Below are 61013 nucleotides of genomic sequence, written 5' to 3' on the forward strand. Positions count from 1 at the left end.
TTATGAGCGCAACTGGAAGACCTGCACTTATTGTGAAATAGTTTCTTTGCCTGCACAATAAACTGAGCTGTAGGCAGGATACCTATGTAGTACCCTCCAATGCCTTTGGATGTTCTGAATGCCACATCTCCTTCTATCCCAGTATCTCTTCTTTTACAATCCCAGAGACTTTGCTTGAATTCTAACTACAATTGGAGTATTTGAGAAATTCAGGCCACTTGAACCGATCAGTTCAGTGTGGTTCTTTGCTCAGAAATGCCAGTGTGACCTTACCATTTGCTGAATCTGTAAATAAGTAATTATTTGGCTTACTTATTAAGGTAACACACCCTAGCTAGGATGAAAAACCAGACCTACAAGATAATCCTCATCTCAAGTTTCTGCTGGCTGTAGTGTCTCAAAGTATTTGCCCATATTCTATTAGTGAAATTTCATCTATGCTTCATATTGTAGTTGGACGTGTGAGGCTCGGGTGGTCAAAGCAATAGTCATCTAACAGATGTTTTCTCTCATTAATTTTTGAGCTTAGAATCTTGTTCTGCAGATAAAAAGATATCTATCTACTACAGAAACTGTATTGCAGAGTGTGTAATTAAAATTTTCTGTCAAATCACTTTTCATTAAAATCTGTCAAATCACTTTTCATTAAAACAGGTGGATCAATAATGGTATTACTAGGTGTCTGTGTAGAAGGCAAAGAATTAAAATTTCTTATGAGGGGACTATATTTCACACTATAGCTGATATCAACCAGAACATTAATCTTTCTGTTTATACACTGAATAACATCTTCTTAATAACATCTCTTTATAAAAGTAATTTGGAAGTATCATGAAAACAGCAGTTATGTTTAAAAAGTTAGACATGTTGATATGTAAGAAAAAAAAAATTTTGAAAGGATGTATTCTCCCCAACACTTTTTTGCTTTTAATATGTGGAATATGCAGTAAAGGAAAAAATAATAAAAACTGAAGGTATTGCTGGTAAAAATAGAGAACAGCACTTGTTCTTTGTTTTAAACCACCAGATACCACTCTTGCTGGAGTATATAGTACTACATACAGGTATGGAAGATGGTAGCCACTGGCCATTCCTTTACTTTGTTGTTAATGTCTGCATTATGGTAATTTTAACTTGCAATTTGTTTTCATTCAGGTTCTCTACTTAACAAGTACAACATTTTATAGGTAGCGGCTGCCATGAACAGCCTGATTTTATAGCACATAATGATCCTTATCTTGCCCTAAAAGTGGTACTTAATGCAGAATCACAGAATCACAGCATCAGTCAGGTTGGAAGGGATCTCAGGAGAACATTCAGTCCAATCTCCTGTTTGGGGTAGATTCAGCTCTGAATTCAGACTAGGTTTGTCTAGGCCTTGTCCAGTCAGATTCTGAAAACCTTTTGAGAAGACTTAAGAGCCTCTCTGGGCAAACCTCATGGCAAAGGACTGTTTTTTCTTGGTTTGGCTGGAACACCCCTCCCTGCCATTCCCTCGTTTTTATGACCACTGTCTCCCATTCTCACATTGTGCTCCTCAGCCTCAGCTTCACCTTCTCAGTAACTTCCCTGTAGGCGCTGGGGGTGCTGCTGTTAGGTCCCCCCTGAAGCCATTTCTTCTCCAGGCTGTCACAGCCTTTACTGACATACTTTTTTTATATAGTGATATTTGAAATACAATGATACATGTTTTTAATACACAAAAAAATAGCTAAAAATGGCAGCTAGTCCAAACTGGTCAGATTCTGCAGTTTTTTCAAACAGCAAGGGGAGGAACCAATATCACACCAACTTCAGTACATTTCTTCAGACAAAGGAATTAAATTCTACACTTTGTCTGATAAGTCATTTCAGGACCTCACAATTCAGAGAAGAAATGTACTAACTTTTCAGTAAGTATTTAATGACATTAGAGTAAAAGAGATACAACATTTTTCAGTCCTACATTAACTTTTCAAATCTGCTAGCATACATTTTTCATGCAATACCAGCTTTGCAAGAAAAAAACAAAAAAATCATTGTTTCCCAAAATTGCATGCTTTTGGAGGCTGTTTTTGAATATTGAGCATTATGAGTCATTTGTGACTGTGGAAATTCCAGTAAGCCAATGGAGTTATGTCAGACCTGAATTGGACTCTTTAATTTCTGACAGCACATCCTAAACTACATGAGCAAACAAACTCCCCATATGTGAAAGGGGGAAGAAAAATGCAAAAATGGATGTTAGCATTTTCCATATTTTAAGACACCTTTCAATCGCCCAAATTAGACCCAAAGTTGTTCCTCCATTCTAGCAGAACACCTAAAAACCTGTGATCTCTAGATATATGAGACCATCAGAGGTCAATCTGTGTCCTACTCAAGTTATATAAAGCTGAAGCCATACATAATAAAACATGACAAAATAGGGAAATGCTTTAATTAAACCAAAAAAAATTAACATAGTATCTTAAAATTTATCTATTTCCCCATCAGTCAAGCAAATAAATAAGAACTGGAGGTACAGCAGCCTTAAATATATGTTACTACAGTTAGATAGGCTTAACTATCTCCTGGAAGATCCAAGACCTATTTTTCTCCTAGGAGTAATCTGGCATTGCATCCATTGAGTTGCGTGACTGAACAAAGTCAAAGTGGCTTTTACAGGATATGGATCCTCAATAGGCATAAATAGATACATCTAAACTACTTTTTGCACAGCAAAGTCAACTTTCAGCTGTTAACAATCTGACTTTCTGTCTAACTGGCACATAACAAGATTTTTTGAGAATAGCAAAAGCAGAATTACTACTCTGGACTTTCCATCGATTCAAGACTTTCACAGCGTATTTTGGAACATGAAGCAAATCTTTATACAGTGAAAGTCAACAGCTATGTAAGCAGACTAGTTTACATTTTATATCCAGTGAACTGAGCTGAACAGAGCAACTCACTTCTTATTCACGTTTCCTATTGCTTTCTGTTGGGAAGGAACAGTGGACAGAGACTACAAGCAACAGAACTTTTATAACCAAACCGCTGACTGCATATATTTTTTGTATGAGTAAATTACATCATCTTTCTGTTTACTGTTCTATACTCTGAGGAGAAATTCCAGCCCCAGTACTGAGGAAAATGTCATTATAGTAATAAAGCTCAAGAACAGTAGTAAAAGACAGGGCATCTACACAGATGGCAAGACTGTGTTCTCAATTACATCAACATCACACCTCTTGAGTTCACGTCAGCATAAATTTGATGAGAATGTGGTCTCCAGACCCAACAACCTTTACATATATATCTGCCATTATTTTCAAAATTGCTGCTATTCTTTCTGCTATGGAAATCTCAAGTGTCCCTCAACTACATCTTGGACATCAATACTTAATACAACAATCTTTCTACACTTCAAATAATGAAATTCAAGGCCAGCAGCCTTCAGTAGCAGTGACACCTGCAACAAAAACATGCTAGTTCTCAAAAATATGAATACGTAACAAGAAATTCAACATACAACACCCCCCCCAGTCCCCAAGTGTTGTGTCTGTACTTTTGATTGCTGCAGCGGACTTGAGGGCTGACCCTCAGAGGGCTGGTTTTTATTAAAAGCAGTCATGTGTGACTCGGTGGTTTTAACTAGAAAGAGCAGTCATCCATCCTTTCCTTGTGTGAGGTGGTGAACACAAAAGAGCCTTGTGTTGTGGTGTTCAAAATTTGTTTCTGCACAAAACGAGAATTCATTTCAGGGGTGAGGAACTACAGCAATTGTCTTGGTCCTCGGGCCACAGGAAGGGGCAGGCAGGGAGGAGGATCCTGAGCCAGGTCAGGCAGCAGGACTCATCATCCAGCACGTGGGCAGGAGGAGGGAGGCAGGGAGGGGTTCATGCGTTTGCCTCTGCCCGAGGCCTCATGCACCTCAACACCAGCTCTGCCCAAGCTCCTCTGGTGGTTTCCTCTTGCCCTCACCTGCGCAGCAGAGCTGGGGAGCCTGGCTGCTCGCTGCCGCCTTGCCCTTCCTCCCAATTATGCAAACACGTGGGTTGACTCAGGGGTTGCTCACATGCCGGAGTGGCTACAAGATGAGAGCCCACCGTTTCAATATGGGAAGTTTCAACGCAATAAAAGAGCATCTTATGTTGCACTGTGAGGTTTTTAACACCTGCAAAAGCCTTTCCCGGGGACCAGTGAGTTGACACTACCCACACAGCTCCCAGAATGGCACAGGAATCGTCTGCCAAAAGACGGGGCTGAGTCACAGAATTCACAGGAGGGTATGTCTATACTACAGTCACAACTGATGTGACTGCAATACAGTGTAAACAAAGCCCAGTGAGCTTTAAATTAGCTAGCCTGGGCACCAGCAGTAGTCTAGCCATTGAGTTCAGGCCAGCCTAACCACTCAAGTATTTACCCAGCTTTTTGGGCATGTTTTCCAGCCGGCTCTGAGTTCCACACTGCCACAGCTGGATTGTTACCAGCAACCCAGTTGGCTAGTTAAAAACCAGCTCAGGTACGTCTGTAACTGCAGCGTAGACATACCTAAGCTTCTGAATCATTTAAACTCCTACTGTCTCAACTTCCACATTTCTAAAAACTTGGAATTACAACACTGGCCTGTATCATCACTGTGCTGCTGAGATTAAACATTTGGGGTTCACCCCATAACCTGAAGCTGAATTAAGGACTGCAAAAGTACACAAAATACTTCTTTTAACTGATTTTGGGGAAGCAGAATATGGCTTTTACCTTTAAAAGCCATAAATCTGTGTACAATTTAAGTCACATTCATCACAGTGGCAATTTAGCTGATTGTAGCAAGGGTTAATTTAATCATGTCTGGATTTGGTCCTTTAACAGACATCTGAATATTTTATACCTTTTCATTTAACATTTTAATACTGATTTGTTCACACCAAAAATCCATATGTTCCCCTCCACCCACTCTACATACCACCTCCTGTCTGCTTACACCAGAAATCTGTATGTGCCAACACTCTCCCTAATGCTTGGGAGTATGGATCCTCAAGGCCACATCATGTCAAATGCTCCATCGCATGCTAAGGGCTCATGCCATGTGCTACAAGCCAAAGGACACCCAAGCAATATTCTTTATTCTTTCAATACCAAGGACTTGCATACCACTCCCTTCCGTTTTGAGAGAAAAGTCATTCAGCCCATCAACATTTGACATGCTGCAGGGATGATGGGCAGAGCAGGGATGGAGGAGGTGTAGTGCTGGAAGATGTTAAGGGCTGCCATCAGCCAGTCCTTTGATCTAGAAACACTTCCAGACCTGGTTAAAACTGCTGGGTCTGCTAACCAGATGGCAAGGACTCTCTTGTGTTCCCAGCTTCTCCCTCATGGTTTTTCAATTCCCATTAAAATCAATGAGATTGTGCTCCTTTCAGAATTTGAACACCCCTTCAGATTTTTGAATTGTTGCAGTAAGAAAACCAAGCACAGGAAGGCAACGAAATGCTGACAGGTGTACAAGCTTGCTTGGCACCGCAAAAGCATCATTCACAATCCTCCCTCTCGTCTCGTTTGCCAATATAAATCCAAAGTGACTTCACAAGAAGTCAGTAAAATTACGCCAGATTAAAACAGGTTCATCTGAGGCCAGAACTAGAAAATAGGTAGCAGGAAAACCCAGTGACTTTACCAGGGGCAGCATGCTAGCTACTACTGAATATTTTGGGATTTCTCATGATTTGACATCAAAACAACTCTGCCTCTGACCTAAGGGTTCTAGTTAGCTGTGTCACCTTTGCTAGTTCCCAGAATAAAAGAACGCAAAACTGGGACATAACTATCTTGAGCATGTTCATGCAAGAAAACTACAGCAGCTCCTTTTCACAGCCCTAATGAAATGTTTTGTGTCCGTGTGTATGTTCTAACACAGCAATTCTGTTTATTTTATAGGCTTATAATAAAAAAATGACACTTTATGAGCTACATGATAGTATTTCAACAATACCTTGTTGTGACATGATACGGTGTAATTACTTAGCAGGAGATAGTACAATTTATTGTTATGTCATTGAGTCATCTCCTTCAGGGCTTCAGGCTGGTGTCTTAGTTTGCTTTTTAAAGCCATACAGCCTAGCAAGCTAAGTCAAGGGATGCATAAAAACCTCCTAGAAATAAAGACATAGAACAAACACGCGCCTGCACACAGCAGCATGTTTGAAAACACTTCCCCAATCCTTTCTGCTTCCCTCTTTGTTTTGCTTTTACAGCATTACTGACTGGGTTAATAGTAATCAAAGATAACAGAAATTCCAACCCAAATACGCAAAACCCAGGTATGTTACATTAGGGTCCTATTCAGGCAGTTAAACACACAGACTGATCCCACGGAGCTGGAGGTGCTCAGCACCTACCATTGCCTTTACCCACGAGAGGGGCAGCATGCAGGCCGAGTCCCTCTCCATCCACAAGAAGCACCGCTGGCTTTCCATCTGCCCACTCAGCTTGCACCGCAGGACAGGGCCTTGTCAAGCACAGCATTTGCCTCCTCCTTGGCATCATTTTAGGTACCCTACATTAATCAGGAGAGGACATGATTTTGTACGGCACACTATAGCAACTGTAAGCACAATACAGTGCACTAGTGGCAGCACCTTTCCCTAACCAATGGAGTTGAGACAGTAGGCCAGGACATACTTTTTTTTAAAACCGCCTGCTCTGAGTGAAGTCCCTCGGACTGTCCTTGGGTACGGAGATAAGCGGCTCCCGTTTCACGGGCCGTACGTGCAGTGCACCCCGCTGAAAACTCCGTCTCAAACAGCAAGCCCAGACCTGGGAGCAGCCCAGGCTCCCGCCCGCCACGGCGTGCCCCGGTGCCCCCGCGCCGCGGGGCCGGGCCGGGCCGGGCCGCGCCTCCTCAGCCCCGCCAGCTCCCGGCTCAGCGCCGAGGAGCCCGGAGAGAAGGAGGGCTGGGACACATACACCCCCCCACCCCTGCTCCGGGCCGGTGCCAGTCGCGGGGCCGAGCAGGCAGGGGCGGTGCGAGGAGGAGGGGGTGGGGGGTCCGACCCGCCCCGGGGCCGCCACCTCCGTCGAGGGGAGGCCGAGCCGAGGGGAGCTGGCAGCGCCTCTCCCCGTCTGCCCCTTTCCCTCCCGCGCGGAGCCTCTCCCCGGCGGGAGGCGGGAGCGCACCCGGGCGCGACGAGCTGATCGCAGCCATAAAAAAAAAAAAAAAAACACCACCCCGGCAGGGGCCTCAGGCAGCCGGCAGTCCCGGCGGCCGGGGCGGGCGAGCCGCCAAGCCGGGGCGGAGGCGGGCCGACACCTCTGCCCCACGCCCGCCGCGCTCCGGCCGCCGGCCCGCACCGCCGGGCCTCGCCTCGCCCGGCCCCGCCACCTCCCCGGCGCGACGGGGCGCGGCGCGGGCAGCCCCGCGGCGGCAGGGCCGGGGGAGCCGCCGCCCGGCTCCGCGCCGTCCCCCTCCCTTTCCCAGCCCCCGCCGGCGAAGCCAGCTCGGCGGCAGCGCCCCAGAGCGAACACCTCCCTTCCTTCCCCCCGGGCGCTGGGTGTTGCTGTTTTGCTGCCGCCGCCGCAGGTCGGCCGGGGTGGGCGCGGATGGAGGGAGGGAGGGAGGGAGGGGAAGGGGTGCGCTGCGCTGCGGGGCCGGGTGCCAGGCGCACGCCTCTGCCTGACACACGGGCGGGGAGGAGGAGCCGGACGGGCAGGTTTGTCAGCGGGGCGGTGGCGGCCCCACTCCCCGCCCCGCCCCGCCCTTCCCCTCCCCTCCCCTCTCCCCGGGCTGCTGGGGATAATTAGTGTCTGTGCGAGGCTGTCTGCCCCCGGGAGGCAGGGCGGGAGGCGCGGAGTCAGTGCGTGCCCGCCTGTTTGTGCGCGGTGACTCGCCCCGGCCCCTCGGCGGAGCCTCCACCCCGCGGGCGGGGAACCGCCCGGCCGCGCTCCCCGCCGTGACCCTCCCACCGCCACTCACCCCGCCGGCCCGGGGAGCCTGGCAGGGCGAGCGGCGCCGGCGTCATGTGACAGCGCGGCCCGGTGCCAGCAGCCCGGGGGGAAGGCGAGCGGGCGGAGGGCGGGAGGCAGGGCGGCGGGCGGGCAGGCAGCTCCTCCTCACACACGGACCCGGAGCCACCGCGGAGGCGCCTCAGCCGCGGGGACGCGGGACACGCCGGCCTCGCGCCTCGGTGCCGCCGCCGCGCGCCCAGCCCGCGCCACACAGCGCGACCCCCGGCACTGCGGGAGCCGACGGAGGCCCGGCGCCCTCCGCACCGCCCGCCGAGCGTAAGTGTGAGGGCGGGGGGGGCCGGGCCGGGCCGTGCCGGCTGCGGGATGGAGGTGCCGGAGGAGGAAAGTTTCCAGGCGCTGCGAGCGGCGCGGAGCCTCGGGCGGCAGGGGGTGGGATGCCGCCGGCCACCGGGGCAAGCGGGAGCCGCAGCCGGGCCGGGGGGCGGCGGGGCCGGGAGCCTCCTTGGCCCGCAGCTGCGGGGAGGGGGGAGCAGGACTTGTCCCGGGGGGGGAGGGGGGCGCGGGGGCTCCCCACAGGGTTCCCGCCGCGGCGCCTGTGAAACTTCCTGCGTGGCCGGTGGGGCGGCGGGGCAAGGCGGGGGGGCCGGGGGAGGGGGGGGGTTGCCGCCCTCCGTCGCGCCCGCCCGGGCGGGCAGCGCACCTGTGTGGCCGGCGGCGCCGCTCGGGGCCGGGGCCGCCCCCGCCCCGCGGCGCCCTCCCCCGCTGGCTGTCCGCCCGCCTGCCCTTGGCGGGAGGGCCAGCGGCCGCCCGCCCCTCGGGGCCGCCCTCCCGCCGAGCGGAGCCGCAGCCGCCGGCCTCCCGCCGGGGTGTGACGGGCTCGTCGTCGGTTAGAGACAGCGGTGTCGTCGGATCCCGGCCGGGCTGCCGTGCCGGGCGGAACCGAGGTGAAAAGCGTAGCGGGTCCCCCGGCGCCGAGGGCGGTGGGGGACATGCCGGGGCGGGAGCTCGCCGGTTGCCGCTGTCCCAGCAGTAGCGCGGAGCTGATGGGCAGCGCCGCGTCCCCAGTTTAACTCCCGGTGAAGTCAAGGATGAGACCGGCTCTCAAAAATGTACCCCCCGTGTTGTCATCTAACCTTAGCACAGCACGGCAGTTAAGTGTGGAGTTAGAAATAACGACCGTAATTAGCTTCCCTTTTCTGGATGCCCTTTGTTGGGGTTTTTTTAAAGCCGAAATGGGAATAGGAGTTATTTGCTTTGGACCTTTGTCAGGTGAGTGCCTGGCACAGCTCGAGCAGCCCTGGAAAAGAAAGGTTCAGCAGCAGGAGCCCGTGCTGGGAGATCCCAGCACCTAACCAGCGCTTGGGAGAAAGACCTGTTTCAGCATGGCTCAAGTGGTCATTCGGGAGTTATATGAAAAAAATACATTAAAGTTGCTTTGTGTACTCCCCTGGTGATTTGGGTACTGTACCTGCACTGTCTGCTGTGTTTTATTTGCTTCCTTGCCTTTGAAGATTCAGGAGGTGTCACTGTTCGTGGAGCTGAACTCTGAAGGTTTTACTGTTGGGAAAAGCTGAGTTTGGGTGGCTGATAGGAGAGCTCTGAAGACTTGACTTAGTTTAAACTGACATCCATAAATGTTCATTACCTGTATTGAAAACAAAAGACTGTACAGCTGCTCACTGGTGACTTTTCCGTAGAACACTTTTAAGATACACTGTGCTGATAATAGCATGAGGAGCTGCTTCTTGTATGAGAGGAATTACATCTGGATTTGATAATCCTGCCTGACCCAGAAGAAATTTATTTCAAACTAACTTTCCTCTTGTATTTTTAAGAATATTTTGTCTAGTATCAAAATTAAAAAACCTGACTGGAGTGCCCTTTTTTATTTTTTCCCAAGCAGGCAAATTCTTTTTTTTTTACCCCTGCACACACTGTTATAGCTATTTTGTAGACCACAGTGGGGACTGGGGGTAACAGCAGGGGAAAAAAAATTACTAAATGGTTTTTCCCTTCCCTGAGAAACTGCGCAAGACTTCCTCTAGGTAGCAGAACAGTGAGGGAGCCCTTAGGAACTCTGAGGATTTGACCTAGGCAACACCTGTTTAGCCAAAAGCAAAAGTCTTCAGATAAATGGTGATGTAAATGTGAGTGAGATTAGTCGAAGGCTATAGAGATGGGAGTTATACAACCACCAAATTACTTACATTTCCAGATACTCAGTATGAAGAAAGTAAGGAACTGATAATATCGGCATAAAACCTACACCCATGCATTGCTGCATAGATGCTGTACTAGCCGGTTGTCACCTCGTGTGCGTTGTTAAACTTCATCCATGAAACCCCACAGCAATTATTATTGTTGCTGTGGCATGTGTCCACATACTTCGCTATAACATGTTCTCACATTGGATGATATTAGATGTCCCACCCATGGGGTGTAAATAACTGATGCAAAGTATGTAAGAGAAGAGAGAGTGTTTGAAACACGGTTTTGAAGGAAAACAAACGTTGAAATTACTATATTGCATGACATCTAGACAAGATGTGCCTTTCTTCTGGCTCATGTTGTCAGCTTATTTCATTTATTCAGCTATATATTTGGGTTCTTCAAAAATAAACAGGGATGTAGAAGACTAAGCGTTTGACGGCTTAGAAAAATATTCTTGGGTGCACTGAGTGAAGCTGGTCCTCAGCTATTGAGCAGTACTGGACAAAAGAAAGACACTGTCCAGGAGCAACCCCCAGCTTCAAATCACTCCTGCAATGGTCTGATGCCCCTGGCTCTCTCTGCAAAGAAGGTGCTTACTGTCAGGCTGGGCGCTGCCTGTTTGATGTCACAGAGCTGTAGCTCTGTTTAGCTACTGGCATTCTGTAAATACAGTAATAAACCAACTAGTCCTAGGGAAGATTCCAGCTAATTGTCATGACCTGTGGTGTCTAAAAATCTCCTGCTCCCTTATGTTAAGAGAGCCTGTTTGTAAATAGGGCAGGTCCCCTGCATAAGGACAGTGTTTTTATTCACACCCAATGAACAAACACCTCCACCCACTGTTGTTGTTTTAAAAGACTCCAGCTGCTCATGAATATAGGGTCAGGGAGGGCCACCTAAATGTTTCTCTGTGCTTTCTCCCCAGCGCAGCCAGCAGAGCTGTTTCCTGTTCTTTGTTTCAAGGCTGGGGTTTGCGTCACACATTCCAAGTGGCATATGTGGTGCTCTTTCCTGTTTCAGGCTGTTTTCTGGCAGATCGGTAGCCTTGTCCAGGCCCCTTGTCACTGCCCCTCAACTCCCAATCCCCACCCAATGAGTTATCATGTCTCTACACACTCACGATTGCTTAAGATGACTGTGTTATGTCATAACGAGGTTTCCAAGTTAACCTTTAACGCACGCCCTCAACTCCAATATAGTTATGGGGGTGGAGAGCTGCACTCCCTTTGCTGAAAACTTTTACTCGAGTCTCCAGAAAGTTGTGAGCCAGTTTCTGCCTTCACTTGCTCATCAGCCGATCTGGAATAGATCCATTAAAGCCATGGAGTTACACTGGTGTAAAAGAGTTTTAAGTGAGAAGATAATCCACATCTGCAGGCTCATACTTGTATGAGGGTTTTGGCTTCTGCCCCTACCCAACCTGAATGGCCCACCGTAAGCACTTTGTATTTCCAGATCTCAGAAGAGATATTTTCTCCTTATACAAACTGGAAGATGCACTGTCTTCCAGATGTAAAATAGAAAAATAGGCAGTGCTGGCTAACTTTTCTTTGGAATAAATAGGTATGGCTGTCCCACATTTCATATTTTTGAAGGCGTAGAAATGAATTTTTTACTCCTCTTTCTATATTTGTCTTCTCTCCCCACCCTGTTGCAGGCAGACATAGAGAAACATAGAGAGGAAATTCAGAAAGAGAACATAAATCTTTCTGTTGCTTTGGATCTGACAGAAGAAGAGCTAAAGGACCCAAGCCAAAGCTCATTGAAATCAAGAGAAAGACTTGCATTAACTTCAATGGGCTTTGAATCAGACCCTGGATGAAAATGCAAGATGGAATGTTTATTCTTGTCAGTTACTTATGGGCTGGAATATGCATGGTTTCTGTACACACAGAAATACTTCCACCCTTTCATTTTACCCCTTTTTTTATTTCACTTGATTTTAAAGTAGTCCTTTAGTTCTTGCTGTTTCCAATGCTAAAAGTTAGCTGTTTGTGATCATTGCAGGTATCTTTTAAGAAGTATCCAAAATATATGCTTTAAACTTCCCCTTTCTGGGCTTAATTGTATGTGAAAAAATAATCTTTACTGAATTATGTGCACATCCTTACATCAACTTGTTTTTTGTCTATTCAGAAATCCAGATAAGAAGTGTTTGGCCACACAGTTTTGGTAAGTTGTTTTTTAATTATTTTCATTTGTTACTCTCAGCTGCATTTACTTAGTTGTTTTTCTGTTAATTTTAGAATACCACAGATGAGTTTATCCATTAGAACCCAGTTAAATAGCTTAATTCTGGTACTGTTAATTTGCACAGGATTTCAAACATATTTAATCTTTTTTTCCATGACACAGGAAAAGCGCTGCATTTAGCTGCATTTAATATTGGAAACCAGTGTATAATAAATGCAGTAAATTTTGTGGTTCACACCTTCTTGTAGCCAGAAGTTCCACAAAATCAGGGACTGAGATTAAAATTATAATAGTTTTGTAAACCAACTTTTTAATATTAATTAACACCAGTAACAGGAGGTCTTTTAGAGTTCTTTTATGCTGTCAGCATTGAAGCTTTGTGTTTTCATTCCGAGGGTAGTTGCTTCCAGTCCAGAATATGAAGTTTGGCAGAGCTGGTTTTAGGAGAGATTTAACCCTTCCCTGTTAAGCATTCACTTGATGCTGAGGCTTCCTTTGAGGGTTTTTTAGCTGTAGTTGATATCTCCCAGGGGAAGGAAGTGTAAGTGTAGATCAGCCAAATGGAAAGATAAAGCTCTAACAGGTTTTTAATAGTAAACTAAGTCAGAATGGAAAAAAAAACAAACGCGTGGTCTGCCTATCATGCAGTCAGTGTGTGTTACCAACAAACTAACTTGATCCATGAAGGCATGACAGACTTTCCACTTTTAAAGAGTCTAAGCTGCTTTGATCACTGTCTCGTTTGTACCCACTATGCTATCCAGCTCTTCTCCCTGTTTTTTTTTTTCCACTTCCGTAGGTACATAGAAGTTCATTGACATTTGCCCTGTATTCAAATCCTCATTCAAATTAATCATTTAGGCTATTATTCATAAATTTACACTTCCTTTCTTTAGGATTAGATTTTTTTCCTCTTCCTCATCCTATCAAAAATGTTGAATTTCTGTTTCATATGTTTCATGAAATAGCAGAACCCTTTATGTAAGAGTATTTTCTGTCATTCTTCCCTTCTAATAAAAAGGTAGGATTTATATTTCTCCTTTTAAATTATCTTCAAAATTACCCTCTTAAGAAAGACACAACAAAAAACCCCAGAGTTCAGTTTGGAAGGGAAAGATTATCATACCATTCCACATACTTCACTTGTTTTCAAAAGTCTGATCTTTTATCCTTACTAGACTGTTTCTCCTCCTAAGAAGTAGCTTGAGACAGGAAACCAGACAGCAGTCTGCACTGATAAGGGAGAATATTGTCTAATGGAGGTGCCACAAGAAGTTTTCTTTCTCTCTCCTTTACATTCAGTAAATGTAGAACTGAAGGGCTCCATCTTTCCTTGGTAGAGAAGACATTTTCTTAATGAGCACTGCAAGAACATTTTTGTCCCAAATTTTTACATACAAGACAGCCATTTTCAGGCATGTGGCTTCAAAGAGCCTGCAACAGTAGTATCATAAATTTAATGGAAATACTAATTAGTCTGCTACACAACTAATAAGTTACTATGTCAGAGCAGTACTGGGTCAAACAAAGTGATGTCAGCAAAGTTGCGATGCACAAGTTGTGCAAAAAAACCAGATTTTTCAGCCTGCTTGCAGTTCTGTAAGGAGGAAGGTAAAATATTTTCAAGTCAATAAAAAGCAAAAATAGTCTGAAATACTAAATAACAGAATCCTATAGAAATAGTGTTTTTCTTCGTTCTATCAAGTATAACTTTCAGCAGAAAAGTTTTGCCCAGGTACCATTTTATTTTTACATGATATCCTAACTTTTTCAACATCCTAAGTTTTTCAACAGTTATTACCGTTTCCCGGTGGAAGTCCAGTGAACACAAGGCTGCCAATCAGGGAAATGTTTTCTTGTTGTGCTAGTTCTTCATGATTCTCCCCCTGGTCTGTTCTTCATGGGCTGGCTGCTCCAGTCTCTTCCCCCTGCACTGTGTCTGGGCCTTTGCTCCTTCTCCTGCTCTTGCTTGCTTTGACTGAGTCTGACTGCTGTGCTGAGCTGGAGAGTTTCTTTGCCTGCTGCTATTTTGGGGCCCAGTGCAGCTAAGCGCTTGCTTACTTCCCATTAAAGTTAATGGAACTTTAGAAACACTTTTTTGCTGACTCAGATCTTGATGAGCAACTGGTACAGTAAGCGCAAACACATCTTGTTACTAGCCTTGGAAAACACCTTTTGTACCTTTTCCAGGGAATCCTGCTCTCAGAAACTGGTTTTTCTCTGTCGAACTCTCTTTCAAGGTTCCACTGAAGAAGAATTCTCAGCCAGGTTCAGAACACCACCCCACCCTTTGGATTTCATCAGGGGAGAGTCTTCCGATATTGTCACTTCTCCTTAGTATCAGGGGAAGTTTGACTCAAGGCTCACAGAAGAAGTAAGAGTTTTTGAGCAACAGCCTAAGTCCCAAAGGGCTTGGACTGAAGATCCTTGCCTGCGTGGCTTATGTTGGCTGCTGGGTACCAACAGTGCTGCAAGAGCTGCAGTGTCTTTGCAGAGGGCACTCATGCAGTGCTAATTTAGCAGATATCATTACATAATTCTGTAATTAGACCAACAATAACAATCATACCTTGAAGCTTCTAGACAAAGCTTCACTGTACCACAGGATAGCATTCCTTGTTTCCCCCAGGCACAAAGATTGAGAAAGCAAACCCTGTGCATGCTTTCATGCAGGGTGAAGAGACAGAATTTATGGTCACCACCCCTCTGTCTGCAACAAGAGTCAGGTCACTGACTGCTCTTCCAGGTACTTAATGAGAGCAAAAGCTCTATGTTAGAGGGAGGCTCTGTACTTGCTGGATGTGCACAGTCAAAACTGGCCTTCCACCCCACCCTTTCCTTTCATAACAGGTTTGCAGAGTTGGTGGACCTTGAAGGTAGATGTACAGAGCTGCTGGGAGTAGCTGCAATGAGGTTGCTCTTCTCCAGCTGCTCTGCAGTGCAGATGTGTAGTCTGGGTGCATTCTTTAACCGCTTTGTTCATTGCATCCAGGGTAAATAATCTATACAAGTCCTTATTGTCAGAATACGTGTTAAGTACCTTTAGGCTTTCATTTACTCTTAATTATGTTTTTGAAGCAGTAAACCATACCCGTCAGGAAGTTAATATCAAGGAGTCTTCAGTACTGACAAGGAGATGAGCTCTACCAATGATGAACTTCCCTTCTGGAAGGGGTACTTCACTGCATATTGGATCATAAGGGCGGAGAGTTTGTGTTTTTTCTGGCTTGCTGTCTTCACTGGACTTCAGATAGGAAAATACCGAAGGACTTTGCCTGGACTTTACCTTACACCTGTCCTTATTTGCATACAAAACCCAATTGCTTCATTTGTCTTTCTGAAGTACAGGGTGTGAGCAAAATCTTATCAAAAGCCATGTCCTGTTTGGACAAGTTGGACTGACTTGGCAGAGATCCACAGGGTGGAGTCAATGGGAGGAGGCAAGAAAGTAAAACTGGGTGGCTTGTTAGCAGAAAAAAAAGAGGGTGGAATGTTTGCCTACTGGATTGTAGTTAATTATTTAGTTTCAGATTACATGCATTTTAAATTCTTTTAACCCACATGAAAAACACCCTTTAATGCAAAATAGTTTATCTAATAATGTGAAAGACAAAGGCCCTTATTTTTAATACACTTAATATAAATACATTGTTGTCGCCTCACTGTTTTTTCCAGGGTACCTCAGGAATGAGAGACGGTATTTTGATTTTCCAGAAATTAGTTGTATTTACTAAACAACTTGTGGGCTTTCAAACAAGTACATTATGAAATCAGTGTGTAAAGTAGAACCCAACTGTTTTTTCATTCCTCTGTAATAGAAACAGATAAGACTGTTTACCTTCCCTGTTGCCCCTTCTCAGATGTTTAGCAGAGAGAGATTTTGAGTCAGTAGGCATGATTTTGCAAATAGACTAGGAAAAACTGACTTCTTACTAGAAGTAACATGCTTTATTTCTGTGTGAGTGTGCATGCATGTATTTGCTTGTGAATGTGGTCCAACCAACCAATTTGGAGCATTATTTTTAAATACAAAGAGAATTGTTGTGTGAGTTTATTTGCAGCCTTAGGCAAGTGTCCTTCTGAGGTAAATTTTAAATGCCAGACCCAAAGCTGGTTTATATTGACTCTATAGCAGCTCCATCAGTTTCTACCAAATAAGAATTTGACCCTCTGATCTGGACTGACAGGACCAAACGTTACGTATTAATTTTCCTTTCTTTAAAATCGGTTTCCAGTCGCTATCAAATGGGGAAAAGAAACCTACCACTTAAAAAGTAACGTGATAAAGAAGTGCTCAATTCCTGCACTGTGATGCAGCAGTAAGGGTAACGTTTTCCTCTGGTGTTCTTAGATGACTGTACCTGAGAAAGATTGAGAATTACTTTTCACTTTTATTCAGTGCAGTACACTTTCTGTTGTGTATGTCAGTCTAATTCCTACATAGTAATTTAGAGCCCTCTCAGGAAATAACTCGAATGTGTAGCATGACATGTGAAATGTGTGTCAGGTGTCTTTCATGCACTCTCTTGGAGTAAAAGGTGAAAAGGAGTAACTCTTAAACTGAATAAAATCCAGTTTTAAAACAACAAAAATTACAAAAAGAATAGCCTGGGAGCATGACTGCTTACTTAGAACAAACTCCTCTCCGCTTTCTCTCTCTTTCTTTCATTTTCCTCCTTTTCTGTCTTTTCCTCCCTTTCCTCCCTTCTTTTCCTTCTTTTCCTTCTTTTCCTTCTTTTCCTTCTTTTCCTTCTTTTCCTTCTTTTCCTCCTTCTCCTCCTTCTCCTCCTTCTCCTCCTTCTCCTCCTTCTCCTCCTTCTCCTCCTTCTCCTCCTTCTCCTCCTTCTCCTCCCTCTCCTCCCTCTCCTTCCTCTCCTCCTTCTCCTCCTTCTCCTCCTTCCTTCTTTCACTAAAGTACAAATTGGTGTGTCACTTTATCTATGCACATATAAACTAAAAATTGAAAGTTTCTGTAAACCTGAAAGAAAGTTCCAAATTCTTATATATGAGTTTTGAGAGGCTACATTTTATTGTGAACATTTTTTAATGTCTGTAACTTTTCTGTTTTCACAATGCATATATACGTGTGGGAACATGTGTGAGTGATGCATAGATACACACATATATATTTAAAGCATAGATATATGGATGTATTTCTGAGAAGACAGCCTTCTGAAACATTAATCCTAGCTATGTGAAATGTTAAAAACCTGAAAAAGATAACCATTCAAAGAAAAATAGTATAATTAATAACCTTCTCACAAGCTACTTAAAGTATTTACAAAATTATCACAACTTTTAGCAAATAGTGCCTTCTTACACAACTGCTTCTAAAATAAAACATGTTAAGTTTAAACTGGAAATTAGATCAAGCTGCTCTATTTGTTTCACTTTGTTTTGCAATTTGGTTTTGTCAGGACTTTGACTTTTGTAAGAAGAATTGTGGAGAATTTATTTCCATAAGTCTTTAAAACGTTGTTCATATACCTGAGTAATTAATGATAGACTTGTAACAACTCATGACATCTTTGGAAGCTCTTAACAAATTTTTATCTATAAACACAAGTGATAATAAATTGCAAGATTGTTCATTAGTTTGGGCTTATTAGAATTGTTTTAATTTGAGCAGGTACATCTTAAGATTTTCATTTAAATTGCTGGGAGAATTTCCCGGCCACAACTACAGATCTATTGTTGAGCTTTTAGCCTACTTTTCAGGGTAAAATTATCTGGATAGTATAGTCTGGCTGCATTTATTTCTTTCCAGTGCCATCTACTGGTCAAAATTGAATTTGTGTAAATGTTTTTTGTCCTCATATGTTGATAGAGGTCGTACCACTTCCAGGCAGAGTTGTGAACTGTACAGCATATGGTCAGAACTTGTTCCTTCAACATAAGTCATATAATGTATAACCTCAAGTGATATATAAAAAGCTTGCCAACAGCTAAATGTGATTGAGAACAACTTTCCTTTGCTTCTCTTCATTTTTGCTCTGTACCCTTATGGCTTTGCCCAGAAGAGGTGTCTTCTCCTTTCCTTCACAGCACCTTTCCAAGTTGACCATGGCACATGCGTAGTATGATAGTTAAGTTATGACATGCTTTATGCTAAATACTTTTATTTCAGGCAGTTTGAGATAAGCTAGAATTGGACAAGTGAGGTTAAACACTCTGGAAAAAACAACTGAAGCTGCACGGAATACAACCAGATTTTTGGAAGTGCTTTTGTTTTGCACCGTTAACACAAATTGTTATTGAATTGTCGGTAAATCTATTATCTCAGGGAAATAACTGATTTTTTTTTAATGTTAAGTTATTGCAGCATATTGAATGTACCTCTCCACATTAGTCCTGGATTTTCATCTTGTGTTGATTTCAATGTCACTGTATGCAAAAATTTCCACTTCTCTATCAGGACTCTTAGAAAAGAGATATCCTTTATAGAATCACTTCACTTGTATAAACAAGATTATTCTGAAGTTGTAATGCTGATGAGAAGTGCTTAGTCTAAACTGTGATGTGTTTATACACTCACAGCTAATAAAAGTGACAATTCTGTGATCTCAGTAATGCTCAGATGCACAATAAAAATTCAAATTAGCTTTCATTAAAATGAGCAGATGCCCTTTGTTTCAGTAGCAATTGGGAAAGAATAAACTTAAGTGAAATATTTAAATGAAGCATAGTCAAATATTTAAGAAGTTATGTTGGAGATGAATAACTATTCACATTAATCTGACAAAAAAGTAAGTTCTCTATGGTTCAGAAAGTTGATTAGGGGATTTCTTGCTGCTTTCTAACACCTTGTCTTTCCGCAGCAGGCCAGGACATCAGAGTCATCAGAACAGGTGAATAAAAAAGATGCTAATGTTTGACCCAGTCCCTATCAAGCAAGAAGCCATGGAGCCTGTTTCAGTGGTAAGACTTATAAAATATATTAGCCTTTGTGATGACTCCATAGTTTTTCCACCTTTAAATTCATACCAAGATTTCTCTAAGCTTTGGACTAGCTTAGGAAAGGCTGTGAAGCTATGTTTTGCTCTTAGGGCAATCAAATCCACATTCTAGGAAAACTTTTTCTGTAGTTTATGAATTTATTGCCCTTAAATTACCTGCCCCATTACCCCTGCTGGTGATCCCATCCCCAGAGCAGAGGAGAGAACTTCCAAGTACTCCTCAGCCACTGCGGTGCAAATATGATCTCTGTAGCTCATGCTGCTCATGGAGGTGGGTTGAAATTAAGTTGCCAGACTTCACAGTGAAGTGGCAAGAGCCTGTGGTTTCTGTGTTACACCTTTGAACCAAAAGGACAGCTTCTCACTGTCCCTTTTTTTGTGTCTCTGTTGGTCTTGACAACATGTGCCTGGGGCTAACTGCGCTCTAAACAGCAGAAAATTAATCCTGACCAAAAAAGCAATGGCTTTTTGCTGGATAAGCCAGGTGTATTACCTTACCATGTGAACAGATGAGAACCAGGACACCGTAGGAGAGATGGGGGAAAAAAGGAGAAGGGGAGACTTTTCCATTGGGTTAATTTTCTGTCAGCTTGGTGTGTAGGGTCATCTCAGAGAAGAGTCTGATAAGCAATAACAACAGGAACATGTAGCTGGGAGGGGCACAATGGGAATTGTGACGATTTAGGCTGCCAGGGAAATATGGCCTCAGGAAGCAGTTTCATGCATACTTCACCTATCCAGCTGCAGGTTGCTGCTGAAAGGGAAGGTTCAGGCTTTCCTCCTTCCTTTCCAGCTTTGTGTCTCCTTTGTATGACATGAAGCAACTGTGTGGCCACAGAGTGATTTGGATCCTTTGGATCAGCTCACTGAATGGTCAGAATTGCTAACCCACCAAAAATACCCTTATTTTTGTGTCGGATCAGGAAGCTGATCTGACTCATTCTGTGCAGCTACTCAATGCTAGAGCAAGGGGAGAGGGGAGGATGAGGGAACAGGACCTCCCCTTTCAGCAGTAGCCTGCAGTAAGATCAGATTAAGTGTAACATGAAACCACACCCCTAGAAAGGCTGATAATTTAAAAGGGTGAGGTCAGTGTGCATAAATTAGAGTGTATTAAACTCATGCTCCAAATGGCATCTTTCAATGAAAAGTTTGCTTCCTGTTCTATTTAAAATGTAGAGTAATTGTCATCAATTTAAATGCATCTGTAAGCAGTCTGATTTCTTCAGTGCTATTAATAACACTTCTTGAGAGTTAAGTTCATATGCATTTTAAAATTACAGTTTGACTTTTATGGCATTTATTTACTTGAGAGCAGTGATAGAAAAATAACTGATCTATCACTGAGAGTGTAAGTATGACAAATTCCAATATTTGTGTCAAGAAAGAACCTTACTATTGGCCAGTCTGTCTGACACTTCAATCACAATTATTGCATAACCTTATTAAGATTAGTGGTGATTATCTACGATTATCTAAGGATAGCTAATGGTGTCCATCAAAGGCAGAAAATGGGCCACTTTTACAATAAAAGTGTCATTACATGAATAACAGGAAATTGCTATAGAGACACTGTAGGCTGTCTTTTGTACACATCTACCTTCATCTCCCAAAGAAGGTTCTGCAGTGGCTTGGGATGATGCACCCAAGAGATACAGTATGCTGCCCCAGACAGCCTGTGTGCTTCTGCAAGATGGACAGGGTCGGTTGCTCAACAGACTGACCAGGACAGGAGGGACCCGTCTTACCCAGACCAGCAGATGAAGGAAAAACTGCAGTGGGAAGAACAAGGGAGCATTTCTAAGCCAAGTGTATTTCAAGACTGTAGTTCCAAATGTTGCTTATTCTATACCACATGCTTCTTGCAGAGATGTGGTACCCTCCATGCTGGAGTCATCTTAGGTGTTCTTATAACTCGGTGTCATCACTCTGACCAGCCATTAGAGAGTATTCAGAGCATTTTACCAAATCTGTATGCTTTCCTTTTTGTTACTGCATAACGAAAAAAAAAAAAAGCCGGAAAGGAAAAGCAGGAAGTCCAGAGAAAAGGAGATTTTTTGAGTGAGGTTCCTCTCATAGAGAGTACTATGCCATAGAGGCTGAGGAGTGTCTGTGTTGCAGCTTCTGTACACACACAGGCTGTTTCGCCCCAAGCCCTCGAGGTCCTGGCTTCCCCAGCGCTGCTTGGTCTTGTGGCTTCCTTGGAGCCCTGCTGCCATGGCTCCCCAGCAGAAACTGCTCTGGAGACACCTCTAAAGGGAGGAATCATGGTATGGAGAGAACATAGGAAAGGATAGCAGTCACTGAGTGTGTTCGTTTTCTTGACCTTCTTTTGATGAGGTAGAAGGAAAGAGAAACTCTTAGTGTGATGTTTTGGAAGTGCTGAGCATATCATTCAGTTCACTGCAGGCTGACATAACTCAGAAATCTAAAATCAGGATTTTTTTTTTATTGTATCTTTCATTCCAATAGTATCATTAGAGGCCAAACTGTATGAAGCCCCTTAGGAATTATTTGTTGTTTTACCTGAACGTACACTGTAGGTACAAAGTCTGTCTTTAAAAAATCCCATTAGTTGGGGTGGGAGAAGGAAATAAATTACAGTTCTGACACCACTGTATTTCAGGGTGTGTGGCTGAAAGGATTAACTATACTTCTGAGATGACTGAAGCTCACACCCACAGTATTTCATCACTCTAAATAGCTCATGCTATTTATTGAATTGAATTGAATTATCAAACACATTTTGTGATAGTTCTTAATGAACTAGTGACACAGTCATCTGAGTCCTACCTGAATATTTGCTGCAAGGACTTTTTAAATATTCAGACAAGTACCAGTTACCATTCAGTGGAAGAAGTTGCTTTTTTATGTGTTACTGTATTTCTTCGAATTCAAATAAACAGTTTTTCTCTGCCCTTCCATCAGTCCCAAAACTACTTGTTTCACCCGTTCTTAAAGATAGCTATGTGCTACATAAGGGGTTGAGGTCTTAAGTAATGTACTGGAATACAAATTCCATGTGGTTAGAATGCTTTTTTGTGTATTAGCTACTATTTGGATTAAATCCTATTCATCCTCTTACATGATACTGATTTGACAAATAGTGTAAGTAGATAAGCAGATTCTTCACCTGTTTCAGTTTTTCCAAGAGGCTGGATGAATTTTAAAATTAAATTCGTAGGGTTATGTAGTCTATAAAAGACTTTGTGAATTGCTTCAAAATCTGTTCACCTGTACAACAAAGATGATGTTTCATTGTGGCAGTATAACAGAATTTAGTGAATTATATCAGATCAGTGCTTGATGATGTCATCTTGTGGAAGCATCAGCCTTCTGGGTGGTGATAGGTGTGCTTGTAATGTCTTTGGTCAGTCTTTATTCTTGATTTAATTGTATGAGCCACATGGATATGACTCAAAAATATTAGAAGTTCCTTTGAATTATTTTCCATTTTCTTTGTGGCTTTAGTGCTCTGGGTTTTGTTATGAACAAACAGCAAGGAAAGATAAATGAATTGTTTTGTAAGGCCCAAAGAGGGAAAGTGATGATATCAAACATAAAAAAGAGCTAGTGGAGACTGTAAAGGAGTATGTGTTAAAATACAATCCTGCATCTTTGCAGTGATCTGCTCTAGTGACATACCATTCTGCACAGGGATATTTAGGAAAGCAGAATTTACAGGAAAGTGGAAATTTGTTGGGTTTTTTTCAATCCACATCAGACCAAATCCTGCATATACTATTACTTCCCACAGTAGAAATCCAAAGAAAATCTTATCATCTTAAATACTTCAGGGAAACAGAACAATGATACCTAATTTTCTGTTGTTCCACTGCAATACTTTGCATAAATTCTGACAGGTGAGAAAAGACGGCTCTTGCAGGCTATGAAGTACACTCCTGCTTCCTGCAGTTGGAGGCATTTAGAAAACCAAACAGAGGTAGTTGGACTGGTTTTTTGTTTGCTGTTGTTAATGCTCCCTATTTACAGAGAGAGACCATGAAGTCTTCCTTACTCTCCATCCCATATCCCCCAAGGGGTACTGTTAGTTCCTTGGCAAAGAAAGGGAAAGTGACTTAACAAATCTGAAACCAGTGGTTCATCTCAACCTAATGGCAATTGCTGTCTGTATCCCAGGGAGCTAGAAACTAAAACTTTGCAATGCTGAAAGATACAGGAAGCTTAACTTCAGAACCAGGAGATAGATCTGAGTGTGACTTACTCCAAACGAACGGGGTTTCAACCACACTATTGATAGTGAAGCAAAACTTTTCCACCAGTGTCTGATATTCTCCTTTTTGTTGTTCTATCATCCTTCTCAGCTTTGTCACCCTATTTCTTCCCAACACAGATAATTCGTTGCACCACATTTTTCTATCACTTTATCTGCAGTTCAGCTAGAAACATAGTAATTAAAATTGCAGAAGGAAGAAAAGTTTAGGAAAATTATTCAACTTCCCCAAACTGCCAAAAAAAAAAAGCTTATGTTAAATCTGTGCCAGATTAATTACAGCAATGCACATCTTCTATGCAAAATAATGGAAGGCACGTGGGGTAAAATACAAAGTCCCTAGAATAATCACTTCTTAAAAAAATCATTATTTTCTTCCTAATTCTTAGAAAGTATTTATTGCTTGTCTAAATAGCTATTACTTAACTTTTCTAGCTTACAGTTCTCTGCACAACATTTTAATAGTTTGGTATTTTTTCAACACACACTTGGTGTTACTTGAAGGGCTGAAAGAGAATAACTGTTTATATAGAAAGGTTACAGCTTGGACGTGCTGCTTCGTTCTTTAATAGACCTGTTGATGGAAAATGTTCCCCAAGATTTAAATTGCATAGTCTTTTTCCTTTCTAGTATGCTTTCAGTGAAAAAAGATGTTCTTAGGTAGTGATCATCCCTGACAAACCTGCAGCACTGTAAATGTACTGGTGCTTGGTGGTGGAACATTCACAGTTTGTTGAAGCTGATTAGTCTTTGGACCATAAACCAGTAACAGCAATTTTAACAGAAGTACTTAATATCTCTTATGTGTTTAAATTTTGAATTTAATAGTAGATATTAATACTGTTAAATATTAAACTCTAGCAATATTAAGTGGCCTTCATCACTTAGAATGCTAATAATTTCATTGCTTAGCTCAGCCCTGGTGGCAAGTCTATAGAACTTGTTTTAGCCAGCACTGCTAGCAATAATGGCATTTTAATAGAATTCTGAGGAACTAATTACCATCAAAGATGAATGTTTTTATAGATTGAATTTATAAGAATAGTCATATGTGGAATCAATAAAGTTTCAGAGGTTTTAATGTAGTATTTACTGTTTGAAGATTAATCATCACTGTGTACGCTGCTTTATTTGAGTATTCTATGGAATAGGTGACTCACATTTGTTGTTTTATCACAGTGCTATGGACGCAGCAGGAAAATTTAGTATTTTCTAAACTCACTGTTTCAAACAGTAACTGAAAAGAAGAAAAATACATTTGTGTCATTTTGCAAAAATACTTTTAGTTAACATTGACATTTAAAATCAACTAAGTGTCCCTCACAGGGAAGACAGATAAGAAACCGGTTTCCACCTTGGGAAGAAAAAATTGAAATGTCATGGAAATAATTGTATAAAAATACAATAGTTCTATACTTTTAATCTGTTTCACTTTCTACCATTTTGAACATCTTTTTAATCCCACTCATCAAAGTCTTTTTGGTGCCAAAGAATTCAGCAGTTTTTTAATATTAGTGTGAAACTACTTAGCCTTAATGTGAAGCTTTACTTACCTAGAATACAAGGATAGCATTTTTTAAAAAAAATTACAGCATCTAAGGGCTAAAAAACTGTGGATTGCATTTTCTATATCTATGTGCTATGTTAGAACATCACATTGGTTTCCACTGTAAGTTATCTGTTAGTAAACAACCTCAGTTTTCAACACTTTTTAAATGCCAAATTGATCTGGATAGTTGTTTAATAATACTGTACTCTGAAATTAATGTTAATACTTCTTGGTTTACAAATATTATTTCCACTAAAATGTGGAGATCGTCACATAGGTCAAGATTAGCTTTGGGGTTTATATGATCTTGTGATGAGAGCTGCTCACAACCACTATAACAGGAATATTCTTCCAACACGCCAAATGTTTATCCTTGTACTAGTTTTCCAAGATTAGACTAACTAGTTAGCTACTTTTTTTCTTAAAAAGGAAAAAAAAAGGTTTAGAATTTACCTTTTGCACTCCTGAGTTTGTCACCTATTGCTTATATAGTTCAGCTGTGGTTTTTTTATTGCTTGTAGGGTTCAGATACATAATTTCTTGCCTTAGTGATGGTTGTTTCCCAGTTACTTAAGCAGCTGATTGGGAGCCATTACTTGCAATTCTAAGTCAAATTTAACTGCTCTCTTGCTTGACTTCATAATCCTCAGTATATAGTTATATGCTGGACATAGCACCATGTATCTCCCAGGTCAGTTGAGTAATGTGCAGCTTAGTGTATGAAAAGGAGTTTATAAGGGAGAAAAAGAGTTGAATAAGCCTTGAGAATTTGTTTTCATCATCTGTTTTATATTGCTTCTGAAACAGTGAATCAGTATTCAGATAACTTCCTATGTGTGAAATCTTAGGCTTTATTTAATTCATTTTTATTTAGGAAGTACCTTAAAGTGTTTTCTTGAAACTTTTAATTTTGCCTCAGTTTTATTAGCCACTTTTCTTTTTCAGCAGTAATTGTGTGTGTTGACTTACTATTTGATTTTCTTTTATTTTTTTTCCACTCCTTCTGACAGTCATACCCGTCCAGTTATATGGACCAAATGAAGCCAAACAAATACAGCGTCATTTATTCAACACCAAGTATGTTGCACAATAAATTCTACTCAAACCCCGAAGGACTATCAAATGGAATCCAGATGGAGCCAGTAGACCTTACGGTGAACAAACGGAGCTCACCACCTTCAACTGGAAGTTCTCCTTCCCCCCTAAAATTTCAGACTGTGCATAGGAGAACTTCACCTGGATTGACTCTGTCCTCACCCAGCTCACCTCTCAGTAAATTCACACCATCACCCCCAGGAGTACAGCCTATTTCCATGCCAATAACAATCCCACCTGTAATGGCCGCTGCTCTTTCACGCCATGGACTGCGAAGCCCTGGAATACTCCCGGTTATACAGCCTGTTGTGGTCCAGCCGGTTCCTTTTATGTATGCTCCCCATCTTCAGCAGCCCATCATGGTGTCCACAGTTCTTGCAGATGAGATGGAAACTCCAAGTAGCATGCAAGGTTGGTGTCATCAGAGGGGTTTTTTTATGCTGTCTCATCCTGGGAAAATAACCATATAGCCAAGCACTTTCTTGTGTGTTTTTCTCATTTTAGGAAATGGAACATAATTCCTGTCTTCTAAAATACGCAGGCATAGAATTTACTCTGTAAATATTTTACCAAACTTACCAAGGTCATATTCTGTTGTGATTTGTACCTGCATACAGCTGTTTTATCTACTGAGATTTGGACTGTTAAAAATGTTGGACTGATGAAAATTAATAGAATTGTTTTGAATCATAGTTCATCAGGAGATAGACTAAAACTGGAAGATATTGTATTTTAGCATAAATTGTTGCACTAAATATGGAACTGGGGGATTTCTTCTGTTTTAACTGTAGATTTTTACATATATTTTTTATTTCCATAAATCTTTGTATTTTTGATGTGTTGCTTTCCCTCTCCCACCCTCCCTTGATACAGTGCCTGTCATTGAGTCTTATGAGAAGCCTACACTGAAGAAAACAATCAAAGTAGAGCCAGGAAGTGAACCATCAAAGACTGACTTCTATCCTGAACAAATATCACCTCCAATGATGACCTCATTGTCTCCTCAGCAAGTAATGTTGCAAGAGTAAGTAGCAAACGGTAGTCCCAAAATCAGCAGAAGAATGAAGAAGAAGAATTGCAGCAGTTACCAGTTTTGAGGAGTGGGAAGGAGTGTTGCTGTGTTTTAGAACATGTGATAAAATACAGAAAAACATCCTTCTCCCTCACTACCACTGTGAAATGTGATTTCAACTTTTTTTTTTCCTCTTTAGCAGTATAGGAGTTGATACGTATTTATACATCACAACCACATAGACCTGCCATTATATAATGCATTTCTAAAGCAGTTCTGGTCCCCATCCAACAATTTACTGAAAGTATGACTCCCAATAAGGCAGTGATACCTGTTCAAGTAAAACCAGCAGGAAAGATACTGTAAAGACATTTCATACTGATCTCTGTATTTACATTACCTAAAATACCTTTCTTTAAAAAGAGTCTTGTGACTTTCTTTTCTTGGAGGACCTCTTTGTCTTTTAAAAAATTTTGGCTACTTAGTGGAAAGAACCCCCTCAGGCCTACAAGTTCCGTATATATCCAGTGAAATTCCATGTTTACCTGAAGCCATTGTTCCGTGGGTGGTTTTTTTGGCAGCTCAAGTAGTTCCTGAAGCTCGCTCTCCTCCCAGACACTTGTTTCCACTCCAGTACCAACTCATTGTGCTGGTACAACTGTTACTGGGGGCAGTGCGTGAACTGGATCAGAGATCTAATTCGGTTTAAAACAGTCCTGTTTGCAGAAGGCAGAGCAAGAGCTAGAATGAAGTGAGGTCTGGGATGGAAACTTTTTAATTGGAAATATTAAAAATTTCTCGGGAAGTACCTGAGGAGCCATAGGCACCCTTCTGTTTCCCATTTTTCTTTGGAAAATTCTGTCAACTTAACTAAAACCGCGGAACGGCTGAGAGCCTGGCTCATCCTTCAGCAGGCAGTGCTGTGGGCAGGCATGCAGTCTGCTGGCATGGCTGTGGCAGGAGCTGAAATTGGGAATTGAGCTGGGCTCACAGTACGTGACCTCAGAATCCATTTCTGCCCTTTCTTCCTGCTCACCGTTGCCCTCGGAGCAGTTGTATGAGACCTCACCTCGTAGAGTGGGGAAAAAGGGCTCCGAGCCAGACTCCCAAAATCAGTGTTTGACTCTGGGGTGATTCAGAAAGAGAGAGGAAGCATGAGATGGGCGGTCTTCTGCATTTCCTTCAGAAGGCAGCCTCTTCCTCCTGCTCCTGACTGTTTGCAGGTTAGAAGGTACACCGTGGCTCCAGGGCTAACTACATTCTGCACAGCCGCCTTGTGGGCACCCCTCCTCATTTTCAAGTCTCTAAGCAGCTTCGATGCAGCTTGTAGATTGCAGGCTCTTTGCAATTAACTAGTTGCCAGCTAGCTTTTATAAACTATATGCTGTTTATTTAAAAATAACCTTATATGTTTTATTATAATAAATATAAAATAGTAAACATCCATGTTTACGAGGTAGTTACTTATCTTCCATAATGGACCCTGCTGCACAAGGGAGCCAGGTCTGCATGTACTTGGAACTAACTTCTGCTAGGTCAGGACTATTAAATGTTTCAGTTTACTTCTGTTCATTGTTAGGCCTCTTTAACAAGAGCAAATCAGTAAGTGCTGGTCCTCTCCTACCACACCCTTCCTCCAAGGCTGAGCCTTGTCACCTGCATTAGTGATTTGCATTAATTATTTCCCAATGACTCCAGTTTCCACAGGAAACCCATCCGCTGACCAAAGAATATAAAATTTGGTATAATGTGTAGGTAGCGTTGTTACAAAAAACACTTGAATAGTCCATGTTTCTGAAGCATCTTCTCTGCTTGCCCACGCAGAGCATTATGTTTACGGAGAGCCTGTCCTCACATTGTAATGGCTTAAATTGCTTCCTAGCTGTCCTGTAGAGCTGCAGTTCTTGCTCGTTCCTAAAGCCAGCCCTTTCAAGTTCACCTCTGCTGTATCTGCAATAAGAAATTCATAAATGGTAGTTTCTATCTTTTTATCATTAAAAAAATAGACAAATCACACAAGTTACAAGATGAGAGACCTAGACCGTTATAAAAAATGTCCTGTTTTCTCACAGCTTCATCAGCCCCTCTCTCTGCATTATGAGCTATAGTTAGGCAATGATTTTTTATCATTTTTCATAGGTTCCAACTGCCCAACATGCACTATTCAGACACATAAGCTGCATTAAAGGTGCACAGGAAAGCTTCAGTCTCATTTTTAAGTGACTGATTTTGCTTTAGTGTTAGTTTTTGGCATCACGTTATTTATATATAATGCTGCTGGCATTTCTGTAGGGATTGCTGGACTTTCTAGTATGTCTGATAATTGACATAACTATGCAGTTATTAGTAAAATCAAATTCAAGGTAATATTCTCTGGCCAAATATAAGAAGCCTCATTAACGTTGCATTTTCTTGCAAGTGTCAAAGTCTAACTCATGCTGTTAACACAGTCTGGTCTGTTGGTAAAGAAGGAGAAAAAAAGCTGTTGAAATTGTAACATATTTGGAAGATACTCTTATCTGTTAGTGATGCTTAAATGGTTAGACTTACATGAATTTGTATCTGGTTGTGTAAGAGGGAATGAAAGAATTAGGGCTGTGCTTTTATTATTGGCACTTACTTAGTATTTACCTCTGATTTTTGACACCGCCTTAACCATTTTTTAAAACTGCCACACCCTATCAGATTATTGATAACATTCTGTAGGCTTGCCAGCCTCCTTTCCTCTAAAGGGAAAATGAGACAAATTCTCAGCGCTTTTGTTACATGCTCTTAGATTGAAAACCAGCACAAATGGTATACAGCCAATATAATTTTTTCTTCCTTTTTCCAGATGTTACCAGGACTAGCCTCCACACATAGCGATTCAAACCAAGTTTGCTTGCTGTCCTAAGCCAGAGCTTCTCCAAGAAGACTAGTATGCAACAGAATTAAAACTGAGCATTGCTTTAGAGAAGCCTTTCTTTGGAAGCTCCAAAACCTACCTTTCTTACTTAAGCATATGTACATCTGTGTCTAGTATCACCATCTGGGGTTTCCCACCATTACAGTATATTTAGCTAGATTTCATGTGTGATGGACGAGTATATCACTCAACAGTCACAGAAACACCCAAGAAAGAGATTTTGGCTCCCAAGTTCAAGCTTATAACTCTACTAAAAGAACTAATAACAGAATTAAACTTTTCCCACGTCAGTAATTCCCATCCTGCTGTAGAGAGTAATAGAAAATTTTTTTCTTGTTAAACCACACACAAGATTTTCTATGTTTAACACATGCGCTTTACTTTGTTGAGAGAAGTAGGTATTCAGTGTTTATGAAAATTAGGCCCTAAAGAAACCTGGTTTAAGTAACTCATGTAACCTAGTGTTAGAAAGCGTAATTTGATCAGTAAAGAAATGTGAAATACAGTAACTGAGAAAAGACAGGAGTTCTAGAAAGCTTATTTCTGTCCCATGGAGGAGCTGGTTTTGTGACAAGGAGTGTTAATATCTGCACATTATATACTCACTTTCAGTTAAAAGCTAAAGAATACATAAAAAGTAGTGATACAGATCTGCTAACAGGTTGACAAACGCAACTTTGTGAGGTTGCAAGATTTGTAATGCCACTTTTAGATCAACGTACTTATTTCTTTTTCTAACATCGACATGGAAAAAAGAATCAGTTTGTCCCCAATTCTACAGTAGGGGCGGTGTTCAAACCTAAATATCCATGGTCAGTGACACCTTTTAAGAAGCTCGATGTGTTTTCACATGCGTGAATGTTTATGTTTCTGTTTGTTACAGAAGTTCATATGTAGCTAGTATGTGTCTTACCTGCACTGTACCTGTGGGCTTCAAAAGCAAAAAATTATGTTTATGAAGGTGGAGGGACGACTTCAGACATCCTGTGGGTGTGCCACACAGGCTAAACTCTACTTTTAGGAATTGACGTCAGTGGTATAGCGAGGCCGCACCCTTCTGCCAGCACCAAACAGGAAATTCTTAATTACTCTCTAAAGGAGTGGCTGGAACAATAAAGATTGAGTTCTGCTTTGAAACCCTAAAGATACAATTTCTTTAATAATATGGAATAGCTGTTTCCAATTACAAGTGAATTAGTTATTTTTGAAGGAAGAAGATGAAAAATTGTGAACAAATACAAGATGAGTTCACTATGAACTCAAGAGTGTGAGAAATCTGGATTTGACTGAAAAACAGGAATTTGAAAGGGGTTTTTCCTTTGTAAGCTTAAAAAAAGCTAGGGAGTAGTAAAAATGGCTACATCATGCCACTAAGTGAGCAAACTTTTAAAAATATTGCTGCTAGAATACATGAAATTTGCTAAACCCTCTTGAATTTTTCGACATGTATGTAATGTTGCTCTTTCTGCCAAGAGGCAGAGTGGTAATGAATAAAGGGCTCTGTCATGATTCATATTAGCTGAGGTTTGCTGTGCTAAATGTTTTTCATTTTTAACATTCAATTTGCATTTGCAGGAATCACCCTTCAGTTATAGTTCAGCCAGGAAAGAGACCTTTACCTGTGGAATCTCCGGACACACAAAGAAAACGCAGAATACATCGATGTGATTATGAAGGCTGCAACAAAGTCTACACTAAAAGCTCCCATCTGAAAGCTCACAGAAGAACCCATACAGGTTTGAGCATTGCTATGCTTTTCTTTCATCAGGTCTATGGTAAAATAGTAGACTAAGCTGTTAGTTTGTGCTAATGGCCAGGTGACCACAGGTGTGAATAACAAAATAACAGAAGTTAGATCTGACATTGTTCTGAATATAATTACAGGCTGAGCAAAAGACAGAGGATGTAGCGGGAAAAACACACAACGAGACACTGTAAGCCAAAGCAGGATCACGGTGTATGCTGGTGTGCTTTACATTCACTGGCTCTTTGCTTATTTTCTGTCCAGTTGCTCACAGATTACTCATTCTGCACAGCCCATAAACACCAAATCAGTTCAAATTGCACTACCTCACCTCTTGCATCACTGTTAAATTTGACTGAGACTTCCATGGGAGTAGCCCATTTGTAAAAGTCTGGACTGTGTGCCAAATACAAACACATCTGTTTTACGTGGACATGCTAACCACTGGTCCGATAGTGCTCTTTTCTGAGTGAGTGCTCCAATAAACATATCCCCATCTCTGTTCTCCACAGAAATGTTCATCTTGGCATACTGAATGCACATAGGCACATCCAATGTTTCTACAAAGATAGGGGACACTTTTAGGTAGAATGGAGCCCAGTTCATGTCTGTCTTACATCAAACCAGCACTTCACCTACTGGGCAGCACAATGGTGTTAAGGAGAAGGAGGATGACATATTAGAAAGTAATGATTGAGAGAGATTTTAAGTGGAGTTACTTATGACAGTGGTGCCAGTTATTTATACTACAGTAACTTCAAGAGATCACAATAAGATTTCTGTCTGCTATGCTGAATGGTAGCACCAGTCCTTTCCCCCAGCTAGTCTAGAATATGAGGTCCTGGTTTTGAAAATATGTGAACAAGTGCTGAAACCTTGACACTTCTGGGCTTGATGAGAGACAAAACAAGTGCTAATATGGCAGAGGGAGGAACAAAGACAATAATAAGTTGTGGCAGGAAACAATTTTTTGATCTGTTAAGTTTGACTACACAGTTTCTAGTGCAGAGTACTCTGCAGCCCAGTGCTGTTTGGAGGCTTTTTGAGTAAGCATTAAAGTACTTGCTGAAATTTGACAAGGCAAGAGGATAAATCTGTCAAATATTTAACTGATGTGTTTGTGTCTTAAATCCCCACTTCTGTGTTTCTTTTCCAGGTGAAAAACCGTACAAATGCACTTGGGAGGGATGCACGTGGAAGTTTGCTCGTTCTGATGAACTAACGCGGCATTTCCGCAAGCATACAGGAATCAAACCTTTTCAGTGCCCAGACTGTGACCGTAGCTTTTCACGTTCGGACCATCTTGCTCTTCACAGAAAACGCCACATGCTAGTCTGAATGTCTTCTGTCCCTGACTCCTGTCACACCTTTTTTTTTTTTTTTTTCCACATACGCATTTTAATTTGGATTCAGCTGGTCTGAATCTTGGAGTTTATACCATTAAAAGCTTATGTATGGTCAGTAACAGATGTTATCTAACCCTTCCATGTCCTTGCCACGGGTCAGACCTAAAGAATGTGAACACTTCTTTTTTTTCTCCTGGGGATGCTAAGCAAACCCTTTCTGCAGACAGTATGTTTCATGTATTCCATTGTGAATAAGGGAATTTGTAAACTAACAGCTTTTGTTGGTTTCTTCATATAATCAACCCAACATATACTGATAAAGTAGTAAATGTTACTGAATATCCAAAATGCTAGTCCTTGCCAGAGACTTTTATTTATGTACCCTGTAAGGGATACACTCTCATTTTCTGCTTAACAATGCAATGAATGGACTCTCCCAACCATGTTGATTTCTGCAATATGGTTAATATAACAGTTTTAGAAAGGCACCTGATTCAGAAATCCCCTCTGCCCAAACAGTGAATAACACTGTAGAAATAAATCTAAACAATATAATTACTTTACAGAAAGATCGAGTCACAGTATAATTTACCCCAGTCAAGAAGAAAAATTGGCAGGAATTGGTCTATACATAATACCGTGTCTCTAAACCGATGTCATCTGTCCTCTGTATTATAGTGTAGTATATATCCTTGTTTTTATTGCGTAATGCCCTGGTGGATCTGTTAAATGAAGACCTTGTGTGACACTGTATGTCTGGTTTCTGTGCAAGTGTATGGATGGAACACACACGGTACTCTTCTCTGATGTGGCATTAAATGATATTCATAGAAGCCTACCACACCTTATTTCAGGGATATAGACTATCCCCCTACAATCACTCCCCTACATTTCCTCTAAAGAATTTTTTCTCTTTGCTGTACCTCAGAAAATAGCAATCATGAAAAATGCTCCAACCTGTATTGTTGCCAGTGCCACTTTAATACACTACAGTATTTAAAATTATTAATCCACAATATTTTTATGAGAAGATGGCATCAGATATGAAGTGCTTCTGATGTAAATTGAGTCATGTATCTCTTTTGGATAAAGACATGTACCAAATCATCCATTTGATAACTCTGATTTGTGAGTCTGGTAGTAGGTGGACGAAGCTTCCCTGTGGATGTGTCTGTTGCATTAAAATGTCACATCAGCAAGTCCTAACCCCCATGTCAGTTAGGAAACACAACTCAACAGATAAAATAAACTGAATTCAAGCAACCTGCAGTTGACCCTAGAAATGTTCCTGTCTCTGGAAGCCTGCTCAAAGGAAGGTTTCTGTCTTTATTAGCTGGCAGACTTTGTGGCATTGCAAGGAAACAGGATGTATTTCTCTAGGCTCTCGGGCACCAGAGCATTTTCTTCTTACCCCTACGTAAGGTAAACACGATTCCCTGCAAATTAAACATACTGAAGTCAGATCTTCATTTCTCTTGGAAAAACCCACTGGAAAATGGAGGGGTGAGGGGAGGAGAAGTTTCATAAAACTCTCCAGGAAGAGGCAGGTGGAGTGTCCATCTGCAGGTGGGTGTATTTGAGCTCATGGAGCAGGTAGGCTGTGCTTCTATATCCTGTGGAGTCCAACAGCAAACGAAAATAATTTTGCAGAGGCGAGAGTTTGAGTGCAAAGAGCCTTCCCTTGGTGATAGTTTACCAGCTGTTCTGCTGACATCCACATACCCATAGAATTAGAGGAGAGGATCTGTACTTCTTGGAGAAAAAAGCTCCTGCGTCAATTGCTGTGAAATACAAAGTATTGTTCCAGTTATTTAACAAAGCATACACGTGGGAATATGGAACCAGCAATTTTATTTAAGGAATAGAGCCCTGAACATGTGCTCTACAAAGAGGAAAACAGGGCTTTGCAAAGCAGGGCTGGGAATGTTGCTGCAAAGCTTTTGTGAGGAAGACCCATGTGCTCTGTTACAGCACCATACATCCTCACCACTTTGCTAGGACTGAGGGAAGTTAACACCAGATCTATTCTTGTAACTGGCCCTCATCTGCTTATCTGGGGAGCTGAGAAACCTGGGAGATGAATCGAACTTTTTTTGTTAGACCAGGTTGTTACTAACATTGAGGAACTTGCAGGGAAGAGCATTATATTAATGAGCAGCTGTTCTAGAATGGAGATTTTTGTTGGATATTTTTATTGTCAGTGGTAGCAGAATTGGCCTCCTTCATTAGGCTCTAGGTTTTAATGGCAGTTCTACAAATGCAGACACATCACTGACAGAGGCTGTGCGGAGCCCCTGTAGCATCAGTCGCAAGTCTACAGATATTTAGTATGCTGGGATGAAAACAATTCTCTATTATAGTCTAGGGAAAAAAGTGGATGAGATCCTATAAAAATAAGCAGCTTAATGGCAGCTGGTCCCATCTTTAGCTTAACAAATGCAGATGCATAAGATTCGTGATGTTTAAGGAACATTCCAATGTTCTCTTTGTCTTTTAAGGTTTTCACAAAATGTTTTCTTTAACCTTTTTTTTTTAATTTAGAAATCTAAAATCAAGTACCCTAAAAGCAGAACTTCTTTGCAAGTTAATTCGGATAATTTAATCTAGGTTATTTGCCATGCTTATTCATTAGCCTGTGTATGTTTTTCCTGAAAATATTTATGCTAATGGTAGGGACAAATACAGTGGAGATTCAATAGAACTTTAAAATATCTTTATTCATGTGCCTTGTGATTTAGGACAACAGAAATTTAAATATTAAATATAAATATTTGAGATTATTTCATATAAATGCCTTGCTTATAGGATTTTTCACTTGTGTCTGTGGTGTCTTTTTGTGGGATGTCAAAAAAGTCAAAATACGTAATGTGAATTTACATCTTAACTGGCTCATTGATTCATTTTAGCAAACTGATTTGAGGGGTATCTTGTAATTTTTAAATATACACATTAAATACTTTTTAAAACCAGTCCTTCCATCTTGGCCCTAAAGAGAAGCCAGTTTAGATAGAAAGACAGAAAACCCTAATCCTGCAAAACATGTGTATTTTAAAAACCCACCTTTTTCCCTAGCAGAACTTACACAGTTACACTGTGCAGTAACAGGTAATACTGATTTACTAAAATGGGCCTGTTTAAGCCATTTGATTACAATAAATTACTGGTTTCTAAGACAATCGCAAAAAATTATTAATGTGTGTGGTTTCATTTAAATATACACCACCATTCTGCAGTGATATTTCTAATGCCACATCTTGTGCAAATATGTTGTCTCTGTCAAGGTTAGCAACATGTAGATGAACACATCCTTTCTATAAAAAATTACAAAGCATTTTACGTATCTTAAGAGGGCTACACCAGTTTTCATTATATTTTACAGGTATTAGCACTTTTAAAAAATTTAAATATTAGAGGGTCAAAATAATCTTTCTGCTTAGCATCTCTCACCTGCAAATATAGCAGGGATGTTATATTTACTTTAATACTTGTATAAACTATGCAGAAATTTTTTAATAAAACGTAATATATTTTATAAGCTAATAAGACTGAATGGATAAGTAAAGGTTTCTAGTGTGCATTACTATAACTTACAACTATGGAGACATTTTGGTAATCTTTTCTTACTAAAGATGTGAATGTTTAATGTACTTTCACTGTTTCTACTTTGGTAGTCCAATGGGAATTCAGTAATGACATTTTGTCATGTCAAACTGTGAACATAAATTTGTACTGTACAGTCCTCATACTATATTTAGGATACAATGCCTATGTATTATACTTGTTAATAAAACCCTCAGAATATTGTTTGTGGTCATGTCATCATATGCTGTACAACAAAGAGCAGTGACACGATCACAAGGGCCAGGCGTGCGCAGGGGTCCCTGATGGTTCCAGGCAGTATGCGGGACCCCTGGGTTTTCGGAGGGCCCTTCTGCAGTCCCGTGCACACCTCCTGTGTGTACCTGCCCGCGTGAGACCGAGGGCAGGGCAGGGCAGGAGCAGGCAGGGCAGGAGCAGGTGTCCCGATCCAATGTCGGGGGAGGTTTCGATATGATCCCAAGAGTGAGATTAAGACACAAACAAGGTCAAATGCCATATACCCAAACCGGGTTTTTATTATTAAAGAAGTGAAGAGGGGTAGCGATAGGACAGAATGGAAGGAAAAGACAGAAATAAAGCAAGGATGCGGGATAGGTCTGCAAGAATAGTCACCACCATGGATCCAGTGGCGTCCCGTTGGTCCTCAGTCTTCAGTTCTTCGATGGTGGGTGCACACGAATCAAGCTTCAATGGTAGTGTTACCGAAAAACTTGGAATAAAACTTATCAACACCAATTTGATGTAGATAAGCAGACACTTCTTTATTGACGGCCGGGTGCGCGGGTGAATCCTTTCACCAACGACGCACACCATGCACCAAAATCATACATCTTATATAAACTCACTCATACATATTCATTAAGTATTCATGCATAAACATAACAATTCCTGGAAATCATTATCATACTCTCCTCCTATTTCCAATTCTGCGCAGTAGAGTCCAGAAACACCTGGAAATGGGTCTGGGGTGTAATGTGAGTCGGTGGTTAATGAGTCAGTGGTCGCGATCTCCCCCTGTCGGAATTACCTATTGCATGAGGACAATGTTTCTTGGCTTAAACATATATATTGCTTCAGCCGATTTCCCCATTTTCCCATTAATTTGGATTCTGACATCTCTCTGCATTCTTTCAGGTTATTAAATACCTTATAAGTAAAAGTTATATATATAAATCATCTTGAATCTTAAGCCTGTTATCTAGTTCTAAATGTTCCTACTAGGTGATTCTGACCAATTCTTTCGGTCTTGGTACAGGGCTGTACAGGGGAGTTCGTAGTAGCCTTGGTTCCTGTATAGAGTGCAAATGCAGCATATGATTTTTACTAAATATCTTCTATATTCCTATTAAAGCTAAACAAATTAATACTAATCTATATTAAATCAATAACATATCAAATCAGTAACAGTAGACACATACTGAGAAAATTTTCTGCTGCCTAAGTTCATCGTATCCACTGATTAACATATCTGCTCGCCTTTAGGTTTTTTTTTCCTCTGGTCCAACAGGTTTTGTTGCATCTGGCTTCAGGGCAGGAACCTTTGCCTCTTGTCAGTTCATTAGCAATGCATGTATGGGGTCTGGCCTACACAGTAGAGCCACAAATGGCTACAGGATGGGGCAACTCAGCACACGTCTGCCCCTTTGAGGCTTGTCTAAAGAGTCCAATCAATGCAACCGCAAAGAAGTGAGGGGGTGCATCCTTCAATACACTCCCGCTTCTCTGGGCGACATCCCCCAGACCAATTCACAGGCCGCAGCAGCTTCTCTTGGAGGTTTGCACAGACACAAGCAAGCTTTGAGGCAGTCATAGGACATTTCAGTCTCTCACAGCAGGCAGGGCAGGAGCGGGCAGGGCAGGAGCGGGCAGGGCAGGAGCGGGCTCTGCCTGTACGCACCTGCACTGCTTCTTCTAGCTCCTGTGCCGTGGAGGAGCTGTACCCAGCACTGCATTTAGTGGCAAACTCATGGAAATAGTTTACTTGCTTCTAATTAAGGCATTCTAATTAGTCCATTGATGGGTCTGGAGCACCAAACATAGGAGTCTGCATATTTTATCACTCGCAAAACGGCTGTCTGGGCCTGTTCCTTTAGCCATGCTCTTCCCCACAGCCCTTTCCCAGGCCAGGGTGCCAGAGCAGTCAGTGCAGGTGCAGACTGCCAACGCATCGATGCCCACGAATCCTGATCCCCTCTGGGCACACCCGCATGCTTTGCTAAGAGATGATGATGTGTAGAGCTGACAAAGAATGGGTTTTATTTCTTCACGCTTTTTCAGATGCCTAAAAAGAGTGAGCCCAGTTGAATTCACTATGCATCTCTTAATACTTCCCGTTCCTGCTGAGGTAATTGCACCTGGACGTTGGCCTGTTGCTGCCTGGGACCCCGCAGATCAGGGTGGTGAGTGCCTACACTTTGCCATAGTGACATACAGAAAGGAAAGCAGGTAGATTAGAAAATAGGTATAAAAATAAAACTCTGCTAACAGAGTGTGAGAAAATGACCAGCATGTGTTTCTTGGCATCCCGCTTGAAAATAGGGATTGCTCATTGTAAAGCAAGAGTCAGCGCTCACATCATGCTGTTGATTTACAAGGTTCATTTGTCAGCAAACTAGTCAGTATCTGCACTCCACAGCCTGCTCGGGGGAGGGACCAATGGCATCGGGGATAGAGTCACAGCCACTGACCCCGTGTGGGAACTGCCACAAGGAAGGGCTGGCTTATCCTCACCTCTCTTCTCTAGCCCACGCACACCTGCGAGTGGCTCCTGCATTTGCTGGACCGAGATGATTATCTATTTCAGTTTTCCTAAAAGGCAAAATGCGTTGTATGTATTCCAGCATGAGCTATCATTCTCAGGAAATAGTGATAATTTAATCGGACACTGGGTGTCACCCTTAGCCTGAGAAAAAGGCAAAATTTAAGCTTACGAACTCTGGCCTGGCAGAACACTAACAAAATCGATACACAATGTTGCTTTCATGTGTGGTTCAAGGTCTGTGAGATCAGTGAGAGCAACACCTGACATCATTTTTATAAATACGGGCGTTAGTATGACAGTATTTCAAGAGTTCAACCAGATACTCATGTCCTGTAAGTCTTGCAAACTTCTTCCCAAGAAGCAGCTTTAGGAACACATTTAAAAAAAAAAAAAAAAATCTTCAACAGCAGCATAAAAAACAGTGAAGAAAAGAAGTTGCTACATTTGGCCAAAACAAAAAATAATCAACACATGTATGGTCTGAACAGAAACTGAGTTTCAGGGAACAAGAAAATGGAAGTTCCAACACAGAAGTGATGAGAAACTCTGTCAAATGGTAACATGAAAAAATAAAATCAAAATGAATCTGCTTTACCAAAGGAACTCAGAAGTGTATTCAGCTGTAGTGTACTGGACAGTATGTAAATACCTGAAATACTTGGCATGTGCAGAACGATTTGTGAGCTAGGAAGGACAGAGTATAAAGGGGTGTTACAGGGTTAATATCTTAAAACAATACGCATGACAGACTTGAGAAACTATTCCTTTCACACCTACCAACAACTTAGGTTTCAGAACAGTCTTAAAGCTGAGGGACTCTTCCATGGCCCAGACCCTGTATATTATTTAGGACATAAAACCCAGTTTGCTGATGCATTACATTTACAGGGACCGGAAAGCCTGGTTTGAGAAATGTTACTTCCTCTTTTCTTGTCTAGTAAACAGGACAGAATATGTGCCCATTAAAACATTACCACAAAGTGTGAATGCTAATCATGTCCTTAGACTGTAATGCTTGGGAGGGGAAGAAGTGTTTCAGGAAGGAGTGGCACAGCATTCTGGTAGCATTCTCCACTGTAAAGCACAGAGGAGCCCTGGAGAGGTAAAGGCTACAAAACTCCTAACCAGCTTAACGTGCACTGACCTCTGCGATCGAACAGTTCCTTAAGTACCCAAGAGCTGTATAGCACACAAGCCTTAAATTACAGACAGATGTAACTCTGGCTGTAGCTGAAATAAAGAAGCACTAAAGCTTAGCCAGGCAACTGCCTAAGAGCAGACAGCAATGATACAGAGGAAGTAAAGAACCTGCAGCCAGACGGATGCTGTACAGTCGGGAAAAACCTGTTAAGAAGGAACCATTGCAGCTCCAGTGGCACATTCAGGCTGCAGCCCCAGGTTTAGCATTACTACTTCTGTGGAAAGCACTTCACAGCCTGCTATAACTGGCTGGCTGGCACACAAGGTTTGCGATGCACTTTCGGCAGTGCCACATGGTGCCCAATGCCCCTGGCCACCATGTTGGGTTGCCATGAAGCACAACTGACTGTCAGGGTAGGGTAAAGCTTTCCTGACTTGAACTCCTGCAGAGCACTAAGCTCCTCTGTGTCTTTGAACATCTCCCCTCATCATAAATAATTTGCTTTTCAAGCATGCTGCATCCATCAGTTCCCACTGAAGTACTAAAGGTTTAGCAGCCCTTTTTAAGGTACACAAAGAATGCTTGGTTCTGGCTTTGGGGAAGGGGGAGATCTCAGTTATGTGTTGTCACAGCAGTCAGTAGCCAACTTCCCTTCACCTGAAATTAAGACTTAATAGAGATTTTTAGCCCTTCTTTCCAAAGCTCTACACTGACAGACAGGCATGTAGCATCCTGCTGCGATACTGAGCTGGTAGGTGGGTACACAGCAGTGTCTCAGCATCTCTGGACACCGGGAAGCTCTCCTGTAGCTTCCCATCCACTGCTTCATCTAGCTACCACCACCCATGCCTGGCAGGTGCTCAGTCAGCTGCCTCAGCAAGTGTTAAGGATCACATCCTCTTACTGGCTTGCTCACCTGCACATGCTGCTCACAGTTGTGATCAGAGGGCTCTGCACTTCCATTAAGCCGTAAGTATAATTATACAACTCCTCATCACCAGTGAAATGACACCAGGAAATTTAATAACAGATAAAAAATGAGAGGTTTATTAGATTGTCAAATTAAATCCAAGCACAGCAAATGATTAGATGTCTCCTATCATCAAATACCATTAGTTTAATCAGTTTTATTTTAGCAGAGAAGTTATTTCCCAATGAAAATTACTCCTTTTTCACCTGCTGATTAAAAGGGCAAGGTTAAGAGAGTTCACTGAAAGTCTGGGGATATTAAGGGGATTCATCTCCAAACATCAAGCTTCTATGTTTTAGAAAACAGGAGAAACAAGCAATTCAATATAGCTTGATATGATCATAGCAGAAAGCAGCAATATTATAATACTATAAAAATTTCATAAGTTCAGATATTAACTATTATTTTGAAGACAACGAACAGTGAATTCTAATCTAGGCAAGTGGGAATGTTTAGTACAGCAAAGGAAGAAGAATGATAAACAGGGACTAATGGCTCCAACTTTCAATTCTTACCCAGGGAAGTCTCTGTCTGTGATGAAGGGAAAGATTTCCAGGAAAGGAAAACAGGCCGAAGGTGTAGAGATACTGTACCTTTGACTTTTACTGTACCAATGTACAGGAAGGGATTTAAACAAGAGCTTTCTTCTTCTTTGTATTATTTAATTAAACCCAAGGAAACAGATCCCTACCACCTAAACCTCACAACATCCATGTCAGAACAAAGATTAAATGCATGCCATGACAGTCCTGATGACATCGAACCAACCACTATTTTTGTTACTTTCAAATATTGATTTCAATGGGAAAAGTCCAAAATAAATGCAATCCAAGTCTACAAAAATATGTGCAATCACTATGAAAATTTCTCTCTCCTTCTCTTTGTCGATGATGGGCAACTACAGAAGATTTCTGACTACTTTCATGACTAGAATAAGCAATAGCAATTTCCAAATGTATCACAATTACATTTTGCTACAAACTAGGAATACTGTAAAAAACTATAAAAAATTGATTGAAACAATTTAATGCAAGACAGTCGAGTCAGTTATTCACATACTGACTTATACTACTAGTAGAAGTAACATCACTCTGCTCCTCATTAGCTTCAAAGGATATTGGCAGGTTTATGCTAATAGCTGCCCTCAGGTTAGCCCAGAAAAGGGCACGCTTGCTCTTCTCCTTCGGCCACTCCAGGTAGGTTCGCTTTGCCATGAGAGCCTTCAGCTTGTGATACCTGGCAGGGATAATATACGGAGGGATCGGCTCCAGTAAAATGAGGATCAAGCTGTTGGAATTCTCACTGAATAATTTGTGATGGGCAAAGTACAGCTCATAGTGACACCACTCACTCCGCACGAAGTTGGGAGACAACACAAAGATCGACTTGTAGCTCTTCTCAATGCAGTTAATGATGTTCTCCACAATGCTCTTGCCGGGGACAAAGTTTCTCTCGTGCTGGCACAGTTGTACACAGCCCTCCCCCTTCTCCAGGTTCGGGATCAGCTCGTTCTTCACCCACAACGAATCCCGCTCGCTGTAGGAAATGAACGCATGGAACTGCAGAATGGTCTCCTGCTCTTCGGGGTGGTTGTGCCAAGCTCTCCGCTTCGTCTGCGTCCACTGCCACGTCATCCGTACGTACCACGGCACATCCAGGTAGATGCACAGAAAGGCCACGACAGCCACCAGCACCAGCGTCAGCAGCAGAGCTGTCACGAGCAAGAGCACCGTGTTGCAAGCCAGTTCAGTCAGGTGGAAGTCCTTCAGCTGCGTTCCTTGCAAGTCTTCCGGGTACTCACACACGTACGCCGCTGGCCAGCCAGACAGCTTCCCCCCAGACTGCCTCTCCAGACGGATAAAGTCTTGCAGTTCACAGGAACACTTGAACGGGTTGCGCCCGGCTTGTAGCTCCCTGACCCGCAGGCAGCTCTGGAAGAAGTCGGCAGATGGGGTGAGGATCGAATTCATCTCTACGTTCAGGAACTCCAGGGACGTAAAGCCACCGCACCCCGGCAGGTCAGACAGCCTGTTCGATGCCAGGTTCAGCTCTTCCAAGGACTTCAGCTCAGCCATCTCCTTGGGGACACTGGTGATCTGATTGTTTTGCAGGTAGAGCTTTTTGATGTTGACTGGCAAGCACTCAAACACGGCATCCATCAGCTGATTTGAGGACAGGTCCAACTCTGTCAGAGACTCAGCCCATCGGCATTGCGCATCAGCGGCATCGTGACGCAGCAAGTTGTTGCTCATGTCCAAGTATTTCAGTGATTTCATATGGCTGGTCATGAAGCTTACCTTGGGAAGGCTCTCAAATTTATTCCTCTGCAAAATAAGTAATTTCAGATCTGTCAGAGTGCCACAGTTCTGGAACAGTTCATCCGTCAGGGCATTGTGAGAAAAATTTAAATACTGAAATGAGCTTGTTCTATTGGGGCAAAGCATGTGTGGCATATATGCATCATATATTGTCAAACTGGCAATATTCATCTCTGAAAACTGTCTGTATAGAATCTCCTGGTTGAAATAATAAACCTTATTACGAACATGCTCCAAAGTTAGCGCTTTCATGGAGCCATCCAAAGAAATTAATTGTTCCAGAGAGCTTAATAAGGGTAGAAATTCATATTCAGTCAGCTCCCCCAGTGGTCCCCGAAAAGTCAAATTTCTCACAGTCAAATGCTCCACAGGTGAATACCAAATAAGCAGGAAAATTTGCAAAATGATAGCCCATTGTAAGTCCACAGTGTCAAGCATTAGAGATGTTGTCTTGATTTTCTTCAGAAGCGCTAAAGAAGGAGAGGGGAAATATTTGTAGCTCAAGGTGTATCTTAAGTTAACTATTTTTAAGTTTTCTGAAGTGCTCATTCCATCATACAAGAGGGAAAAACTGAAGTTTTTGTTTGCTGCAAAAACAATGCGGAGGCTCCTTGTATTCAAGGCTGTCAGACTCTGAGGCTCATAAAGAGAAAACTCTTCTAAGGTTAGGATGACAGTGTGCAGCTGTAAATGTATTATATACCTGAAGTCCGACCTTCGTATCGTCGTAGCACTTAATCCTAGGTACTCCAAACGAAACATGTTCCCAAATTCCTGACAGATGGGCAGGGCAGTAAAGTTATTGAAAGAAAGATCTAAATGTCTAAGATATGCAAGAGTTTGACAGTAAACTTTCAAAATGTTATTATGAGATAAATCTAAGTATTCTAAATCTTCATTAAAAATGAAGACACTAAAGTCAAGCTCTGTAATTAGATTATGAGAAAGATTTAATACTTGAAGGTCAGGAAGAGAAATAAATTCTGAAATACTAAGTCCAGAGATCCTATTATGTGATAAATCTAATACCTGAGTATGGACTGGAATGTTTTTTGGAACATTAGTTAGCAAACGGTTTGAATAATTTGCAACAAATTCATTTTCCACAGTTGGCTGGATATTATTCCATAGCATGAATGTAAAGACACAAGCAAAGACATAGATATTTGTAAGGGGTCTCATTATACTTTCCAGGTTTATCTTGATTTTTTACAGAAACACAGAAGCATATCCTTGTTTTCTCTTCAATATGTCTCAGTGATGAGTCCAGCCCTATGAAAAGAAAACACATGGGATTTGCTGAAATTGTTGATCTGTTGAATTTGCTTTTTATCGCTAAAATAAAATTCAATACAAAATGTACATAATACAAATTTTATTTTCACATACTCTTGTTCTAAGTTCGTATCAATCTTCCTCACCCCCATTCTTTAATTCCTATTATTGATTTTCTCAAGTAGAAATTAATTCCTTTATAACGGGGGGAATACAATTGGTGGTATGTTAAACAAACACAGAGATGTTAAGAAATACAAATTTCTCAACAATCTTGAAAAAAACAAAACCGTTACAAACAGACATCAATGCATTTAGGAGTGAAGGAGAACACAACAAGCCTCCCGTCTGCTTTTTCTGTACACTCCATGTCCACACACATTTGGGGACAGAACTCCAAAAACCTCATGGACCCTCACAGGATCCAGTGCAAAAGCAACCTCTTCACGCAGAAGAGCCAAAGGCTATCCCTCTTCACACCCCAAAGATCCCAGACATGGCCATGCCAATCAGCCAATCAGAGAAGCTGACCAGCTTTGTCTTTGCTATAGCACAAGGACATAGAGGTCCATTTTTCCACTAAGCCAGGAATCTTGAGGAGGAATTATATGATCTCATGAAATTTGCAATGCCAGTCTGGCCAAAACCATACTAACAGGAAAACAGCAGCATAATCAGACACTATGTATGAAGTAGTGGTACCCAAAATCTGGAAGAATGACACAAAATCTGAATCTTGACACTTCCAAAGACCCCACGATTTCCTAGGTGTACCAGAAAATTTTCTACATTTTCCAAATTACCCCAGAGTTGCAACTTGACAAAGAACCTCTCTAGAAACAGTGAGGGACAATAAATCTAGTTCTAAGGATCAAAAAACCCATGGAGGGAAAGATTTTCTGGATATGGAAAACGGTCCAGCAGAATTAATATCTGGTCATGTCTATCAATAGTCTACAAAGATCTGGAGAGGTATCAGTCCTATCATGAAAAACCATGACCTGGGCATTACTCTCTTGTCATCAAGCATTTAACATAACAGACAGACAACCTGAAGTATGAGCAACTCATAAACTGTTTGAGGAGAAAAACATCCCCAATTTTTTTTTCCTGTGCTGATTTTGTCTGTAAAAACCAAAAGTTTTAAAATTCTGCCCCTGTGTAATCTTTTGTTAAATAAAACCCAAAAGCCTATTTTTTCAGTTCTACGTTATAATGTGTGTTAGTCCCTAATAAGTTGATTAACTGATATCAAAACTCATCCCTTCCCCTCCAAGTCTCCTACCAAGCTTAATCAAGTTTTCTTTTAATTAAGTAAAGCAAAAATACATGTAAATAACATCACCAAAAGCAATAAAAGAATAAATCAGTAAAGTATAAATTTCTACCTCAATAGAACCCAACTGAGAGGTCAAATCCTGTGCTAGGGTATCCGAGCACAGAATAGAAATGAAGCTGGGATGATTGGTCAAAGTACAGTATCACTCACAAGAACTAAGTAAAGGAAATCTGACCCTGTTTCCTTCAAAGAGCAGCTGACCCTGTTCTTCAGAGTCCAGGCCGGTAAAGAACCTCTTGAATCAAATAAACTTTGATCTGCAACCAGCTGGGGGAACTTCCCCCTGGGCAAAAGGGATGTCAGGAACAAAGCAAGAAGTGTTCTGAAGGGTGAAAAAAACAGAAAGATATTCTCTCTCTGTGCTCCATTGCCAGATGAGTTTTAATTTACTGTGCATGCTCTGCGACAAGGGACAATCCACACTGTATAGCACTGAAGAGTGCCACAGTCAAAGAATAAAGCAGATAGGTCTTGCAAAGCAATATTAAGGATCAACAGTTACCCCCCCCCCAACACTATTTTATGATGGTATTAAATTAGAGTTAGCTGAGAATGAAAATTGCCACACCAAACATTTTTTTCTCTTTCTTCTTTGTTGAAATTCAACATACAGGTGAGCGTATTCACTGGAATTTCAAAATGCAAGAGTATCTTCCAACAGTGAAGAAAGAGCAACACCTGAGATTTAATGGAGTCCAAAATACATATAACAAAAAGAAAAAATATAAATAATGAAGCCAATATAACCCACCTCTTGTGTGTGGAATTCATCTCTGAGTGAAGAACCAGCAAAAGTCCTCTGCATACTCGGTTAATATCCTCAAAACAGAATTTCAGAATTTGTAATCTTCAAGCTGGGTAATCTCACATGAGATGGTAATTTCTTAATAATTACTACCTCAGGAAGTAGAAAGAACAGGGTTTTCTTATACAGACCATATAATTCTAAGAATTAATGAAATTTCTGTACAACGCAGGTATTAAGAGCATAATGAAAGGAAACTTTTAACTGTCCAGACTCGAAATACATTTACTTCTGTAATCTTTACGTAACTGTATGGTTTAGGAGGAAATAAACCTATCTGCGTTACAGAATATTCACCAAGGCAAGATTGTTTAAATAATTCTGCATTTCTAATTTCATGACTGCTTCTGATGGTTACACAGACGTTCTAGAAATTTGTCAACTGCATCTCCTCTTTTGCACACACAGAAAAGAGGAAGCAGAACCCTCACCGACAACTTCTCTCCATATTAAAATCTCTTGCAGAGCTCTACCCTGCTCAGTTATTTTCCTCAGCAGACTAATTAATATAGCACACTGACAGATGGCAAAAGCTTAGGTCTCAAAAGCTAGTAGCAGGGGCAAACTGGCACAGTTCAAAACCTTTACAGGTCAGTCATCTTTACACTAGAGATGCCCCAGATGGTTATCAGGGATACCCCACATTGTAGCTTCCTTCAAAAAATTTTGAAAAATGAACTATAGAGAATATTCCCTATGATATGAAAGCTGTAAAGAAGCCATGAAAAATGCAGCAACATAGGGCAATCTGGGGATGGAGGAATCCAATAAAGCAGCCATTCAATTAACATTCTGAACAGGGGCATGAGCCTAGGGAGCAAATCAACAGAGCAGAGAGCAAGTGCATTGCAAAAGCAGATGTAAATAACCAAAACCAGCAACTCACTCCCATAAGCCTCCAAACTAATACAACATGCTTCAGTAAGATTAATTAGCAAGGAAGAAAGAAGCAGAGATGAATAAATGAATGAAGATTTATTTAATCTTAACAAATTTTAAGATTAAATTAATGAAGTAGGTAAGGAATTCTTCAGGTATGAGCAAAGTAGGGGGAGAGGGGGCACCTGGGCCCATTCTGGACTCAGTCTAGACCTTACTTCACCCCATAAAACAACATCTTGGAAGAGAGTTGAAGGCAAGAAGGGATTCAGCTAAAGAAGCTGAGAAGTATGAAAATTTATTCAAGATAGCAGTGCCGGTTATATTTCAAACTTGCATTAGATTCCTTTGAACCTTTTCTTTTGCAGTTACCTTTTCAATTTTGTAAAGAAGAATTTAGCCTTTTGCTTTGCTGAAGGAAAATTTCTGTTTTTCATTTTGAGATTAATGAGTAAGATAGTCTGAACTGAAACTGAACTGAAACCATTCTGCTTTCCTCGGTGCAGTGAACACGAGTGTGGGAAAATAACGGAAGAGTGGTGAGGAGGATTGCAAACACACTCAAGCGACTTGCAGCTAGGGTGTAGAAAAATACATATATCATTCTAATTGTTCTCCATCCTTGTGTGTTTGGCACAAGTGAACGTCTGTGTTCAGATAACATAGGCCTTTGACAGACTTAGAGGGACTCCACTGAACATGCTTGAGATTCCTGCCCTGCTGTGAGAAAAATCAAAGCACAGTGGTAAACTATGCCTCTGCGAATCCCTGAACAAACAGGTGCAAACAGCTGGTTCAGAGATCCTCTAGCAAGGACCGAGCTCCGCGGTGCCTGCATTCCCGCTTGTGTCCCTCTGCCTGGGTGCTGCTTCAGGGATCCCCCCATCCATGAGGTAATGAAAATAAATTCAGTGTTTGCATTTCACCCGTGGTTTTGTGATTGTTCCTGTGTCCTGCCTGTGTCAGCTCACACACTACATGACAGAAAACTGAGACATCTGAGACCCAAGACAAGACCAGGGATCATGAATGTTGCTCAATAAGCAGCAGGAGTCTTCTTGTCAGCTGATACTGTCTTATCTTCAAGTTAAAGGAGAAGTTCCCATTGCTGGGCATTAATCCATGAAAATTAATAGACTAAGGCACTTGTTGACAGAACAATAATATCACAATTACGCAAACCACTGGCAGATTTACTTCCGATATAATCCATGAAAAAACTTCGCTGCATGGACAAAATCAAATATACCATCAGCTTTCAGCAGAGCTGATTCCAGTGCACATACAGCTGTAAAAAACAACACTATGTACACATTTAGTTGTAGTATGTCTAATTCCCTTACTACCATTATGTATGAGACTTTAAAATACATTCAAATAACCAGTTTGCGATAAAGGAAAAATTGAAACTAGTTAAAAAAACCCTGATACTCTTGAACACCTCTGTTAAATCATTAGGAACATTGCATAATGTTATTTTTACTACCAATTCAGCAAAGCTTTGTCTGGAGCTGGTTTCAGTTTACTGATTAAGTCATTTTGCATGATAGGCAAAAACTAAAAAGCAGTGTATTTCTCTTCATGCATTCTGAAATGTACCAGCTAAATACCATCCTTTCCATAGTCAGCATACGTACACTCATGTACCTTGTTCTATTTCTTTATACTGCTGGGTTTTCTTGCAGCTGATTCTATCAATGAGCACGTATCTTCACAAACAGCTTTTCAAGGTACATTTCACACGTCTGCCTGTATTTTGTGGTTACTTACCCAGAGACAAACTGCAGCTGCACTTGGCTGGGTATCAGAAGCTATTCAGGACCAGCACCATGCTCAAAGGTGTGAAGAATGTCTCCAACTAGAACTGCAGAAGGGAACTTACATGTGTAAAGCACCAAGTTAAAACATAGCCAGGGCAGATGGACTCACCCAAGCACTCATGAAAAGTTAATACAATTATTAAAGGTTGCAAAGCCAGTGTTTGGTTATATCAAGGACCTTATCTTCTACTGCAACTCTCATTGTCACAACTTAACCCTGTGCATCAAGTAGGTGAAACAAGGGGTAAATGTCACCACGACTCAAAATGAGCAGCGATCGTACTGCATTTATGCCCAAGCCTATTTTGCTTGGCCGTAAATAGACACAAGGATCAAAGCTGTGGAAATCAAACTGGTAACACTGAGCCACCTTCTAGAATACAGAACTTTCTCATTTATTGGTTTATCAATACTACTTCCTCTTGACCAAATAGTGACTACAAATGAGCATTATAGTCAATCTTGGTAAATGTTTCCGGGAAAAAAAACAGCCAGACTGAAGCTCTGAGTAAAAGCACAGGTTTCACTGAGGTTTTGAACCTTCCTCTCAGCAGGATGCCTCACCTCCCACAGAGTCCCATTCTTTTCCCTCAAATGCCTTTCCCAGCTCTAACCCTCTGCAGTTGAACCTCAGTGATGATGCTCTGTAACATTTCTAATGCTAAAAAAGAGCCGAGTTCTCAGCAGGGCAACCCACGTTGCGTCAGGACTCCTAGTCTGTCACAGTTCAGTTTCCTTTATACTACACACTTAAATATACATGAAAACATTTATACTCTCACTTAATTCTGCACATTTTCTAGGTTTTGGAGGGTGTTTTACCCCAATATTACCAGTTTTGTATGTTGATATTATTATGTAACTAAAACTAGCATTCCTGATAGTCACCAAGATGACTAGTCAAATGCCAGGAATCTGCTGAGATACGGTATCTGACATCACAATGCATTTATTTCCTTTTCCTGATAACTGGAGTGCATTAGCAGTTACAGATTTCAGTGCAGAACCAGCTGCAGGCTCACATCACCAGAGTGCACAGAAAAGGGTAGCGACTTTCCAAAATGTGCAGATAAAGTGACTGACATGGGCTGTGAGACTCCACATGGCCCCATGTTTGGGAAAAATTTCTTTGTGGACTAAAACTGGTTTTATAGAAAGTGTTCAGAGTATGGCAGAGACTAAAATAATTGTTTGAAATATTCTGATATGTATCACTTGAGAAACTCATTGTCTCCTGTGGAATCAGAGAAACTCGATGGAGTAATTCATTGCATGTGTAGCTGTTTTGTCCATTACCTGGCACATATCATGGACAAAAATCTAATAGTATGTGGGCTTCTGGTTCCAAAGTACAAGTTTTAATTGCTCCCCATGCTCATTACAAGCCTCCCTTTCCAACATCATTCACTCAAGGATTTTGGACACATACCAGAAACCTGTAATTATATATTTCTGCTCATGATCACATCAGCTACATTGCCAGAGGTCACATAGTTCCCAAGTTCCTTCCGAAGTGGCAAGCAAACCCCTGCTAAAATCTTCCACTCCTGAAAAAAATAATTAATTTCTGGCAACAGCTATGTGCTCCCACCTGAGTAACAGGAAGGATTCCTGGTGCACTCTCTAAATTTCAGAGGGTTTCTCTGTCCTCCGGCCAGCAGAAGAAGCCATACGAGTTCTTAAAGCTTCACACACAAGGGATGTTAACTGTATTACAGAAGTTTCACAGGCTACTGACCTAAAACTCTGAGGCTTTCGAGGAAAATTTTCAAGTGAGGCACCACATAACAATCCAGCTGTCCTGGTTGTGTGAAAGGGATAGGGATAGGCAAACCAAGCTAAGTCTGTTCATCTTCAGTTTTCTAAGGGTTAAATGGGACATACACTGAAGCATTAGTTGGGAGGAGGAAGCACAGAAAACATTTGTCTCTGCAGTCCTGAATGAAATGCCTGCAATTTGGTAAGTGGAACGAGAGAGCTAAAGACGTTAAATATGATCTTTACCCTACAAATCATAAACAGTCACTCACAGTTCAAGACTTCAAGTCAAGAGACCTCAGGAAAAAAAAATCAAAGTTAAAATATTTTGTTAATAATAATGGAAGACAAGAATGAGGTAAAATGCAGACATTCTATACTAAATGAGGATTTCATCTTAACATCGCTTCTTCTCTTATCTTCAAGTTGAAACATATTTCTGAAAGGAAAACTTCCTGCTTGGTGGTCATCTAAGTCCGGTATTGCAGATGGCAAACACCTCCCCTTCTGGGGGCAAAGAGGAAGTTTGCTGTGATCATCTTTAGCGGTTATGAATGTTTGTCAGAGCCCAGCCATATTTTCTTGAACCCAAAACAGCACAAGTATGGCTAAAGGGGCCTGATGTATTTCTATAAAAGAAAGCAAATACTGTAAATGTAGCTTGTCTTTCTGACTCTGTGAATAGAAGGTCTGACCTGCTGTCCCAAGATCTAGCAAGTATTTTCAGCCCCTGACTGGTTATTGCCTTTCTGATTAGAACTCCTAGCTGTGCTGCAAAAGATACTGTTTCAGCTGAAAAGAACAGATTCTTTTAATAGTAAGTATAAAGTAAGATATATGGGTGAGAAGAAAAAAAGGCGAGAGCTAAAAAAAACCAAAACATGATGTAGAGAAGTCAAGAGTTTATCAAGATATAGCCAATGATGGTGAGGGCAGTTCTGTTACTGCAGGTACTCTCTCAGTCCCTTTGGTCAGGGTATCTCTCAGGATCACAATGGTACCAGGACTCTACCAGAGGATGAAAACTGGAGATGTGATTGTCAATTCACTGCTTCTCCCTTGCAGCAGTGCAAACTAAGAGCCCCAAAAGATGAAGTAGCTTATCTTTCTTTTTTTTTTTTTTTTAAGAAAAACCCCCTCACTCAGACCTCTTTTGCGGTGTGGCAATTTCTGTCCACCTGTGCTGGATGTTCAGAGCCCTGTATCTGGGTCCTATCCTTTTAAGCTTCACTGAATCTGAGAAAACACTACCCAGGAACCATATCAATCTCTGGACTTCTAGACATCTTCTCAGGGTGTGTAATATTCCTTCTTGCAAACTAATTTTGGCAAAAGAGGTCCTGTGACCAAGCTGCCTAAGCTTTCTGATTAATGCAGCTCTGCAAACTCTCCAGCAACACAAGCACTCTTTCAGATGACTATATCAACTGCTCCAGATTTTATTCTGCTGAGAAAAATTCACTACAGTATTTCAAGCTGTATTTCAAAATCCACATCCAAACTCATTTGTGATTCGCTATCTCTGTATCAGTCTCAAGAGACTTCCACTAAGGTGAGTTGAATTTTTCCTACAGTTAGGAGGCAGCATAGACAAATATGTAGAAACAAGGTTCTGTAACAAAAAGTTAAATACATTCACAACCAATGGAAATCATAAAGGATTTATTGCTTCACCAAGAAAAAACAGAAGAAATTCCATTAGAAAGATTCTTCATCTATTTCCCCACACCTCTGTCCATCAGGCATTGGCAGGTTTATGCTAATAGCTGCCCTCAGGTTAGCCCAGAAAAGGGCACGCTTGCTCTTCTCCTTCGGCCACTCCAGGTAGGTTCGCTTTGCCATGAGAGCCTTCAGCTTGTGATACCTGGCAGGGATAATATACGGAGGGATTGGCTCCAGTAAAATGAGGATCAAGCTGTTGAAATTCTCACTGAATAATTTGTGATGGGCAAAGTACAGCTCATAGTGACACCACTCGCTCTGCACGAAGTTGGGAGACAACACAAAGATCGACTTGTAGCTCTTCTCAATGCAGTTAATGATGTTCTCCACAATGCTCTTGCCGGGGACAAAGTTTCTCTCGTGCTGGCACAGTTGTACACAGCCCTCCCCCTTCTCCAGGTTCGGGATCAGCTCGTTCTTCACCCACAACGAATCCCGCTCGCTGTAGGAAATGAACGCATGGAACTGCAGAATGGTCTCCTGCTCTTTGGGGTGGTTGTGCCAAGCTCTCCGCTTCGTCTGCGTCCACTGCCACGTCATCCGCACGTACCACGGCACATCCAGGTAGATGCACAGAAAGGCCACGACAGCCACCAGCACCAGCGTCAGCAGCAGAGCTGTCACGAGCAAGAGCACCGTGTTGCAAGCCAGTTCAGTCAGGTGGAAGTCCTTCAGCTGCGTTCCTTGCAAGTCTTCCGGGTACTCACACACGTACGCCGCTGGCCAGCCAGACAGCTTCCCCCCAGACTGCCTCTCCAGACGGATAAAGTCTTGCAGTTCACAGGAACACTTGAACGGGTTGCGCCCGGCTTGTAGCTCCCTGACCCGCAGGCAGCTCTGGAAGAAGTCGGCAGATGGGATGAGGATCGAATTCATCTCTACGTTCAGGAACTCCAGGGACGTAAAGCCACCGCACCCCGGCAGGTCAGACAGCCTGTTCGATGCCAGGTTCAGCTCTTCCAAGGACTTCAGCTCAGCCATCTCCTTGGGGACACTGGTGATCTGATTGTTTTGCAGGTAGAGTTTTTTGATGTTGACTGGCAAGCACTCAAACACGGCATCCATCAGCTGATTTGAGGACAGGTCCAACTCTGTCAGAGACTCAGCCCATCGGCATTGCGCATCAGCGGCATCGTGACGCAGCAAGTTGTTGCTCATGTCCAAGTATTTCAGTGATTTCATATGGCTGGTCATGAAGCTTACCTTGGGAAGGCTCTCAAATTTATTCCTCTGCAAGATTAATGTCTCCAGTTGAATTAACTTGTCACAGTTTTGAAAAAGAAAATCTGTTAAATCATTCGTTAAAAAATTTAAGTATCTGAAGGAACTGTTGGACGAAGGACACAGCATATGTATCATCTCTGATTCAGCTATTGTCAAGGCTGTAATATTCATGTCTGCAAATATTTTGTATAGAACATCCTGTGAGAAGTACAGATCTGTGATTAAAACTTTGGTCATTGTCACTGCTTTCATAGCAGTACCTGAATAGTCAAAGTTATAGCTTTCGACGTCCGACAATTGTGTTACACTGTTAATACTGAAGTATTCAACAGATGAGTGCCATACAGTCTGAAAAATTTCCATAAGAGCATTCCAGTCCACTGACACATTTGTCAGTGTCAGATTTTGTAACCTGGAGCCTTGCCTGAAATTAGATAATAAAGCTACTAATTTTTTTACATTGTCATTTGTGATTTCTGACAATGATAGGCTTTCTGTAGTATTTTGTATCACAACCCAGTCAAAATTAGCTTTGGACTGATAACCATTTGTATACAGGAGTGGCAGGCTCTTGATTTTTTTGACAGAACCATCTTCTGGAAAACTGTTAGAAACAGAGGTAAAGAGTTCATTTTCCACAGACAGACTGACATGGTTCCAAAAAGTTAATGCAAACAGACACTTGTAAAGAAAAAAGTTTCTGAGAGACCTCATATTTTCTGTCATACTGGTTTCTGGTTCCTTGGAAATGCTCAATACTTTTCTTATCTGTCCATCTTTGTTCTAATCCTGTAGCAAAACAAACAACAAAAAACAGATTGTATCACTAAGTGTCTATGCAGGACCCATCATAGAGACTGATTTTTTTAAGGCTCCAATTTCTCATCTCTCCCTTTGACTCAAAAGGCAATGAAGGCACCTACTGTAATTCAGGAGAGGCATGCTTTATTAAGAGACCACCACTGAAATGTCTATTTGGGAAATACACTGTATTTAATATATAATGAGTCTGTTTCTTACAAAACATGTCTGATTTCACAGGTGACTAAAATTTGCTGCTTACTTACAGAATTACTGCTGTGATCCAATGTATTACGAAGGCTTCCCACAACTGTATAATACACTTTGATCAAAAAGTACAATACTGAGGTCCGTATGGTCAACCTCTCAGATTCTCTCTTGAAGGATATGAACTAGACTCAGAGACATTGTTTTTTAAATAGACTTGTGAGTATACAACCTGGACTTGTGAGTATACAACCTGGTCATTAGTGCTTATTTTAGCTGGGGACACCAGCGTGGGGAGTAGGACGTTCTATATTTATGCTATGGGAAAGTCCACAGAAGTGTTCGCTTCTTGTCTGAGCTTGAGCATCTCCTCAATTTAGACTCTGAAAGTGGGGTGTCCCCATGTCTGATTTTTTAGGTGTACACAGAGGACACCAAATACTCACTGAAAATATTTGCATGCTACAGAAAAAAATACCAGTTGTAGAACCTCTGGACACAAAATCTAGCCCTGATCTAAGGACACTGACTTCAAACGTCTCTGTCATGAAAGGGGTTTATTTAAACACAATTTAGATAAAATCATAACTGTGGATTTGCTTTTATTTTCCCTAATGAAGGACACTTTTTCTTTCTGGATGTAGGAGTTTAGGGTGGCCAGCCTCCCTTTGTTTAAGTCAGCCATTGTGATTACTGACTTAAATCTCCTTTCAGATATTGCCATAAATGCATCAGAATGCCTTTCTGAAAGAGGAACTGGCAAGAACTTATGTAACATTTTTATATGTGTAAATCTTGGTTTAAAGTTTTTTTCCAGATCTCTGAAATATTTTTGTTTCCTCAGAACATTCTCCCTCACTTCCTCCCCTTACTTTTAAATAGTAGTTGTTGTCTGAAGCTTTCCATAGTGCCTATTCTGACCACACTGGCTTTCAATTTTCCCTTGATATTGAAATGGCTAAATTGTGAGTTTATATTTCTAGTGACTCTACAATGAGACAATAATAGCTGTCACTTGTTGGACTAAAGCTACACCCTCAAGGACTACATCCTCTGTACCATTAACCATTCCACAAGCTTTCTTAGAATTACATTACTGGGTCTAAAATGTCCATTCTCCTTGAACTAACACAACCTATATTACAAAATCTCAACAGTACAAAAAAAAAAAAAAAAAAAACCACCAAAAAAACCCAGTCCACTGAGTTCTTATTTTGTAAAGAATGCATGAAAGTAGGCTTGGAAATCATCTAGAAATAGTGGGGCAATATGGCAAAAATTTCCAGCCTTTTTCCAGATTTTGATTTGGAAAAATTATATGCAGTTTTACCATCATAGCCCTCAAAAGGCATTTGGTTATGTGCAGAGAACAAAAGATAATCAGCATCCTCTATCCTGTTCTTCCGATTGTTTGGGCAACACTACTAATGTGTATATAATCAAACAAAATATGTTGCTTCAAGAGAAATCTGAAAAAAACCCCTATCTTCAAATCATTATTTCTTCTTAGGACAAAATTTCAGCAATATCCCTGAATCCAGGGACTAGGTGCAAGAAGGATATGATTCTTCCCCATGTGCTTAATCTGCTTTCTCATTCCTATATCCCCGGCACTCAGTCAAATTATTTATGAGTATCTTCAAACTTTCTTTAGAATATCTTATGAAGCAACAAAATTAACAACAGTTATAACACATGACCCGTGATTTGGGGCTAACACTGGAAAAATTATCCTTTATAGTCATATCCCTTCTAATTCAGAAGTATCCTCAGGTCTTCAAACTTGACAAAAAGATCATTATCAAGATACAAGCAGAGAAGCAACCCAGTAGAGTGAGCAAACCAAGATCATAGTGAGAAATTGTCCCATTGTTTAAAGAGCAAGAGAAGAGATCAAAATTTAGGTTTTAAGAGTTTTTCCAATATAAATTTGGTATAAACTGATGCAACTTTCATGTAAGAAATGTACAGAATGCACTGAGCTATGATGGTTCAGTATTAAGGCACGTGCTTCGCTCGGCACAATACAAAAAATGTTAAAAATATGTCTTTCACATGGATGAAACATATCATCAAGTTAGACACATTCCTGAACTGTAGAGAAACTACCTCCATTAAATCACTGTGAGTCCCTTCACTATGGGAGTAGTGCTAATACAAAGAGACTGCTATTTGGTCACCTTCTTTAGATAAATTTACTGAGCATAAGCAACTTTACTCTCATTTCTTACCCACACACTTGAAAGTACACCATACACTTGCAAATAACCCTCTATGGAAAACATGGCTCATTTTCAAATAAGACGCAGTATATAAAAGTTTTCGCTAACTAGCAACCACATAAAATCATAAAACGTAAAGTTTCTCACCAGAAATCCCTGCTCTCCGAAAAAGCAGAAAATGTACTCGGGAAAACACAAAAAGAAAACTTCCTGTAACTCTATCCTACTGTGTGAGAATACTTAGGAACGCCCAGACTTTTTATATAAATGTTTGTGCCATCTACTGACAGTTTATGAAATGACATTGCTTTCCTCCCAGATGTATTTTCCACATACAACATTACTGTAATTTCCCCACTATTTAATGATTATTGAACTATGTGTTTTCATGCTTTGCAATGGATTAAGCAGGGGAAAAGAATGAATCTTTTTACCAACTTTCTGCTTCATCAAATTAATGTGAAAATAAGTTCTTCTTTTGAGCAAGTTTTACACTGAAATTCAAATATCTTCCTCTCTGAACTTAATAATGATCTAAGTCTATATGCATTATTCTGATCATTTTTTTTCCATTTAGCTATACCAATTTAGTTGTCAAGTTGTTATCAAGGCTGGTTTATAAAAGTACTGTTTGTCTTATTTTAATTTCCATTTAATGGGAATAGAAAAATAATCTCTCTCTCCTGCTCCAGCAGTGTTGTGACTGGGTTAAACAGTAGACATGGAAACAGTGGGTGGGGTCTTTCTTTTTTTTCTTTTTTTTTTAAATTAAAACAGAGCAGCGACTTCTGCTTTGGTACTGAATGCCCAAACACTTGGGTTATTGTCCTGGCAAAGACATAAACCAGTCCCTCTTTATTTCTGTATAATGTTGGTCAGAAATTCCATCTTAGCTGAGATCTAAATACAGAACTGCCACATTACAACCTACCTTTCTGGGTTAGCATACCATAATGTATTCATGATTTAACATTTCAATGATTTAGGAAGCAGAGGAAATTATCTTAAAGATTACTTTTTCACTTTAAATTTATTCAGTACATAATATTTAATTTCTCAGCTTCAAGTGAACAGAGGTCATCCAGAAAAGGAAGGGGAAGATAGGACAGGTAGTAAGCGACAGAATATGGACAATTCATATTGTCTGCTGTTACGTCAATGAGCCTTGTGGTGGTACTCTATGATTCTATGATTCTTTCTCAACTTCTGGCAATACAGACAAGAGTATTCACAGCTGGTTTCCAAATGACACCTTATAATTTTGTTACATACAAACCTCACCATTGTCTGCCCTTAGCTGGAAAGTTTTTGCTATCCATCCATAGCATGAGATAAAATACTACAGTAAGACCTTGCTTCTACCAAACATTCATTCCTGTTTTGGAATATAACAGTTTCACTGCTTGAATATAACCCACCTATCACTCTGATGAATACAGAACCAGATGTATGTTTGGTTAACATGTAATAACTGCCATAAATTAGAGATGCTTATTCGAGAGTTAATTAAGTGACAGTATGAGCAGGTCACTGGCATAGTCTGAGTTCTCCAGTTCTGCCTACATACTATAAAGAAAGAAAAAGCATATGTTAAACAGCAAAATAAGCATATTACCATTAATTGCATGCCATTAGCCCTCATATTTACCACTCAGGTTTACCAGTTTACCACTGGAAGAGGATGAATATATTCCTCAAATGTTATGCATACTTCTATGTTTTGTTAGAAGTAGCCAAATGCAGTTGTTTCCTTCCATCTTTTCTTTATATTTATCCATTTATTGAAAGGCAAGTATCTTTTCTGAAACCCATTAGAAGATGACAACACTCAGAGTAATAACAAATCAGTGAAATCTGAGATGAGTAGAAGTGTTCAATCTCTGTTGCTCATTTATTCCAAACCCATTTGCAATATTACTATAGTGAGAAAATACAAGTGAAATTAATTACTGGAAAGTGAAAGAAAATTAGAAAATGCAAATGCTAAATTCAAGAAAGTAATTTAGAAACTTAGGAAATGAATACATCCTTCTATCCCAATAGACAGACATACACATTTACGCACTTAAAATGTTAATTTTATTCTGAAGCAATAACAGTAGTGATTAATACTGTCTTGCAGTTCTAAAACACACATGGCCTTGTACAGAATCTGCAAAACTGACAGTGTAAGATCCACTTTACAGTCAAAATTACCACCCATCATGGGGAAACCCAATCTCCAGCTATTGATATTCATCTGTTGTGATTCCTCCTAAGACACCGCCCTTACTCTTCCACAAGCTCCACTGAAAAGCAGAGAGAAATCCTTAGGGCCACTCTAGATTTCATTTTCAATAAATACATCTAAACATTAATAACCTAAAAGATGCTAGAACTACCAGCATGCTGATACTTAAATTTTCATTGAAACACCTTCAAAATAAACTTTTTAATGATACAAACATTTGTTCTGCTACCACCTACCTTAATGGGAGACCTTTGCCTGATAAGCATGTAACTCACATAACATGATCCGTATTTGTGAAGCACGCTTCTGAGAACCGGGGCTTTATTTTATGACTTCCTATAGCAGCTCTCCTCAGTAATTCACATCCTGACTTATTTTGTTTCCTGTGGCAACAGTATTCTTTCTTCGGCAAAGGAAGACTAGTGATAGGATGCTATGATGAATTGTGGAACTGCCTTTTATCACGGTTAAAGGGCATGCTTCGCCTTAAAATGAAGTAGCAAAAAGAGGAAAGGGTATGAGGAATTAGACAAGAACCACAGGTTGTTGGGCAAGAGCCTGCAATCCCCTTGTTAAACCAAGTATTTCTCGTGTGGTTGCGGGCACCCAGTGCTGACACTAACTTACAAGAAATGTGTGTACACACCTCCTAGTTTCTTTTAGAGGCATTTCCTGTAAACACAGATAGAGCGAAGGTGCAAAATGGCATCTGAAAAGCTAATTCTCAGTTAATTCCTCAATTCCACGCTTCAGTAGGTGGTTAGCTG

At 41.1% G+C, this 61013-nt stretch overlaps 3 protein-coding genes across 7 annotated transcripts; 1 reads left to right on the plus strand and 2 right to left on the minus strand.

Annotated features, from left to right (window-relative positions):
• Window positions 1–8002: 8002 nt before the first annotated feature.
• On the plus strand, window positions 8003–36978 carry KLF3 (KLF transcription factor 3). 3 transcript variants are annotated; one of them, XM_074822327.1, is made up of 7 exons: window positions 8003–8244; window positions 12277–12312; window positions 19152–19251; window positions 26083–26578; window positions 27041–27191; window positions 31660–31820; window positions 32985–36978. In XM_074822327.1, exons 3-7 carry the CDS (start codon window positions 19195–19197, stop codon window positions 33164–33166), a joined length of 1047 nt encoding a protein of 348 aa, XP_074678428.1. In that variant the 5' UTR covers window positions 8003–8244; window positions 12277–12312; window positions 19152–19194; the 3' UTR covers window positions 33167–36978. The 3 variants fall into 3 exon arrangements, with proteins under 3 accessions (XP_074678428.1, XP_074678427.1, XP_074678429.1); XM_074822326.1 differs by having other exon boundaries at window positions 19155–19251; XM_074822328.1 differs by lacking the exons at window positions 8003–8244; window positions 12277–12312 and adding an exon at window positions 14602–14707.
• A 4726-nt stretch (window positions 36979–41704) lies between these two features.
• Window positions 41705–47769, minus strand: LOC141922695 (toll-like receptor 1). Its single transcript, XM_074822329.1, has 2 exons — window positions 47330–47769; window positions 41705–45236 (listed from the first exon to the last, which is right to left on the minus strand). Exon 2 carries the CDS (start codon window positions 45144–45146, stop codon window positions 42690–42692), a length of 2457 nt encoding a protein of 818 aa, XP_074678430.1. The 5' UTR covers window positions 45147–45236; window positions 47330–47769; the 3' UTR covers window positions 41705–42689.
• Window positions 47770–53263: 5494 nt separating this feature from the next.
• Window positions 53264–60696, minus strand: LOC141922696 (toll-like receptor 1). Of its 3 annotated transcripts, none has more exons than XM_074822331.1 (2): window positions 60483–60696; window positions 53264–55575 (listed from the first exon to the last, which is right to left on the minus strand). In XM_074822331.1, exon 2 carries the CDS (start codon window positions 55510–55512, stop codon window positions 53539–53541), a length of 1974 nt encoding a protein of 657 aa, XP_074678432.1. In that variant the 5' UTR covers window positions 55513–55575; window positions 60483–60696; the 3' UTR covers window positions 53264–53538. The 3 variants fall into 3 exon arrangements, with proteins under 3 accessions (XP_074678432.1, XP_074678433.1, XP_074678431.1); XM_074822332.1 differs by lacking the exon at window positions 60483–60696 and adding an exon at window positions 59435–59455; XM_074822330.1 differs by lacking the exon at window positions 60483–60696 and adding an exon at window positions 58164–58568.
• Between the last annotated feature and the right edge of the window lie 317 nt (window positions 60697–61013).

This window comes from Strix aluco, chromosome 4 (genome assembly GCF_031877795.1).
Source record: "Strix aluco isolate bStrAlu1 chromosome 4, bStrAlu1.hap1, whole genome shotgun sequence".
NCBI classification, from domain to species: domain Eukaryota; kingdom Metazoa; phylum Chordata; class Aves; order Strigiformes; family Strigidae; genus Strix; species Strix aluco.

What these genes read in the sequence shown, in the direction of transcription:
- KLF3 (XM_074822327.1), top strand. Translation starts at nt 19,195, where the DNA reads ATGCTAATGTTTGACCCAGTCCCTATCAAGCAAGAAGCCATGGAGCCT. An exon ending in AACTCCAAGTAGCATGCAAG is followed by an intron (nt 26,579 to 27,040) that starts GTTGGTGTCATC and finishes CCCTTGATACAG; the next exon opens with TGCCTGTCATTGAGTCTTAT. An exon ending in TCACAGAAGAACCCATACAG is followed by an intron (nt 31,821 to 32,984) that starts GTTTGAGCATTG and finishes TTTCTTTTCCAG; the next exon opens with GTGAAAAACCGTACAAATGC.
- LOC141922695 (XM_074822329.1), bottom strand. Translation starts at nt 45,146, where the DNA reads ATGAGACCCCTTACAAATATCTATGTCTTTGCTTGTGTCTTTACATTC.
- LOC141922696 (XM_074822331.1), bottom strand. Translation starts at nt 55,512, where the DNA reads ATGACAGAAAATATGAGGTCTCTCAGAAACTTTTTTCTTTACAAGTGT.